At 36.1% G+C, this 60,948-nt stretch overlaps 3 protein-coding genes across 4 annotated transcripts; all 3 read left to right on the top strand.

Annotated features, from left to right (window-relative positions):
• The first annotated feature begins 732 nt into the window (after positions 1–732).
• rab30 (RAB30, member RAS oncogene family) lies at positions 733–12,143 on the top strand. Its single transcript, XM_048161404.1, has 5 exons — positions 733–910; positions 2,123–2,221; positions 2,353–2,436; positions 4,485–4,668; positions 9,446–12,143. Exons 2-5 carry the CDS (start codon positions 2,129–2,131, stop codon positions 9,694–9,696), a joined length of 612 nt encoding a protein of 203 aa, XP_048017361.1. The 5' UTR covers positions 733–910; positions 2,123–2,128; the 3' UTR covers positions 9,697–12,143.
• Positions 12,144–14,608: 2,465 nt separating this feature from the next.
• Positions 14,609–39,055, top strand: LOC125248876 (prolylcarboxypeptidase (angiotensinase C)). 2 transcript variants are annotated; one of them, XM_048161033.1, is made up of 10 exons: positions 14,609–14,709; positions 15,004–15,187; positions 24,742–24,882; positions 26,801–26,902; positions 26,994–27,175; positions 27,872–28,023; positions 29,674–29,846; positions 35,365–35,532; positions 35,942–36,129; positions 37,939–39,055. In XM_048161033.1, exons 2-10 carry the CDS (start codon positions 15,038–15,040, stop codon positions 38,138–38,140), a joined length of 1,458 nt encoding a protein of 485 aa, XP_048016990.1. In that variant the 5' UTR covers positions 14,609–14,709; positions 15,004–15,037; the 3' UTR covers positions 38,141–39,055. The 2 variants fall into 2 exon arrangements, with proteins under 2 accessions (XP_048016990.1, XP_048016989.1); XM_048161032.1 differs by having other exon boundaries at positions 14,650–15,187.
• Positions 39,056–43,074: 4,019 nt separating this feature from the next.
• On the top strand, positions 43,075–48,255 carry LOC125249579 (protein FAM181B). The gene has a single exon (XM_048161894.1). It carries the CDS (start codon positions 45,306–45,308, stop codon positions 46,266–46,268), a length of 963 nt encoding a protein of 320 aa, XP_048017851.1. The 5' UTR covers positions 43,075–45,305; the 3' UTR covers positions 46,269–48,255.
• The last annotated feature ends 12,693 nt before the right edge of the window (positions 48,256–60,948 follow it).

Below are 60,948 nucleotides of genomic sequence, written 5' to 3'. Positions count from 1 at the left end.
TCTCCTGTTTTTTGTGGTCTTAAAGAGACGATTCTGCATTTAAATAAATGCAATTCTTGTCAACAACAACACCAAAAAAAGGAGACAGAAACAGCAATTGTGAGCGGGGTGGCCAAGCTTAGACCAAGGGTGGCCACGGCCACCCCTGGCCACCCCTGGCCACCCCCTGGCTCCGCCCCTGAATGGGACCCCTCTTGAAATGCGATTGGGCTAGTTTTGAGGAGCAATTGGGTGGGTTTTGGTGTGAAAACCTGGCAACCCTGCCTGTTTCCGCCACTGAGTAACGATAAAATGGTACTTGCAAATTTTTTATCTCACAATTTTGACTTTTTTCCTTGCAATTCTGAGGAGAAGATCTATTTTGTGGTGGGAAAAAAAGTAAAAATGTAAACAGTAAATCTGAGGGGAAAAATCAGGGTTGCAAGATGTAAACCTGCAATTATGAGTTTATACCTTGCAATTGTGAGATGTAAACTCGCAAAAGTGAGAAAAAGTCAGAATTGTGAGATTTTTCAGTTAGGTCACTTTTTTAAAAAACATTTTCCCCTTGGCGGAAACCTTGGAAAGTTTCCTTAGATCTAAAAATCGACTTGTTAGCTTTTCTGCAATTCTGTTTTGCTATTTTCACAGTTTAATCAAGTAAAGTCGCTGCGGGTAGAAGCAGAACTCCAAATCCCAGAATGCAGCGGCGGTTTGTTCCGGGCTCGGGCTTCCACTGGGGAAGCAGCATGACGTCATTATCAAAAAAACCGAGGAAACTCTGCGATCATTGTGCAACACTGGAGCCGAAAATCTGCCGAGGTTGCTGTTGGTGCTGCACGATTGCTATTATCGTTTAGATTAAGAGCCTGAAGAAAATACTGAATGCATTCGGAATAATAGAAGCAGAGGGGTGAATCCCCTGTGTTTGGTGAGTGTAAATATGATTTAATGTGACCTTTAATGTGCAGAGCATCCTGCTATAGCTAATGGAGAACATTGTCTGCTGGGTTTATTTCATCATAAAATAAAATGCGTAGTTTTCACTATTTATAAAGGCTCTTAATAGAAAAAACAAAACATGATTTAGGCCACGACTGTGTCTTTTCTCCTTCTCCTCTGCTCAGGGATATATTGCATATCAGATTTCAGTTTTCTGCTTGGAGATATTGCAGATCTTTTTCCGAGTGGGGATCAATAAATAATTTCTGTTCTGTGATTTTAATATCTTTTATTTTTACATAGGTTTTCCCCTACATAATTAATGCCATAATGTTTAATATGTCATGTAAAGGAATAGTAAAGTTATATTTTATCAATTTTCAACATTTATTTTTGGATCAAAATGAAATATATATTTTTTATTCATTCTATGATATGAGAGTAAAAAGTTGTGCTCATGCTGTTGCATTATGTGGGTTAAACAACATTTTCAATGCAAATGAATTGCTATAAAACAACAAAAATATGTATATGCCATGAATTGCATGTGTGCATTAAGACTCTGATCACAAACTCAACTCAATTGTTTATATATATTAATTATATTCAAAGTAAATGTGAGATGAAGTTTGTTTTCAGTGGAATTAAGGGGAGTTCATGCACATTCTCAATTGCATTTCTTTTAAGTTGCATATGCTTATGTCCAGCGTCATTCTGAATCAGCTGTTGAATGAGTGTTCGCCTGCATGCATGTGTGTTGACAGGCCTCTGGGAGTTGCTCTTTATTCCTTGTGTCTTTATTGCGCTCCTCTCAGCATCCTGCCATAGGCCTTGGCAACAGCAGCGCTTGAGCACATGCATAGCAGCTTCTCCTATAGCAACACTTCAGAAACAAACACAGCTAATGTGTGTGCTGAAATACAGAGGCACTGTTGATCTAATAAATTAAAGAATGGAAAGCAAAAAAAATGGTCCCCAGAGACATCAGGCGTAGTTTATTCCCTCGTTTGTTCTCAGTAATGCATCACTGGTGTCATTGAAATGTTTGTTCTGTAAGGGCTGCTGGGGCTCTGTTACTTCAAACAGGGTTTTATCAGAAGGATGTTGCTCAGCCGTGTGTATTTTGCATTGCAGTTTTTAACACCCACATATTATCTGTCTCTCTCTCTCTCTTTCTCTGTCTTAATTCACGTTCCCTCAGCTGAGCATGAGTATGGAGGATTATGACTACTTATTCAAAATTGTGCTGATAGGGAATGCAGGAGTGGGCAAAACCTGCCTCGTCCGACGCTTCACTCAGGTGTGTGGAAAAATTTCCTGTAACACAGCAGCATTAGAGGTTTGCAGTGTATCTACAGAATTGACAGTCCTTGATAATTATAATTTCATAATAATCATTGCATTTAAACTTCTATATCTTTCATTGTCTAGGGGCTGTTCCCTCCTGGACAAGGTGCCACCATTGGAGTCGATTTTATGATCAAGACTGTGGAAATAAAAGGGGTGAAGGTGAAGGTGGGTGTGACTAATTTTGAGGCAACTGTGGGAATTTATTTGAAATAAATTGCTTTTTATTGCTTATTCATAAAGAAATGTGAAAAGTGATATATATATATATATATATATATATATATATATATATATATATATATATATATATATATATATATATATATATAGTTTAGTTTTCAGTCTTTATTTAGTATTTTCTGAAGAGACTCAATTGCTTTATTTGATGAACAGATGGAATTTAGGCTTTTATTCACATACTCACAACAATAATAATAAAATTAATAATAAATAACTTGTTTTTTAATTATTATCGATTGACAAGTCAGTTGGTAGATTTTGGGAGTGACATAAGTAGGGCCCTATGATTTCTGCGATGCAGAAAACGCGGACAGAATTGCGGAATCCAGTCATAACAAACGGAATTTACTGTATAATGCGGAATGTCACGGAATTTGTCCATTTTTTTTATGAATATATAAAAATTAGATCAGTACACTTAAAATCAAATCACGATATAGACTAGTGTCTGTGAATATTAAACCATAAAAAGACTATATAAATATGAATCCTGCATGTTCTGTGTGAATTGAATGGCACAGATGCGCGGTTTCATTTCCCACACATACACACACACACACACACACACACACACACACTGAGGCACGTGTGATGCTAGCAGTGATTTCAGCCTCTGCCTCCTCACTATACAAGGACATGAATGCATGAACCATCTCCAGAACTGCTCTGAAAGTCACTTCATGAACATTTTGCCATTTCATTTGAGAAAAAAACTATTGTCATTATCATAAAAGCACAGAAACTCAAAGGTCTTCACGGCAACCTGTCAAAATAAAAGTCTGGTTTAACTTAAAGAAATTGTGACAGAAATATATTACTTTTATTATTACTAATAATAATAATAAATTATTATAAAAACTTTGAATAATCACAAATTGTCTTCCAAGTTTTCATTTTAAACTTTTAATAAACTGTTGTTAAATTGTATGTTTCATTACTTCACTTAATTACATATGCTTACAAAAATGCAATATAACCATTAAAAAGGAGTCCAGAAAAATTAAAATGGGGAAAAAATGGAATCCAAAACTGAATTCATAGGGCCCTACATAAGGAGGATTCTTAACATGGCCAAATAAAGCCAGATATTAAATATCAGAAAAATCAATGTTAAAAAAAAGGACTGTAGGAATTTGCTTTACAAATATATATATTATACAAGTCGTACCGGGCCAAAAAAACAAAACACACACACACACACACACACACACACACACACACACACACACACACACACACACACACACACACACACACACACAAAAAGACAAGTTTGCATCAGTGTATAAGTCACATTTTAATATTAAATTCACAAATAATGTCAAAATACATAATAAATAAAACAAACTTTCTAAACACTAAACATGTTTTTTTTTAGTTTTACTAATCCTTGTTTTTCTTAATTAAATTTAATGGTATTCAGAACAAAACAGGAATAAAAAACATGAGTATAAAACAAACATAAATTATAGTGGCATTCATAATAAACAACTTATATTCTATAATACCAAGTCTAAACAAATTTATTTGTTTAGACAATACAAATAAACCTGGGCTCACGTTCCTCTCTTTTCTCTCTTTGCATGTCTTGCGTGCTTGACGTCAGTTGCATTAAACACATTTATAAAAAACGTGACTTGTATTCAGAAAAATAAGGGTTATATAATTTTTGGAGAATTGGGTGGAGTTACTGTAAATAGCCTCTGCTATTTGCACTTGGTAAAAATAGACAATCAATCATTTATTTTTTTAAAGTAGAAATATGACCAAACATGGAGTTGAATTGTAGAAAGCATCAGTTTAGTCCACTGGAACACTGTGACTGATTTAGCATGTGTTTTTGCATCTATAGGCACCAGTGAGCATTATTATACGTTTCACTCCACTTCCTGCTAATGAAATGGACTGAAAGCTCCAGTTTGTGTTGGGTTCTAAGTGACTTCACTGATTATTTGATCCGCTCATCCCCACAGCTCCAGATCTGGGACACGGCCGGGCAGGAGAGGTTCCGCTCAATTACCCAGAGTTACTACCGCAGTGCCAACGCCCTCATTCTCACCTACGACATCACCTGTGAAGATTCCTTCCGGTGCCTTCCTGAGTGGCTGAGGGAGATCGAGCAGTATGCCAACAACCAAGTGGTGACAATCTTAGTAGGTGAGTATTCGAGCTTTCAATAAAATAATTTTTCTAATTTAAAAAATTGTATTTGGCTTTTAGCCGTTCTTTCTCAGCTACAGTATATAGAATGATGATGCACATTTTAAAATCAATGTCATGTCTAACACACGGTCCTCTAACGACAAAGATCATGTTTCTTTAGGATTATCAGATTAACTGTCCTACACAATAGACCACAAGCTAATTTTAGAAACAATTGTTCAGTTGAGGAGCACACAAGTACAGTAAGCTTATTGTTCACTGGTGAATTGACAAACAACTTAATAAACCTTGAAACATGAAATGAAAATTCACCTTATCTATTTTCTTAATGCTTGTTATTGATATTGATCTTACTTTGAATAATTAATCTGTGCATCTGTTTAAAATAAAAATTCTGTCATCAGTTACTCACTCTCATGTCGTTCCAAACCCGTAATACATTTGTTCATCTTACAAACGCAGATGAAGACATTTTAAATGAAATCTGAGAGATCGTACATTGGAAGCTCAACTGTACTTGCTTGACATGTGAGAATGAACCCTGTTGGTTCTCACGTGTCAAGCAAACATAACATGTTTGAGCTTCTGTTGACCATATTTGAGGGCTTAATGTACATTCGCATATCAGTGTTTATATGTGAATAAAAGCCTAAATCAAATCTCTTCATCATATAAATTGATCACGTCTCTTCAGAAGACTTGGATTAAGCCGCTCGATTCATATGAATTTAATTTACAATATTTCTGGACGTTTTGAATCATCAAAAGTTTTGTGTAAATAGACTTTCAATGAAGAGACAGAAATATCTCAAATTTCATTAAAAGCATTTGCGTTGTGTTTCGAAGACGAACGAAACTCTTATGGGTTTGGAACAACATGAAGATGAGTAATCGATGACAGAATTTTCATGTTTTGGTGAACTCTTGAATTATAAAAAAAAAATGACCTCCTAATATTTAATCAAAATGTCCTAACCAGAGCTTAAAAACGAAAAAAAAAAAAATTCAATCGTTCCACTCCGAGCAGAATCGGTATTTTAACGTTTCTGTTCCAGCGTTCCTTTGTATTATAAACGTTCCGAAACCGGTTTGATAAGAAAAAATAACGGTTAATAACGTTATTTTTATTTTATTTTTTTTTTTTTCTGCGTGTAGCCTACTTAATAATAATAATAGCCTATGTACAGCATTTTATTTATTAAAAAACAAAGATAGGCTAGTGTATTTGCCGTCTTAGGCCTACAATTAGGCTATCTTTTATAACAAGATTCTGTCCAAATGTAACCTATTAAACAAAAGGAAAAACAATGGTTTATAAATTAAAGTAGGCCTATTTTTTTCAAGATATTTTAATGTTTGCTGGTTAAAAATACCGACGCTATTCCTGAGAGGAAAAAAAAGTCGCATAGTCCTATAGTACGTCGCAATTTATTATATTACATTATTAGTCTACACCTTTATAATGTTTGTAAACATAAATTATGAACAAAACTGCCCTATATTATTTATGTAGCCTACTCCACAACAAAACCTCTAAAATTAACAGTTGGACTAGGCTAGCTATATAAACGTCAAGCAAAAACGAATAATAAAAAAAAAAAAAAAACTTTTTTAACGCCATTCCAGCTTCTATTGCCATATTCAAGGCGAGAAACAGGTTTATTTATTGGAAATAAAACTAAATATGATGCAAAACGAATTAATTTAAAGTGAATGTAATCTACCTTTCTCATTCGGCACGAATCCAACTGCTTTCATTTTCGAGACGAATGCTAAACTATTATTTATTAGATGAGCTTTGTTCACTCGCATTATCGATGTAAAGTCATGCGGTGGTCACGGGTCCTAACAGCAGATTGTATTACAGAATTGAATTGAGCAGTGTAACGTTGGTTGATTGTATTTTATTTTAATATTCAACAGCTGCTATATCAAGTAAGCCAGTGGTTCTCAACTCCAGTCCTCGGGACCCACTGCTCTGCACGCTTTGTATGTCTCTCTTATCTGACACACTCAGTTCAGTTCAGTTCATGGAGCTCTCTCCTTGAGAGGTGATGATCTGAGTCAGGTGCATTAAATAAGGGAGACTTACAAAATGTGCAGAGCAGTGGGTCCTGAGGACTGGAGTTGAGAACCACTGAAGTAAGCAATGCAAGAATTTGTGTGCGCGCGTGAGGCGCCGGCGCGAGCACTGCATTTGTTTTCCTTCTATAAGACAGTAAACTGTACTGCGTAATTTATGGTCATACAGGTAAAAGCAAGACATAATTCAAACATTTACAAAAGACACAAATAACGAAAACAAGCAGAATGTTTCCTTTTCTAGATCTTTGGAGTGCGCCACAAATAGCCACTTTCGTTTTGTTAATCTGTAGACCTAATTATTTAAGTGAAATATTTCACGTAGCCTATAGGCCTAAATATTCCCTTTTATTTTATGTGTGTTATGTAGGTAGGTCTAGTTTTCTCCGTTCACAGAAGCGCTGCGGATCGTGGTGTGACGTTGAAAATTGTAGGCTATCTACTCGCTGGTTTCAGAACACACAACAAACTGCATATTACTAGACATTCATTTTCACTTAAATAGGCCTAATACTTGACGGTTGGTGACATATATCATCGGAAAAACTAATGCCAGGGCATTGCCATTGTAACTTACCTAATCTATGATGACTTAACAGCTGAGCGCGTCAGCGCGGGCATCTCACTGTAGAGCTTGAGCGTGGGCATTTCACACACTTTGGATGCGTCAGCGTCACATTTGCATAGGCTGTACTATTTGAATTCGTGATTGGTTGACTGCCAAATCAAAATATTAAACGGAACGATAAAATAACGTTATTAACCGGTTAATGGCCATTTCAAATTACCGTTTCTGTTCAGAACGATTAAATTTGATTTCGTTTCCGTTTCTGGTTATGTTCCGGTCAAAATTTCGTTCGTTTCCGGTTTTCGTTTTCGTTCCTTGAACCGGTTCAGAGCCCTGGTCCTAACTCAATCTTCTAGACTTCTCTCTGGTGATATATACAGGACTTCTCCAATCATTTAATCCACTTAAACCCCACCCCTGCAAACTCATTCATTTATTCATTGTTTATTTATAAAACATGTAAAAACAACCCAAGATTGACCAAAGTGCTGTACATATCAATAAATAAGGTAAAACAAACTCATGGGTGTGTTTTAGGCGTAATGTACAATAAACCAATCAGAGTCTCATCTCCCATTCCCTTTAAAAGCCAGGTGCGCTTGCACTATAGCGAATTTCTACTACATGGCGGAATATAGACACCCTCAACCTGACGAGTCAGTTTAATTACATGTGTGTATTGCCACGATTGGTCAAATAATTAGCCAATTTCATTTGTCATTACTGTAAATAGGTAATTCTGACACATGCAATGACTATCCATTATGACATGTAGGCATTTTTTATCTTTATCTACACAATAATAATCTTTTACATTGTAATCCATTTTTTAATATTTGGCATGTTTGTGCTGCTGCGTGTCCCTGTGTGTGTAACAAGCAGAGTGTACACGCGTTGTGCACCCATCTATTGGCGCATATTACTAACACGCCCTTTAAATAACAAAAAAATACTGCGGCATTGACTTTAGACCAGGTTTTTGTTGGTCAATGGCACTGTTGTTTTCAGTTGCCTCAAAATAGCAACATGCTAACAATGCACCTGAAGACACCTCATTTTCAGATCGGTGCGAATGCATTTTCTATTTAAACAACGTGCCACAGGACATGAAAATGATAACTGCGACAGGCTGAAACTAGCCAAAAACACTTGCGTTGCGACTGGTGTCGCATTGCGCCGGGTGTATGATAGGGCCCACTGTGTGACTGTGGATGTATATGACCCTTCATAATAGATGATGCTTTACAATAAACTCTGTCAGAGAGCTACATATGACAATTTATCTGTTCAATAAAAAAAACTTACTCACCTATTGAGTAATAAAAACGCATCTCTGCGTCACTTTTACATTTCAAATCCCTCAGTTCTTGCCATCTCTGAAAAGCCAAACCAATGTTGATTCTTGTTTTATTACGAGCTCTGTCGTGTTCTCTTTTAGCCAGCAGACTCTCCTCTGTTTGGTGTTTGTTTAAAATGGGTGATTCCCTGGAGGTTGGAGATTTAGCTGCCCCATGTCAACCTTTCTCGCTCGCTGTGACAACTAACCTATGCCACGCCCACACCATACACACATCAAAGTAGCCGGGGCAACTTTTCTCTATTTACAGATATGACGAGACACGCACAGGCGAGTGAAGTATGTACACAATTGCCCATGAAAACCGTCCCACTATGTTTAAAATATAAACACTTATAATATAGGCTTACCTTAGTGAATCAGGGAACATTTTTTGGAAGGATTGAAGATGTATTGATGTATTGATCATTTGCCTCAACTCAAAATCTGGCCAACGATATTATAGAACCAATTCTCTACGTCGCTACTTCTGTTTCACCTCGATTTTAATACTGATAGTTTCATAACATATCTGTGATTTACAAAAAAGTTTATCAGTAAAGTTTCTTATACTGTACGTGCTGGTTAAGGTTCTCATGCAGATGTAGGAAATTGTCTATCAACATTAATACATTTTTGGAGCTGTTGAATAATCAAACAGCTTGTTAACACAGAGCAAACTGACTTGCTTACATTAGACCTTTTAGCTGTCAACATATACAGTATGTTGGATGTCCTTGTCACCAGAGCATTTGAGCCCTATTCACTGCTATTGTTGTTCACAGGGAACAAGATAGACTTGGCCGATAAGCGAGAAGTCCATCGGCAGCGAGCGGAGGAGTTTGCGGAGGCACAGAGCATGCTGTACCTGGAGACCTCCGCCAAAGAATCGGACAACGTGGAGAAGCTCTTTCTGGATCTGGCCTGCGAACTGATCCGCGAGGCCAAGCAAAACACATTGGACAACAACGACTCCACCCCCATGCCTGGAGAAGGGAAAAACATCAATTACTTGAGTTGCTGCAGCATGAACTAAGTAGACTTGGCCTCCATGTCTGGCTGAGGAGGACGCAACATGGATTGCATACAAAGTGGTTGTATTGTTGGTGACCACTACGTAGTTGCAGTGGTTCCACTATGCCACTGTTGTTGACGTCTACTTCTTTTACCCTTCTTAAATCCCTGGGTATTTTAAAACTTGTATTCGGGAAAAACATGATAACAAGATGATGCTGCTTTTAAAGAGGTGGGTCTGAAGCTTCTAGATGCTTTTGGACAAGAAAAAGGGCCTCGTTACACAATAATGCTTGCTAGTAGGTCAGACAATGAGATTTTCTACACTTCTATACAATGCAACAGTTGGGATTTCCCTGCTGACTCGAGAGCCAATGTATTTGTCATATTAGAGATTTGTTTTCAGCCCTAATCTCACCCACTTGAAGGACTAGTTCATCCAAAAAATGAACATTCTGTCATCATTTATTCACCCTCATGTCATCCCAAACCCTTATTACTTACTTTCTTCTGTGGAACACAAAAGAAGATATTTTGAAGAATGCTCCTGCTGCTCCCTTCCCGAATGAAAGCATACTGTGACCAAAGCAGTCCACATGACTTGTGCGCTATATTTCTTCTATAAGTCTTCTGCTATATTTCTATAAGTCTTCTGAAGCCATATGATGCTTACGGTTTGGAATGAAATGAGGGCGAGTAAATGCTGAGAGAATTTTCATTTTAGGGTGAACTGCTCCTTTAAGACTCATTGCCACAAAACTGGTGTGTTGACATGCACATATATTACTCGCACAAAATGCACTTCTTGATTGCTTGCGAGATCATTTGAGGTTGCTTATGCATGCTTTTTTTAATGAAGAAGTCAACAATGCAAACAGACAGCCAGCTACCTTCAATAATCTGTGACAGGAAGATGTGAAGTAAAACACCCTCATTTATTACGCAGAGAATATAAAACACCCTTACTGCTCGGATGGAAGTCTGGCTGTTAATACTCAATGAAGGCCATGTCATTTTGATAAGTCACAGCAAAAACCCAATGTGCCTCTGCCATTTCCATCCTGTCAACATACATTACATAGCACCCCGGGGAATCTCATGTTTGGGGCATATTTCTCCTAAAAATATGACTCAGATCATGTCAGTATATTGGTCTGGATGTTTATTTGTTCTCATTACTTTAAGAATAATTCTCATTAGATTCGCAACACAGTTAATTGGAATAATCATGTCCAGACACTTCTTTTTTTTTTTCTTCACAGTATAACGTATTCTACCATAACATATACATACTTTAAAAGGTGTTTTTTTATTTTTGCATTACAGTCACTAGAACAGGTAGGGAAAATGTGCATAATTTTTTATAGAAATTAAGCACACTGTAAAAATGTTATTGTTCACAAAACATTTTCTTTGCAAAATTATGATTAAGATTTCGAAGTGAAATGCACAACCGTTCAAAATTTTGGGATCAGTAAGATTTGTTCAAAAAGAAAAAAGGTGCAATGTGTAAAATTTGGGAGGAGCTATTGACAGAAATGCAATATAATATACATAACTATGTTTATGCATGTAGTTCATAAAGACCTTACATAATGAGCCGTTATGTTTTTATTACCTTAGAATGAGCCATTTCTATCTCCATACACCACTGGTCCCCCTCCATGACAAGTCGGCATTATGTGCCGGCATGTTTCTACAGTAGCCCTTAACGGACATAGACTCTACAGAACGCGTTTCGTCACTATGTTGCTGTTCTTTTAAATCGTTCGTGTTTTTAGAGGCAGCTTGCATCGTCACTACATTGAATTCGCACTAAGTAGTAGTAGTCGACTAGTTTATTAGAAGCAGAGACCGTTTTTTGTTAGAAGTAAGAAGAAACATCATTGCTTCACACAGCTATTCTGCTGTCTCAGTCGACGATGTCAGACAGACGGCCACCATAGCTTCCTTAAAGGAACACTCCACTTTTTTTGAAAATAGGCTCATTTTCCAACTCCCCTAGAGTTAAACAGTTGAGTTTTACCGTTTTCGAATCCATTCAGCCGATCTCCGGTTCTGGCGGTACCACTTTTAGCATAGCTTAGCATAGTTCATTGAATCTGATTAGACCGTTAGCATCGCGCTTAAAAATCACCAAAGAGTTTAGATATTTTTCCTATTTAAAACTTGACTCTTCTGTAGTTAAATTGTGTACTAAGACCGACGGAAAATAAAAAGTTGTGATTTTCTAGGCTGATATGGCTAGGAACTATACTCTCATTCTGGCGTAATAATCAAGGAACTTTGCTGCCGTTCCATGGCTGCAGCAGTGCAATGATTTTACGCAGCACCCGTGAGCCCCTACTTGCACAGGGAACGTGCCTTGCAACCATGGAGACGTTTGTGAGAGAAGCTGCATAATATCATTGCGCCTGCTGCACCCATGATACGGCAGCAAAGTTCCTTGATTATTACGCCGGAATGAGAGTATAGTTCCTAGCCATATCAGCCTAGAAAATCGCAACTTTTCATTTTCCGTCGGTCTTAGTACACAATTTAACTACAGAAGAGTCAAGTTTTAAATAGGAAAAATATCGAAACTCTTTGGTGATTTTTAAGCGCGATGCTAACGGTCTAATCAGATTCAATTAACTATGCTAAGCTATGCTAAAAGTGGTACCGCCAGAACCGGAGATCGGCTGAATGGATTCGAAAACGGTAAAACTCAACTGTTTAACTCTAGGGGAGTTGGAAAATGAGCCTATTTTCAAAAAAAGTGGAGTGTTCCTTTAAAAGGGAGGGGTGTGTGCCGTTAGTTGCAGTTCGCAACCTCACCTCTAGATGCCGCTAAAATTTACACAATGCACCTTTAATAATTTTATTCAGCAAGGATGCATTAAATTGGTAAATATTGATGGTAAAGACTTTTAGATTTCTATTTCAAATAAATGCACTTTTGAATTTTTGTATTCATCAAAGACTCCAGAAACATTTGTATCAGTTTCCACAAAAATGTTAAGCAGCACAACTGTTTTCAACATTGATAATAATAAGAAATGTTTCTTCAAATCAGCATATTAGAATGATTTCTGAAGGATCATGTGACACTGAAGACTGGAGTAATTCAGCTTTGCATCACAGGAATAAAATCTATTCAAACAGTCATTTTAAACTGTAATAATATTTCACAAAATTACTGTGTTTAATCAAATAAACACAGCCCTGATGAGCACAAGAGACTCAAAAACATCACAAAATCTTACCGACCTCAAACGTTTGAATGGCGTGTTCTTGACAGGTTTTGTGAGATCTACCGGTCCAGACATTTTTAGTGGCTTTGCACATTATATGCTAAAACTTAAACGTTATAATGCACTGTCTAAAATGCTTATTTCATTCCATATTAATAGTTTGTTTTTCCTAGGAATACTCGTGATTCCCACGTGGAGATATTCTGTCTTCTTACGCATTATTACATATTACAAGAACTGAAATATACCAGGATGCTTTGTAGTTAATTGAGTCCAGCTTTAGTATTGTAATAACCGTAGCGATGTTTAAAGCTTTTGGCACCTGAGAGGCCAAGAGAACAGTGTGAGTGTGTAGTTTTTGTGTGAATGAGAGATATCATGTATTCCATAGATGTTTCAGTGAGTTCTTGCACAAATGGTCTTTGTGTTTCAGTGCATTATATGGAGGAGAAGGCGATGGAGTTGTTTAACGGTGTGATGCAGTGATTCTGATTTCTGTTCTGGAACTGTGTTGTGCATTTTAATGACTTTTAAACAGTTGGAACTTGAACCTCCAACCTTGGCTGTGCTGTAAGGTTGTTTGCACCTGTGTCATTACAATGGAACTGTGAATCTCCTCTTTTATAGACTGTCAGTATTTTACTTGCTGCTACAGAGCTTTTTCCTTTCCTTTTTTTTTTTTTTTTTTAACAAAATTGATGGAATTACATCTAAGGTTTTAGATGCTGCGTGCTTGGTAATAATGACGATTCAATGATTTTGTTTAAAATGATTTTATTAAACGCTCCGCAAAATCCAACACTAAACAATGTTTAACTTGAGGACCAATTGATTTACCTTTCTTTTCTTTTTTTTTTTGGTTGTTGCCAATTACTTTTCAGTATAATGCATTTTCCTCATATTTACGCATAGCTGCTTATATGATATTAAGCTTTTCTATTAACATTTTATTTTAAAGTGATAACCTTTTCTAGTTTTGTATAAACTGTTTTCTTTCTATGTTACATGACGTGCCATGCACAGTATTTTCTCTGTCAGGTATTTTTGTCTAGTTTTGTTTTACAAATACTTGCCATATTGTAATGTGTTGCGTTGTGTACCAATGGGACTCTCTAGAATAATTTCTTTTCTATGTTAAAGGCCATAATTTTCAGTATAAGTTGTATTACTAAGCGCTTAATTTTTCTGTATGGACAATGTTATTATGTCCGTGTCATTATGTAAAGACAATATTCATCAAGGAGTAACAGTCCTTTGTCTAGTGAAGATGAAACTCAATTATTTCGCTGTACATTTATGTGCTTTCGGTATATAAGTTGTGATGCATCATCTGTGATACATTTATCATTAAGAGACAAACCCCACGACTGCAGCAATTTAGTATTGCGAATATGTTTTCTTGAGCAATTCTGTTTGTGTAACTTTGTGTTTTAATTCTCAGCGTATAGACTGCAAGTTAATACATTTCTCCAAATAAACATGGTTATGACACTATCTGTGTTGTCATTGTGGGAATAAGTAAAACATTTTGATTACATAATATATAATATATATATATATATATATATATATATATATATATATATATATATATATGTATGTGTGTGTATTAAATGTATATATAAATTTATCATGATTTTACAGTAGTAACTTTAAAATAATAAGAAAAACATTAAGAAACTACAATAACCATGAGGCATCGCGGCGACCACGTGTTTACAACACGGAAGCACATTGAATCATTAAATGAAGTTAACAAAACATGCCGTTTATCGACAGAAACAAGACATAATCCGCTTTGAGTGAGGACAGACACAGAAAGACACTCTTAATCACTATACACACATGGCGAACAGATTTTGCAAGCCTACTGCACGATCATTTTCTAAAATTGTCTGAAGTTTTAGACATTAAAACTACGGTGTTATCTGTATTTTAAGGCGTTACAGTGTATCTCTGTGTTTTTATTTTTAATTTTTATTATTAATTTATTTTACTGTAGTTGAAAAGTTTGCGTCACGGAATAACAACAACGAGTCATTTGACATCCTTCCTCGTTCCGCGTATGCAAATCATCTATCGCTTCATATTTTCAGATGACCTAGTGTGACTGGACTCACTCATTCAGCCATGAGACTGACCAGCACTGCTCTGCTCTTCCTCCTCATCATCAGCTGTAATGCACTGGCTCTCAAACCGCAGCTCTTAGGCAGACACAGCGTCCAAACCTACTCTCATCACAGATCTGTCTCATACAAAACTTTCTATTTTGATCAACAGGTAAGTTATTGATTTTATTGCTTGTCTTACCTGACTGTTTATTCCTGGGCATAAGAAATCTAAATTTAATAGGACTTAAATGCATGCCAAGAAATAACTTTGTTTACTTTGTTTAGAGATCACTGTTATTATTATTATTTTGTGTGTGTGTGTGTGTGTGTGTATGTGTGTGCGCGTGGCAGATGCAGGTTATTTTTTATGTTAATTGTAAGATAAATGTGATTTTCCCAGTAAAAGCTAATTAAAATAATATTAAAATAATAATAATAATAATAATAATTTTCAGACTACTATTATAAAACTAGGAATGCACGATATATTGGCCAACATATCGGTATCGGCTGATATATGTTTAATGTTTTCGTTATCGGCCCAATAAGAAAATTTGGCCGATATATTAAAGCTGATAAATAATGGATTGTTTCCTTCAGCTGAGACACTTCAGATATGCACTGTTTGCCATGATGGTTTTGAATTGCTTGAAATATGATTGGAATCACTTCAAAAAGGAAAATACAGTTAAGTACAATGTACAGCACACGTCTGTCATATAGGTTACATAATAATATTATATTGAGAACATTATAATTTTGTGCTTGGGACATGGCTTTTAATAGTGAGACTTTTGTTTTTGTAATCAGGCTCTTAAAAATTATATAAAAGTTTGGATTTAGATTTATCAGCCAATATATCGGTTATCGACTTTCAAATATAACGAATTATTGGATTATTGGTGCATCCCTGAATAAAACATAATATGCATCTTTGCATATTATTTTGCAAACAACTTTCTGTTTTCTTTTTCATGAATAATATGGTATAAACAACAACAAAAATAATAAATAATCATAACAATAACAATCATTTGTTTTATTTGTATTATTATCATTATTGTTTATACCATTTTATTCATGCAAAGTTGTTTGCGATCTAAATGGTTGCAAATTTATTTTCATCTATGTTGTGTGTCTACTGTTGTACATAAAATGTTTCACTTTATGAAAATAACTGACTTTATGCAGGTACAGTAAAACATTAAATACGTAAATGAGACCCAACCAAATATAGTGAAGTTTATCAGCGTGCTCAATAACCGATAAAGTACAAAAGAGTTAATACCTATAAAAATCGTAAATGCATGAATGTATTTACACTGCAATTTCAACTACATAAATAATGGTGCAAGATTTGTGTTTTGTAAATATTAAAATCATTGAATCATTCATTCAACCGATTCATTCAAAAGACTGATTAATTCAGGAATGAAGCAAGTGAGCATCTTTATAAATGAGCCATTTAATCAGCGACTCACCCGATTCATTCAAAAACACAGATTCATTTAGTAATGAAACACTTATGAGTGTTGCTCAGAGATGCACAATGGCTGTGCTTTAAGTAATAATAACGATAACAATAATATGTCTTGTTCTTAATATTATTCTTATTATCTTTATTATTATTATTACTGTGTATACGATTTTATGTGATTTATGTTACTGTAATACATTAAAGGTCCCGTTTTTCGTGGTTTTTTGAAGGTTTGATTGTGTTTATAGTGTGCAATATAACATGTGTTCATGTTTCGCGTGTAAAAAAACACAGTATTTTTCACATAATTTACTTATCTGTATACCGCTGTTTCCACTGTCATAAAAACGGGCTGATGACTTCCTTGTTCTATGAAGTCCCTCCTTCAGAAATACGTCCCCTGAGAGTTCTGATTGTGCCAGCGGTTCCTGTGTTGTGATTCGACAGCAGCTTAGCGCTCCTTGCCCGGAAAGGTCACGCCTCTTACCATAACGTGGATATGCACGCGCTCAGTGTTATTGTAAACATGTCTTTAATTTTACCCTATCAGTTTGAGCCGGAATCAGACCCGGTGATTGGACTGCGGGATGAAAATAACAGCGTTTCGACGACATGGCGACAAACACACTCTACAAACGCAACTCTTGTGTATTCCTGTGGGCGGAGGTTAGTCAAAAAACTGTTTTAGTGACGTCATTAAAGAAGGAAGTAGAGGGATGTAGTCCAAACTGGCCGTTCGATGTAGGCGACTTCTGTTAAATAAAATATCTCGCTTGGCATTGAACTTTGAGCTTTAAAATTTTACAGATTTTAATTATACTCTAACAACAACATTACACACTAACTAAAGTTTGAAACATGGGATCACGAAGAACAGGACCTTTAAATAAGTAAATAAAACTCACCAAATAGTAAAATTTATCAATGCACTCAATAACCAATGAAGTACAAAAGAATAAATATCTGTAAAAATAGTGGTTACATCGAGTACTGTCTTTCTCTAACTTTGATCTTGTAATCAGAATCTCATGTGACAGTTTTCAAGCTTGTCAGCAGCTCATTTATCAGAGTTGTAAACCATTGTCATTGCAATCCACTCTTGTCAATCAGAAACTCTTGTGATAGATCACATCACCAGGCCTTATTTTGCAGCCCACGGCAATTTTATCTGGTTGTGTGGCTGCTCATTAACTTACAACTGGGCTTCCTTTAAGGATTTCCTTTATTTGATGTGTGCATAATCTGTGCCGTTGTGCTCTGTATTGTGTCTGCAGGAAATTTCCTTTTCCTTGTGGCCCCCACAGTATAATAGCAGATCCTTTACCCTTCTGGGATTGGTCCCTTGTGCAGAGGCATATATTGGCAGTCTGCCCATTTTTCACTTGATTTAACTGAAAGTGAAATGTTGAAAGTCCCTTCATTTTGTATTTGTGTGTGTGTGTGTGTCAGTTCCTGATGATGTTCTAACATGCATTGACTAAAAAACATGTTTCTTTAGTATATAATATTGAAAGAGTGGTATGATGCTGCCTGTTATTTAATAATTTACGTCTCAAGAGACATTTAATCTCATTTTCAACTTGAAGAGTGGCTTAGCAGTTAATCTTTTACATGCTGTCCGTGTGAAAAGCTGACACAGGAAAATCCCTGCGTCTAGTTTTAGACAAAAACAATCCTGTTATGCTGTACTCTGAGTCTAATTACTTCTTGACCGGGACACACCAGAGTGAAGGCAATTGTTTCTCGGTGTCTGTTCAACTCATCCTCTGAGCCGTCAGGAAGATTAGGCTCATTTCCTGGCTTTCTTGCTCCTCATTGTCTTGGTTTTGTCCTTGTCAGCGCTTAATATGCCTTAAACGGTAACCTTCAGTTGTAGCAGCGCAGATGAGGTTGTTAAAATGAGGATCTAGAAAGAATATAAAATACAAACTGTAGAGGAAATGAAACATGGGTCCATCTGTGGTTCATTTCACATTCCTGCTCAAGTTGAGCTGCAGTCTGTCGTGTTTTAATTCTCTTTGTTGAGCGGTTGGCCAGTTGTCGTGGGATATCCTTTCAGCATCTGTTGCTGGCTGTGGATGATGAAATGGAGAGCACTGTTTGATAAGCAACCCAGTGCAAAGCTGTGTTCAAATTCATCAGACAGTACAAAAAGCATTAATGTGTACAAAATAGGGGGTACAATATCTCAATATTTTCTTATTGATGATTCGTAGACAATATTTTGCCATGTCGTGATCTTTTTTGGCGATCTTGTTGGACGACAGATCACTGAAGTGCATATATTTTGCCAAATATGTATTTGCACAATATTCTGTATGCATTGTATTTTTACTTAACCTGTTCTTTAATATTCAATGTATATATTTGAATAAATTCATTTTTGTGACAGCCACCACTTAAATGTTTATATTTAAAAAAAAAAAAAAAAAAAGAGTAGAATTCCCTCCGTCAGTCTGCTGCGAACTTTGACAGCGAACTGAAAGGAATGCTTACTTTTCTAGATACAATCAATTGAACCTTCGCTGGGAGTTTGATTGACAGGTGATCTAACCAATCATAATGCAGAATCGGCCGTTATGTCCGACAAAGCAGTCAGGGTAGGTAGTAGATTAACGTTGGTGGACTTGAACTTAAAATGGTGTGTACTGACATCTTTCTGCAGTAGAAACAACATTCCTTCTGATGTTCATTAAGGTTTTTTTTTTTTATGCTATAGATTAAAGGTGCTAAAGAGGATCTTTTCATCGACTGAGAAACCAAAGACTGTTAGTGAGTTTTTGAAATGAGCGCATGCGTAAGAACAGCCCCCCTCCTTCACAGCTCATTTCGAGGGAACGCCTCCCAAAACTTGTGCACGAGTATTGGAACACGAGTGTTTGTTTACCACCGGCATTCGCTGTGTCGTGTTAGTGGATTCATTGTGTCGGACTCACCGCAGGTAACTCATAATCTGCAGTTGTTACTCCTGTCTCCTGACAAAAACATTGCATGCGGAGCCTGTAGAGTGTGGAAAGTTACTGGAACGTCATGGCAGTGATTGACAAGCCAGAGGGCCAATCGTTTACACGATGATCGCGTAAACGATTGGCTGATGTTTTTAAGGCCCTACCTCGTGCACAGATGATGTATATTAATATTATTCCTTTCAGTGCACCTAATAAATAGTCCTTTATCAGTTAGTAAAGACAGTTTCAAGTAATATTGCAAAAATGTATAAAACAAGACATCCTCTTTAGCACCTTTAACTAATAGGAAGAGATGATTGGTTCACAAGCCGCTTGAACTGAGGCGCTACAGCGATCTGTCACGACACATTAAAGAGCCACGAAACGCTATTTATTGTTTAAATTTCTTTAAAAATTACAATATTTGAAATTTGTGTCGGCAGTGTCATCTTTACCCTACTCCGCGATGTATTTTTCACTGCATGAGAACATGATGTGTGGCGTGAGAGTTGCATGGCTTGTCGAATATAGCAACAGCAAAAAAGGGGGCGGGTCTTTGTGAACAAACAAGCCACGCCCTCTATTTTGCTCATTCAATATTCTGTTTCACTCTGATAATACGTCACAATACTAAAGTCGGTCGCAACTTCCGGGTCATGGTGATAGAACCGAACCCTGATTGTAAGCCTAAACTTGATGATAAATAAAGAATGATCTGCTGAAGTTCAAACTGAGCATCAGAATGGGGAAGAAAGGTGATTTAAGTGACTTTGAACGTGGAATGGTTGTTGGTGCCAGACGGGCTGGTCTGAGTATTTCAGAAACTGCTGATCTACTGGGATTTTCACACACAACCATCTCTAGGGTTTACAGAGAATGGTCTGAAATGAGAAAATATCCAGTGAGTGGCAGTTCTGTGGGAGAAAATGCCTTGTTGATGCCAGAGGTCAGAGGAGAATGACCAGACTGGTTCTAGCTGATAGAAAGACAACATACTCAAATAACCACTGGTTACAACTGAGGCTCAGAAGAGCATCTCTGAATGCACAACGCATCCAGCCTCAAAGCAGATGGGCTACATAAAACTTAAAATCATTTATTACAGGATTAGTTTCATTTACTCCCTGTCATGTCTTTTGTAATATCCTCCTGAGACCCCCAAATGTTTTTTTTTTTTAAATTTAGTATTTTTTCACGTCATTATATTGTTTAGAGCATAAGAAACAAATGAAAAAATAACATTTTTAAAAAATTATATTTTATTCATATGTTATGCTATGTCCTCTGTAGTGGACACCAGGACTAAGTTGTTTAAAAAATAAAATGACATGAAATGACATGTATAGGCAAAAACAATGGGATTTTTTTTTTAATCACCAATCAATTTTTAGGCTTCAGGATTGTTTTTAACCAAACTTTGTATAAAGATGATTCTTAACTATGTTATGAAACATATAATGGAATTAATTGATATACCATTTTACTTTATGCAGTATGAGGGTAAAATGGCCATACATGGGTTTTCCCATTCAATACAATGTATCTATACACTGTATCTAATTTGCATATGTGTTCTTGGAGCAACATGCAATGAAAAAAGAAGTGTAATAATGGGAGCAATAATTGGCAACATTTTCATAATAATATCTAATAATTAATAGAAATATTGTTATATAATTTCTTTCCCTATTCACTTGTGTCTCCTGAAATGCCTGATAAACATGATTTAAGTCCCGGTGTCCTCTACAGTGGACATGTATGAAATCAATGTTCTGTTTCATAACAGAAAGTCATATTTTGATTTGAAACCCCATAACATTTTCCTGAGATGTTGATTTATAATAAACAATTTGAAAATTAATCAGATTTAAATAATCACAAAATATTATCATATTTCCATAAGAGTGCTAATTTTCATTTTTTTAGTCATATTTAAAGACCAAGAAGTTGTTGTTGTAATGGGGAAACCTCTAAAAATCTGGTATCTCTGCAAAGCCCTAAAACTGTGACATGTATGATGTCAGAGAAAACCACTAAAATATAATGTCCACTACAGAGGACAGAAGTCTATTCCTGGGTCCCAGGAGGATATATGACTTTTTTTTTTTTTTTTTTTTTTTTTTTGTGAAACACAAAAGATATGAGGAAGGATTGTGAAACTGCTCATCCCTAAATAGTAGTAGGCTAAATGATGCCACAGTTGTCAGGCAACTTAAATTTACATTACAAAGCTATCAGAAGACTTTGGATGTACAGTAGTGCATGATTCATATAGACTACTTTTATAGAGCTTTTTTTGAGCCTGACAGCCCTTGGCCACCATTCACTTTCAATGTAATGGAAAAGAGCAATGTGAATGTTCTTCAAAACTTGTGTTGAGATTGAATAAATAGTGCAATAATTTTCATTTTGTGTGAACTTTCTCCTTTAAGGCTGTTTTAGCAGCTGGAAAATAGCCACAGCTTTTCTGCAGATCATGTTCTTCTTAAAAGACTCTGTAAAAAGATTTTGCACATGATAAATTAAGTTACAAAACAAGCTATTTGACTCTTCCACATTTTGACATGAAACAGGTAGTAGACTGATTTACTCTCAATTCTCCTTCCAGTGTCGTGCATTTGCTTTTTAAGTTTCTAACAGCCAGAAGGGGGCACTGCGTTTCTGAATCACTGTGAACACAGTGTCCATGATGTGACTCATCTAACCTTTGCAGCCAAAATCACATGCTTTGTTTTCAAGTCATGAGATTGTGTTCAGTTCTCAAATCTGCCTGTCATTTTAAAGCGTATGATAAAGATGATAACATTGCACATGTAATTTCACAACAGAATAAGGATATTTTATAACAAAAGAAGCTATACCTTTCAAAAGTTTAGGGTCATTAAGATTTTTTTTTAAAAAGAAAAGAAATTAATACATTTATCCAGCAAGGATGCATTCAATTGATCAAATGTGACAGTAAAGACATTTATAATGTTACAAAAGATTTCCATCTAAAATAAAATATGAAAAAAATATGAAGCATATTGGAATGATTTCTGAAGTATCATGTGACACTGAAGACTGGAGTAGTGATGCTGAAAATTCAGCTTTGAATCACAAGAATAAATTACATTTTAAATTATATTCAAGTAGAAAGCAGTTATTTTAAATTGTAATAATATTTCAGAATATTACTGCTTTTACTGTATTTTTATTCAAATAAATGCAGCGTTGGTGAGCAGAAGAGTTTCTTTTAAAAACATAAAAAAATCTGTTACTATTACATTTAAAAAGAAAATACATTTTTAAAAATGTAAAGTAAAATATAATAAAAAAAGTATGAATTACCTTATCATTTTGTATTATTAATATTATTATATTTATATTATTACATTTATTTAATAAGACAGTGCATGTACTGTCATGATAAAATATTGTGAAAATGAAATGAATAGACTTATAAATGATGTAAAAAGGCCATTTTCTCGAGCTCGAGGCTTCAGACGTAACAGCTTACACAGAAAATAACTCACTAAAGCATGTGAATATAGCTGACACTCGTTTGACCTGCGGCCAGGCTCTGACTGCTGTTGAATGAATGTAACTGTGAGCGCTCAGAGTCCTTTTGCTGTCACTGGCTCATAAAATTTCTGCCTCTTTTGTTGCCAACGGGAGGAGAAAGAGGGTATTTACAAAAAAACAAAACACTAGAGAGAACATTCTTTATTAAGTGTTGGGTGGGATTCAAGAAGAGCGAGAACTGTTAAGAACTGCAGCTCTGGGAAGAAATTTTAACATTCTTTTTACTCCTTCCCTCAAACTTGGAGAATTTATGGAAATGTAGGAGACAGTGGACGAGCTCTGAACCGGATGAATGGATATCACAATTCCGCTGAAACCGGAACTAATGTGGCATCCCTGACGCTGGCACTAGATTTTAATACAAATTGAGGCTAATTATCCCTCCATCCTGCTCTGAGGTTTCACGCTCATAAATATGAGATGGCTGAAAGCCAGAAGATTGAGGAGAACACCCAGGAATAAAGACAGTGTTGTATCGTTACTGTATGTTAAGCACAGACAGCCTTTAAAACTGGTTATGCATAAAACAGCAGTGAACATTATTAAGGATTTGTTTTTTAACTACTATGCACTTATGTCAAAAAAGGAAAATTGTTAGGTACAGTGTTCTTACTGTGATCATGTTGTTTTGCAAAACACTTGTCCTGCTACTGAGGTGGGATACGGATAAGATTAGGGACAGGTTTGGTGGTATGGGTAGGTTTAAGGGTGGTTTAAGAGGTAAGGAAAGGGTCAATAGTGTAATTATAGATGTAGTTACATAAAACATGTATCACAATATATATCACATTGTATCAAATGATTAATTGTTAGTACATAGACACTTAATATAATATGGGACCAAAAATGTAATACCCTGATTTAATACCCATAAACATGAAATTATATTTTACATAAAGAAAAAGTGGCCTATTTTAAAGTGTAACTTCGCCCATTTTCAACCTGATTTTATTGTTGCAATGTCGGTAGTATATGTAAATGAACAATGTTTACTCATTCTCCATGTTACCTGAGCTGAGAAATTCATGTTTATTTGTCAGCAAAAGTATACCGAATGACGCAAAATAGCAGTTTCTTTTAGTTTTTCTCCTCTGTTTCACCTAAACACTGTGTTCGTGGACATCCAGTTTGAAATGTTGACTACAAATACAGAGGTTTTTCAGATTTTTCCATCTAAGCGTTTTCTCCGTATTCACATGCTAACATGGCGTAAAAACTTAATAAACAAACAAACTCTCCGTATTCACGATTCTTTGCACCAGAAACCAAAAGTAACTCACTCCTGCTAAAGGTTTACTCTTTGAATTCTTGCACCTGGGAACAATTCAAGTAGACACCATTATGACTAAAAGTTTGCTAAGAAGTATTTCCTACTAAAGCAAGGCAGTATTTGACTCTGGTAAGCGTCTCCATAGCAGTCTGGTGGGAGTGGCCTTGGACGGCAAAATGCCCAGTGCATTATGAGTGTTGAAGTTTGTTAAAAGGAAAGACAACAGCCTTTTTTCTTTGTTTTCTCTAGTCAAGTAGCATCGATTCGGAAAAAAAAAATCGCCTTTCTACTGTATAGGTTTTATATATAGTTTTATTGAAAGCCCATTTTGTCAAGTTGCATTTTGACATCTTTTACATGACAAATTACATTAAATGTAATTAAAATTTCAGACTTCAGAGATTCTCTTTTTTAACTAAGAGCAGTTATTTTTGTGTGTCTTAATCAGAGTTATTTTATTACAGATTGACCATTTTGGCTTTTTGGAGAATGGCACGTTCAAGCAGAGGTACCTTCTCAACGACCAGCACTGGCACAATGAAGGAGGCCCAATCCTGTTTTACACGGGCAATGAAGGAGACATCACATGGTTCTGCAACAACACTGTAAGTATGCATTTTCTGAAGATATGAAGAGATGGTAGAAATCCTCCTCTATGACATAGGGATTGTGGAACTGACAAAACAGGGAGCTATTTTGCCAAGCAGAGAAACTGGTTATTATCCATGCATAGAGTGCAACCGCCAGGTTCCAGAAGTAAAAATCTCATTCATTTTCTCTATAGAGGATTTTTTTTTTTTTGTTACAATTCATAAACCTTTAAAGACAGACCTACTGTGAAATACGAGGTTGCTAAGCAATGGTGTATGCTTTTGTTGAAGCCATCAGCCCACCTTATTTCCCCATATTTTTCAAAATAATCGTGTTTAACAACACAATTCCTGGTGGAAAAACCACACATTACCCATGATTCTGCAAAAAATCTCCATCAAATTAATATGCAAAAAGAACACTTTAGTGCCTAAACACTCCCATGAAGCACTGCGAATGACATCGATTCAGTTTTCCTACATTCTTGAACTACTTAAATATTCATTGAGTACACAGTCTTGTACAGTGGTGGTCAGAATTATTGGCACCCTTGGTAAATATGATCAAAGATGACTGTAAAAATAAATCTGCATTGTTTATCCTTTTGATCTTTAATTCATAAAATGAGTAAAATTCTAACCTTTCATTGAAGGAAAATAATTGAAAGTGGGGGGAAAATAACATTATGAAATAAATGTTTTTTCTCCAGTACATGCTGGCCATAATTATTGGCACCCCTAGATTTTTTTATGAGTAAAATATCTCTGAAGTATATTCCCATTCATATTTACATTTTTTTAGCACACCAGGGTGATCATGAGCATGAAATTGTCCAGCCATGACTTCCTGTTCCACAGGAGTATAAACATGAGGAAACACAAAGGCCAAATTCCCTTAATCATTCATCATAATGAATAAAACCAAACAATATAGTTCTGATGTGCAGCAAAAGATTGGTGAGCTTCACAAAATAGAAAGTGGCTGTAAGAGAATAAGCTAAAGCATTGAAAATCCCCATTTCCACTATCAGGGCAATAATTAAGAAGTTCCAATCAACTAAAGATGTTACAAATCTGCCTGGAAGAGGACGCGTGTCTAAATCGTCCTAATGCGCAGTGAGGAGGAATGTTTAAGGGGCCAAAGACTCTCCAAGGATCACAACTGGAGAATTGAAGAGATTATTTGAGTCTTGAGTCTCAGAAAGCGTAAAAAAAAATTATCAAACAGCACCTACATCCCCACAAGTTGTTCTGGAGGATTTCAAGAAAAATCCTCTGCTCTTATCCAGAAACAATCTCCAGCATATTCAGTTGTCAGACAAGACTGGAAATTCAAACGGGACCGGCTTCTATGGTCAGATAAAACTAAAAAAAGAGCTTTTTGGCAGCAAACCCACCAGATGGGTTTGGTGCACACATGGATAAAAAGTGCCCCATGCCCACGGTTAAATATACTGCTGGATCTTTAATGTTGTGGGCCTATTTTTCTGCTGGAAGTCCTGGACATCTTGTTCAGATACATGGTATCATGGATTCTATCAAATACCAACAGATAAAAAATCAAAACCTGACCGCTTCTGCTAGAAATCCAATAATGGGCTGTGGTTGGATCTTCCATCAGGACAATGATCCAAAACAAACATCAAAACCAACATAAAAATGTGTCACTGAGCACAAAATGAAGCTTCTGCCATGGCCATTCCAGTTCCCTGACTTCAACTTTAACAGTTGATGATAATAATAAACAAACACAGTGTCATTAGATCATCAGTATCAGCATAATGTACTTCAGAATTACAGCATTACTAAAAATACCAACATCGACAAGTCTGTGAAGCTGAACATTTGAAATATTACCATCCAGAGAAAAAACATTTTGTAAACTTTTAGTAAAAATAGAAGCTCCACATCTAAACCTCTACTTCTTCCCAAGGGTTTCATGTGGGATGTAGCAGAAGAGCTGGGAGCCATGCTGGTTTTTGCTGAACATCGCTACTATGGAGAGTCCATGCCGTTCGGCAAGGAGTCTTACAGCGTGAGTCAAGACCGCTGCTCATGTCGAGCAATAAGGGTCATTAAGCAAACACCGTCCTTGACCTTCTGGACTTGTTTTTCCTTTCCTCCAGAATGCAAAGTATCTGAACTACCTGACCTCAGAACAGGCTTTAGCTGACTTTGCAGTGCTGATCAAAGCTCTGAAAAAAAACGTGCCTGGAGCTCAGAAGAGTTCAGTCATCGCCATCGGCGGCTCCTATGGCGGGATGCTGGCGGCCTGGCTGAGGATGAAGTATCCCAGTGCTGTTGTAGGGTGAGTGTTTGCAGCCTTCATGTTTGTATATGATATTATAATATATTTATATTAAATTGATTTTCATGTAGAGTAATATTTATATATATATACCAGAATATTAATAATAAATAATGAAACAAATATCATATATAAAATATATATATATAGATATATAAAAATATAGATATATACTACTATTTTAGGGTTGAAAGAAGTCTCTTCTTTTCACCAAGGCATTTTTTTTTTTTTATTCAAAAATAAAATAAAACACTTAATATTGTGAAATATTATTACAATTTAAAATAACTGTTTTCTATTCTAATATATTTTAAAATGTAATTTATTCCTGTGATGGCAAAGCTTAATTTTCATGTTGTGAATTTTCAGCCAGCATTAATTCTAACCCTGTATATATTAATCTATGAAGAAATGAAGAGGACGCTGCAAATGTTTTATAAACACTTAACGTTCACGGCTAGTGTCGTTTTCTAAATGTGCAATATCAGTCTATTAAAAATGCATAAGTACAGTATATGCATACTTAATGGAGTATCAAGCCTAGAAACTTAATAATATCTTGCATTTAGGAAGGCTTAAGTATAGTGTGTAACCATGTGTTTAATTAAGGAAAGTGATGTAATTCAGCCATGAGCTTCATGACTATTGGTTGATTTTTCTACTGTGAAATGAATTGTGACCTTCTGATGTTTCCAGCGCTCTTGCCGCGTCCGCTCCCATCTGGCAGTTCATTGTGCCATGTGGAGAGTTTTACAAAGTGGTCACCCAGGACTTCACCATCAGTGGTACCAACTGCAGCAGCAACATCAGGAAGTCATGGGCCGCTATTGACAGGGTCTCAGAAACAGGTTGGTGAATGTGATTGCTATACTGCATAATTTTCATGATCATGTTATGCTTGTGAAGATAATATTGTTGACAATGTTTGGCAGATCTGGTACTCTGGTTACAAAACACACAATTATGATGATAATCAATAATATAATCTTTTAGATTACACTTTTTAGGAGACCTAATATGATTACTTTTGACCTAAGTCTTATAACTAAGTATACAAAAATAATATGAGTATACTTTTTTTCGCCACTATTGCAAGTTTATATCTCACAATTCTGAGGAAAAAAAAGTCTGATTTGTGGCAATAAACTCACAATTATGAGAAAAGTTAGATTTGAGAGCTTAAAGAGTGCATAAAAGAGTATTATTAGTGTATTAAAGAGTATTTATAACTCACAGTCTCACAATTCTGATTTTTTTTTTTCTTGCAATTGTGAGTTTATATCCCACAATTTATTTATTTTTTTCTTGCAACTGTGAGTTATAAAGTACGAATTGTGAAAATACTATTTCAGGGGGTGTTTACACGACACCATTTTCAACTAAAAATGGAAAAAAATGTATGCGTTTCGACCATTCATTTACATGACAACAGCATTTTGGGGGCCTGAAATGGTAAACTTTTGAAAACGGGTTTCAAAGTGGACAGTTACGAAAATGATGCCGCCATCGTCTCCGTGTAAACTACAAAAAGGTGAATTTGTGAAAATGGTGACGCCATGCGCATGTGTATTAAGTGTTCAGTCTATAGGCGCATAGTGTTTCTTTACAAAGTAACATCGCCATCTACTGGCCTGGCAGCAGAATACAGCAGTTTTAGTCGTTTTTGCGGATCCGTGTGAACAGGGATTGTTTTGACAATGTTGTTGTCTGTACGCGAAAAACGCAAAGGAAAACCTTTCTGTTTTTAGTACATTGTTGAAGTGTAAACGTATCCTAAGTCTTACTACTTCAAAATTTCACGTTTAATTCATTGTGTTACTTGCCATTTCTTTGTAATTTTTTGGGAAATTGACTAGCAATTGATTGAAAATTGTTTCAACAGCAATTTTTTTTCAGTGTAGGGCACAATCAATAAACGATTAACCAATTTGTTGCCGTTGCCTGATAGGTAATCAGTATGTAATGATGAAAAAGTACCTGTAGTGTTATTATGTGTATTTAAAATCGTCATGAAATGGTAGTTGTGATAGTCTTTTCTTCCCTGTTGTGATGTATATCTGAATGAAACGGCATGTTGAACAAGAAAAAATGTAGGGTGGGGCTTAATTTTGTCCATGGGGAATTGATTTGAGGGTTGTGGTTTGCTATTGGTCGATCGCATGTGAGTGACAGGTTGTCCCGCCTTGTCATTAGAGAAGAGAAGAGATGTCGTTACAAGAGGGAGGGGAAGTTATTGTGATTAAAGATTACAAGGCTCATGAATTAAAACAAAACAAAACACTGATAAATCATTTATAATAAATACAGCAAGATTCCATTAAAAAAATATATATATATCAATTTTGATTTCATGGTGACTTTAAATTCCAAGTACTTGATTTTGATTTCCTGGTTTTGTAATTCCATGTTCATTTGTGACCCTTCGTGGTTTTGTACAGACTCTCTTATTGAAGCTGATGGGTTTTCCTGGACTCATTCGATTAGTTTTTCTTTTGTAGGTGAGGGTCTGCAGTGGCTCTCTCAGGAGTTTGGACTGTGTAGTCCTTTAAAGTCTTCAGATGAAGTGTATGGCTTCAAGGCTTGGCTGCAGGAAACCTGGGTGAACTTAGCCATGGTGGATTATCCATATGAGGCCAACTTCCTCCAGCCACTCCCAGCCTGGCCTGTTAAGGTACGATAAATTCACTTTCAAGGTTTCCCATACAGAACATAAAGTGGTAAAAATGATTTTTTTTTTACATGGTCTAAAATGATGTATGACACACTTTACAAAAATTAAAACACAACAAAAGTCATTAACAATAAAGTTATACTTCAGCAGCTGGATTTCACAGCTACTCAGTATGAATCACTCTCACTCTATGAATTCCTCATTAATGCTGACTCACCTCTGATAATAAGTCAGTTGTTGTACCCATTTACATCATTATGCAAATAGCTTCATCCATATTCATAAAGCTTCTGATTTCTTTCACCCTCAGAATTGAGCTTTTGTTCAGGCTTTTGTTTGGTTTTGGTTAGAGGGTGGCGTGGACAGAAAACATGTTTATTTTCAAGACTCCTGAGGCATCTGCATTTTCATTCATTAAATCTAGCTTACAAAGCAAGCAAAAATGAATATGAGGAGCCCTAGTGTGCATGACAAGAAACTAATATACGTTCTGCTCCTAAAGCTAGTCTAAAGCTGCCTACCTAGAGAGCATTTAAAAATATATCTGCATTGCCATCAGCAACGCATTTTACTTCCATATTTGATGTATTTCAGACTGAAAGAGGATAGTTAATGTTGGCATTACATACAAGATGAAGCCAGACTGAATGCTTGTTTGCTAAAGCAATGGCTAAATATGTATTTGCCCACTGGTTAACAACATCCAATTTTCATGTGGTCTAAATGACATAGGTGGAAAGGCAAGTAGAGATGAATTGTGTTGTCAGAACACAATCAAAGGCACAGTATGCAAGATTTTTGGATTAAAATACCCAAAAACCACAAGAACAATGTTATATATTTTTGTTGACTTGTGTAGGCCTACTTATATTTTCCCAAATGTTTCCAAGAATGTTTAAATCCAAAAAAATAAGCAATTTTAACCAGGACACGGACCATGTCTGTGCATCGCCTATCAATGACATAATACCCACGTTACCCTCGGTTTCCAATTTTATTTTGTAGAAACCATGAAAACACTAAATATGCTTTAATATATGATGTGTTTTATTAGACAGGTGAGCAACTGTTAAGATACATTCATCAACAGAAAACTAATAATGTTATATAAACTACCGCTCAAAAGTTTGGGATCGGTAAGATTTTTAATGTTTTTAAAAGAAGTTTCGTCTGCTCACCAAGGGTGCATTTACTTAATTAAAAATACAGTAAAAACAGTAATATTGTGAAATATTATTACAATTTAAAATGACTGTTTTCTATTTGAAAATATTTTAAAATGTAATTTATTCCTGTGATGCAAAGCTGAATTTTCAGCATCATTACTCCAGTCTTCAGTGTCACATGATCCTTCAGAAATCATTCTAATATGTCAATTTGCTGCTCAAGAAACATTTATTGTTTACTATTGTACAAAATATTTGTGTACAATATTTTTTTTTCAGGATTCTTTGGTGAATAGAAAGTTGAAAAGAACATTGTTTATCTGAAATCTATTCTTTCGTAACATTATAAATGTCTTTACTGTCACTTTTGATTGATTTAATGCATCCTTGCTGAATAAAAGTATTAATTTCTTTTCATTATTAGGGGGGGAGTAAATAGTTTAACAGTAAGTTCCTGTACTATATACAGGGAAAAACTGTAAAAGCTCTTACCAGACATTTTCTGTAATTTTCATATTAAAATGCTGTAAATTTTACAATTTTTAGACATAAAAAAGAACAAATCAATATATAATTTACAGTCAAAAACTGTAAAATGATATTCCCACAATTCCCTGTGTGAAAGTATGTTGTTTAAAACATTTTCTTAATAGTTTTTGTTATCAGTTATGTACATTAGGTTTTTATGTTACATCTTCTGTTGTTTAATGAATGTTTATTGCATTATATAAGTGTTTTGGGTTACCATGATGGTGTTTTGCATTTGTGTGAATGACTCTGTGCACCTTCTTTGTATTAGTTTATACTTCAGCTCTTGGAAAAGCTATTTATGAACCTTGATTCTTCATGTGGCTTTCTCTTTCACCACCTGCATTATTATGGTGGTTGTCAGTATATGTTAAAGGTACAAAACAGATTTTAGTTGTAGTGTGCATTGTTGAATTTACTGATTTACATTAAAATTTCTTGTTTGTAAATTACAGTTTTATGCTGTAAAATTTACAGCTTGTTCTGTAAATGTGTTTACAGTTTTTTTGTATTTTTTACAAAATTATTCTGGCAACCACAGCTACCAAAATTATTTTACGGAATATTTTTACAGTGTATTGTTTAAATCTCGTTTTCTTGATTTTCTCGTTTTCAAGTACCATGTTTTACCACGCCTAATATCAACCTAGCTTACTGCAGTGTGCAACAAATGTCTCATAGCAGCTGCCGAGTGAACACAGAGTAGCACTATAACAACTTTCAACACTCAAATGTATCTAATATGATAAACAGCGCTGCTTTACCCCACATACGCTTGACCGGAAGAAGCAGAAGCGACGACTGCGACATAATAAAGGTTATGCTGCTCTCGAGCCATGTGTCGCACTCATCTCTCATTAGCAATCGCTTCAGCAGCATCGTTTTCTCACACAGCACATAAAATTAATAATCTCATCCATAAACATGATTTCTGCCAGTGTCCCATCCCGATTTTTTTCCACTGGCTGTAGACATGAAAACAACACCTCCCATGATTCCCCAAAATCAAGGTGTCATCAAGCTACGCCTTTGTTTTGAATAAGCGACCTCTAGTGGTGAAAAATGACATAGTGTGCCTTTAAAAAATCATGGCGGACTGAGAGAAAAATGTCTCAAAATATACTTAAATTTTGTTCAGTACTGAAAAGTATTGTTACAAATAGTTCCAACCAGTTAAAACGGAATGTGTATTTTTGTGCTTATTCGAATATTGCATCTTTGGCTTAGCAACATGCTAACATCTTGTGTGCTTTGTGTGGATTTCATGCTGAAATAATATCGTTTTTTACCTATGAATTGTATTCGATTCATAAATACGGTGAACATGAGTCACAAAGACTAAGCCAGACGGCTCCCATTGTAATCAACAAAGCTGTCTATACTCATCACGTCTGGTATAGACATTGTGTTAGATAGTGTCTGGCTGGCAGACGCGGTAAACAGTCGACTCCAAGGCAGCAGGCAGTGCGAATTCGAATCAAAAAAGCTTTAATTTTTGATGAAATAGTTTAATTTTTTAATTATTTTATGTACTGTAGGACTTTTAGGTACATTATTTTCTGTGCTTTTTGTTAGTAACTAGCTTATTTCTTGCACATATGAATATGCAGAGTGCGTAGACTTGGTTTACTTTTGAGTAGTTTTCTTTTTCTCCCCTCAAATCTGATAATGTATGCAACCCCTATGGGTGGTTAAAGCAGTTTAGGCAGCGGGTGCAAAGAGGAGGCTTTTTAATGACAAAGCTAATGTGATTATGTGAGTGACTGAGAGAAGGGGGTATTGAAGGCTTAGGAGTGGGAAATCTGTTGCTGGAGATGAATGTGTAAGCCTAATCCCATCTGAAAAGCAGAGAGAAGGTGCTTTGGACAGCCTCTGCTGTTTTTGTCATAGTATAAATCTTTGCTCGGACATGCGTGTAGCTTATCTCACAAACAGACCACCACCTCGGAAGAAAAGGTTAGCAACAAGCTTCTCAAACCCACTCTAAGTCAGACGTGACAGGTATCAGCATGTTAAATGTGATGTGTGTTAAAGGGATAGTTCACCCAGAAATGAGAATTTTGTCATCACTTATTCACCCTCATGTTATTCCAAACCTGTATGAGTTTGGAATTTTATGAGTTTGAGTTTTTGGAGTTTTTTGGAGTTTTTGAGTTTTTGGATATTTTAAAGAATGTTGGTAACCAGACAGTTGATGGCACCCATTGACTTCCCCCCCCCCCCCCCCCAACATTCTTTAAAATATCTTCTTTTGTGTTGAAACTCATACATGTTTGTAACAACCTAACAGCCTACAAACACGGTTACCATTTGTGACGATAAACAACTGAACTCAAGGTGTGTATGGAGTTACCTTAGGGTGTCTATGCCAATTATCCTGTGTCTATTAAACCTTTGACAAAATCACAGCGGGACAATCAAATCTGTGTTCGCGCTGACATTGAGCCAGAGAGAGCAGTTGTCACGTATAGGTACGAAACAGCTTCAAAAACCACACAGTATCGTTATTTCTGTGTTAGAAATATTCAAATTATAACAGAAGTACTGGGATAAAAGTTTATAGCTTGGATATAAACACTGATGTCTACACAAGCGATCAAAATTTGCGCTTCAAATAACAATTTTATCAATTACATTAATATGCCACTAGGTGGTGACAAGTGAGTTAAAAATGTTTGCCATTGAATCATTCATCAAGAGATTCATTCAATAATGCTGATTCATCCAGTAATAAAATAAGTATTTATAAGTGAGTCATTGAATCATTCATTTAAACCGTTTCATTCAAATTAATTAAACATTTAAATAGACTGCAGTGATTAATATTTTGTCTCAACCTCTAGTAAATTAGGCCGAGATGTTATTTTGTGTAGTTGTCTCTTGTCTGTTCAGAATCGTGATTTCCATTTAAAACAAAAATTCGCGATTCTCAATTTGTCCAGAATCGTGCAACTCTAATGCCAGTAAACCAAATGTGTTATTCAGGAAGCTAGCTTAGTTATACCATTTAGCAAACATAAAAATTGTTAGCTCACCATCACAGTTGTTGAACTTAAAGAGACAACAGCTGTAGGAGACTGTTTACATTAAAGTCACGATGAAACGGAAGTAGCGATAGATCTTTTTTTTCTGTATTGTGACGAACATCCGAGTGTAACTGATTATTGAAAAAGAAAAAAGATGGGGATTTGGTTCTATCATTTGTTGATTCGATTTTGAGATGCCGGCATTACACTTAAAAATTAATGTGAACTTGCATTCAATTTTGTTGGTACAGAAGTTTGACGGTGGTATGACATTTTTTGACGTTTTCAAGGTACATTAAAAAAAAAAGTTTAAACATATAAATGGATGAATTGTTCACAATAAGATCTATAATATGCATTTACAAAATAAAACTTTAATGCTCTCTATAGCGCCCCTTGTGGCAACCCTAACAATTGCATTACTATTTGCATCACCTCGTAGCTTGAATTGTTTGTCAAGTTTTTTTTATGTCTTCGAAAAGGTTCTTACTACTTTGTTCCAGCTTGACTGTGATAAATTCCACTCTTGTGCTGAATTCCATTCCACTCAATTTCACATGCAAATCAGATGATTCCACAGAAAAAAAAACTGCATAGAGGATTTTCACAGCCAGCAAGATTTTCTGGAACATATGAAACATCTTTGTACGGATAAAGCTTTGCTTGTTTGCAGATCGAAATTATAATTTGCGCCTTTGTAATGCCATAAAGCAGAACGGTTGTCATCTCTTTGAACATAAAGCCAGCTGTTTGTTCTGTGATTTATAGACAATTTACATGTGTTTTTCTGGTTCTCAGGCGGTCTGTGCGAATCTTAAGTTTGATACTGGCGTATCAGACAAGGAGCTTTTGAATGGCATCTCTAAAGCTGTGAGAGTATACTACAATTACACAGGAGATGCAGTCTGTCTCAATACCTCACAAACCGCTACTGGGAATCTGGGCTTCATGGGTTGGTACTACCAGGTAAAATATTAAGATGTTTGGGATTAAAATGTTATTTTGACTCCATATGGTCACATTTACAAATGTAAACAATTCTATTCTTATCTCAGAGTGTCAAAGAATTTTAACACAGCTAAAAAAGGAAAAAGTTAGGCTACTCAGCTTAGTACATTTGGCCGTGTCGACAGTTTCTAGAGCATCCATATTTCAACCCAGTGCCATGACAACACCAAATAAACAGACCGGCCCACCGGGAATTCTCCCCATGCTCCCGAATAGCCAATCCGTGCCTGCGCAAAAGTAACGTAACACATTACTTTACTTAAAAAGTAACTAGGTAACACAATTAGTTACTTTTTCAGGGAGTAACAATATTGTAATGCATTACTTTTAAAAGTAACTTTCCCCAACACCGGTTGTCGTTGTGCAGAGCTGTACAGAGATGGTGATGCCAATGTGTACAGACGGCATCGCTGACATGTTTGAGCCACAGCCATGGAACTTCCAGGCCTTCTCCGACGATTGCTACAACCTTTTTGGAGTACGGCCACGAGAAGACTGGGCAGAAATTGTATATGGTGGGAGAAACATCAGTGCTCACAGCAACATCATCTTCAGGTAGGTTTGTGTTTGTATAATATAGAGCATTGCTTTTATTTTTCATAACATGGGGTTTAGATATTAGTCCTGTTCCAAAAGCTTTGGTATCTAGCTGTCTATATAGGCAGTAGCTTCTAGGACAGTATCCTAAATGTCATGAATCTCATAAATATCTGATTTAGAATGCACTCGATTCCAATAGAGTTTGATGTTAGCATGTTGCTGAGCTAATGGTGCAATACTCGGCATAAAAATAAACGACGCAGACTAAATATGAGTGAAATAGCAAATTTCATTGAATTGAACTTTTTTATTGATATTTTTAAGTTTTGGACATCCATCCATCATCTTAAAGGGATAGTTCACCCAAAAATGAAAATTTTATGTTTATCTGCTTACCCCCAGGGCATCCAAGATGTAGGTGACTTTGTTTCTTCAGTAGAACAGAAATTATGATTTTTAACTCCAACCGTTGCTGTCTGTCAGTCTTATAATGCGTGTCAATGGGAACTCCATCTATAAGAGTCAAAAAAACATGCACAGACAAATACAAATTAAACCCTGCGGCTCGTGACGACACATTGATGTCATAAGACACGAAACGATCGGTTTGTGTGAGAAACCGAACAGTATTTATAACATTTTTTACCTCTAAAACACCACTATGTCCAACTGCGTTCAGCACTCGCTTAGTGAGGTCTGATCGCGCTCTGACAATGGAAGTAATGTCTAGCACTCATTGAAGTATAAGCGTGAGACATTACTGCCATTGTCAGAGCGTGATCAGACCTAACTAAGCGAATGCTGAACGCAGTTGGACATAGTGGTGTATTAGAGGTAAAAAATTATATAAATAATGTTCGGTTTCTTGCACAAACCGATCGTTTCTTGTCTTAGGACATCAATGCACCGCCATGGGCCACAGGGTTTAATTTGGATTTGTCTATTAATATTTTTTGACTCTTATAAATTGTGTTACCATTCACTCGCATTATAAGACTGACAGAGGGCGACGGTTGGAGTTAAAAATCATCATCTGTGTTCTACTGAAGAAACAAAGTCACCTACATCAGATAAACATCAAATTTTCATTTTTGGGTGAACTATCCCTTTAAATAAAAATATTTTGCTGGTCTTTTTGCAGTGTATAGAAGCTTGTTTCTGCCAGGTAATTGCAACTTTTTATCTCACAATTCTGACTTTTTTTCTCAGATTTGTGAGTTTATGTCTCAAAATTCAGACTCTATATCCAACAATTGTGAGAGAGAGAAAAATTCGGAGAAAAAAAGTCAGAATTGCTGAATATAAACTTGCAATTGCAAAGAAAAAAGTCAGAATTTTCAACTTTATAATTCACAATTGCTAGTTTATATCTGAGAAAAATCCTAATTGCCAGCTATAAACTCACAATTGCAAGGAAAAAAGTCAGAAATGCAAGTTTATATCTTTTATATATTCTTTTTTTTAGTTATAAAGTCTGAATTGCAAGATATAAATTCACAATTGTGAAAAAAGGCAATTTTTAACTTTTTATTTTTATTCCCTGGTCGAAATAAGCTTCCATAGCAATGCCTTCTGGTATGGCCCTCACAAGATATCTTAGAAAGATTTAAACAATCTTCTTGTTTTATCTGACTTCTTGTTAGGGGCCTATAAATGTCACCCTAAAAGGCACACTAGGTTTTGAAACAGAGCTAGTGTTTTTTTTTTTTTTTTTTCTATAATTAGATCTATAATTAAATTTATGTTCTTGTTTGGGTACATACAATATATTTTGTGATCCTATAAGTCCTAAAGGTGTAATGTACAAAGTGTCTTCTTTTTCAGTAATGGAAATCTTGATCCGTGGATGAGCGGTGGAGTGACCAAGAGTCTTTCAAAATCTCTGATCGCCATTATGATCAATGGAGGTGCTCACCATCTCGATCTGCGCTACAATAACGAGTATGACCCAGAGTCTGTTATCACAACACGGGCACTGGAAGTACACTACTTCGTGAAGTGGATCAAACAGGCAGCATTTAATTGAAAATGACAAGAGGACTTAAGACCGACGAAATGAACCATTTCTGCTTGCTGTGTGCCAAAGTTAGTGGTTTCTTCCTTGGTACTTAAAATGTTTTATTGGATGGGAAGTTCTTTTTGAAATCCTGGTTGATCATCATGTTCTTTGAATTTTTGTGATTGTGTGTGTGCAAACCAAGAATTTTGCCATTAGTTTTACATTTGTTGCTGTTCATAACTAAATTTTTGGACAAAATGGAAGAATGTAAAGTTTCAGAAAATACCAAATGCAAAACCACTCAGGGTGTCCTTTGCCAAAGTCTCAATGTTGAATTGTAGCAATAATAATCCTATGCATATTCGCCATCAGCTAGGGTTTTTAACTGAAGTATGCTACATTTTAAAGGAATAGTTCACCAGAAATGAAAATTCTCTCATTTATTCATCCTCATGTTGTTTTGAACTCATATGAAATTCTTTCTTCCATGGATCTCAGAGTAAAATTTTCTCTAGGAAAAAAAGGACACCATAAAAATATTCAATATGACTCTTGTACTATATTTGTGTTTCTGCATTTTCCAAATGGCATGCTGTGATTGGTTATGAGATATGCAAGAACCAAACTTGAAATTTAAGTGAAAACCAATATACATTTTGATCGAATTTGCATTTTTAGGGGGTAAACTATTCCTTTTATTCAATTGCAACATGTTTTAGGGATAATTTCTACTATTCAGAAATTGGATAGTCACTGAAATTGGCTGGACCTAATATCAGTGATCAGTGTTATTTTCATTGTACGTACAAAATCACAAGTCTTCTGTTTTCTGAACAAACTGTTTACACTCCTGATTGTACTAATGTTACTGTCTTAATCTTGCACTGTTTTATAGGAAATGATGCGTTAACATGATCCTCAGAATAAATGCATATGAACGGATGTAACCGTACACGTCCCATTTCCTGTTCCTCCACAAACGCTGCTCCAGTGTGATTTAATGAAAACCTAAAGACAGAAAACGAGCAATAAAGTAGCCAGCGGGAGGTATGCGGTGTAAAACAGAGATTGTGCCCCATGCAGGGGCCTGCAGGACTCCACCAGACCTGCATTCACTCGCTGGCAGCTCCTGCTTCGCCAAATTGCGGTGCATAGACATCGTCTGCTCTGTGCTGAGCTGCCTCCTGCTAATATTATTATTAATATCACAGCCAGAGTGCAGAGCAGGTTGTTTTGTGGGGTTGGGGAAGGTCATGAGGAGGAATAGATGAGTGTGAGGTGATGGATGATGATTTTCACTTTGTTGCTCCCTGAAATATGAACAGTTCAGTGTTTTGCATCAATTTCTTTGTTCTTTGGTTATTTGCTGCATAGTCTGAAAATAACTTCAAAGGTAAATTTAGAGGAGGGCGCCTTCGAAACATTTGTGAATCATTTGTTTTGAACCAGTGATTCAGAGAGCACATCAAACTGCCAAAGTCATGTGATTTCAATTAATGAGGCTCCGTTACGCCAATGAGGAACCATAAAAAAAGGTGGTCAAAAGACCTGAGTGCTCTGGTTGGAGAGTAAAGGTGTAAAAGGTCCAAATGACCAAATAATGCCCTGTAAACAAAAATAAGAACTTTAAAATTAATCCTGTATTTCACCGGAAGCCAGTGTAGAGATGCTAAAACTGGGGAAATGTGATCCCTTTCCAAGCTCTCCATAAAACAAGTCCTACAATTAAATAACTCCTATTATACAGACACTTCTTATAATGGTATTACATGATTTGTTAATTGCAAGATTATACTTTCAATAAAACATTAGCAATTGGTTTGTATAAGGTGTTTTACGCATGTTTCATTGCATTTACACCGTTTTGACCAATAGGGGTCACCAGAGTGTGGTGAATCAGTGAATCATTTTGTGAAGCAATTGGTTCAGTTGATTAAAAGTTTCAAAAAGCTTTGTTTCGCCCATCTGCACAGATTTGATCTTTGAGTATATCTACACTAAAATCCAAACCAACATTCATATTGCAGATAGTTGGAAATCTAAGCATTTCTTGCCACTCGCGTTCTCAAGTAAAGGATTTGGACGTGACTGGTGCTCACACGTCCTGGCCAAAAAATTGGATTTTAATAGGCAAATACTAAAGAATCTATGAATGGAACATTATTATAGTGATTATTATGTTTCTAGCTTGGCAACGGTTCTTTTAACCCTAATTGAAGGAGTGTGTAGCTTTTCATTTCTTAAACCACCATGTAGAAAGACACATCATGGCCATTTCCAGAATGACAAAGCCAATATTCATCAGGGTTAAAATTGTGAAAAAATGGTTCAGAGAGCAAGAAGAATCCTTTTCACAAATGAATTGGCACCTCTGAGTCCAGACCTTATCCTCAGTGTAAGTCTTTGGGGTGTGCTGGAGTAGACTTTACAGAGTGCTTGACTCTTGCATTGTCAATACAAGATCTTTATCAAACATTGATGCACCTCTTGATGGAAATAACATCACAGCATTTATTTCCATCAAGAGGTGCATCAATTTTTGTTCAAGATCTTGTATTGACAATACAAGAGTCAAGCACTCTGCAAAGTCTCCTTCAGCACATCCCAAAGACTTTCAATGATTTTAAGTTCAGGGCTCAGAGGTGCCATGTGTGAAAATGATTCTTCATGCTCCCTCCCAACAATTCTTTCACAATTTGAGCCTTATGAATCTTGACATTGTCATCCTGGAATATGGCCATGATGTGCCTTGTTCAAGAAATGAAAAGCTACACACTCTATCTGTTAGTGTTAAAAGAAACGTTGCCAAACATAAAACATGCTAGAAACATAATAATCACTGTAATGATGGGCCATCCTTAAGAATTTGCCTATTAAAATCCAAACAACAACCTTTTTTTTTTTTTTGGGCCGGCCAGTGTATGTTAATTAGGGGGGTGTTTACAAGGCGAAGATCTGAAATCATTTAGCTACGCTCAATTTCACGATAATTCGCGATTTATAGATTTCACATCTGGAAGAGAGGTGTGTTTTTTTGTGGATACGTTCGTTTCTCTGAATCACCCATACACACATTTGAGAACTGATCTTAGATCAAATGAAGAAGGGTTTCAACGTAACAATTTATATATGAGGCCCAAGGTCTATTTAGGGTTGGAAATCCTACTTGTAAAGTGAAAAGTGTTCCAACTGGACACCTTGTCAGAAGTGGGATATTTTAGCAAAATTGTGCCATCTATGACTTTGTCTAGAATGTGACATGAGTATCTACAATTGGTCAAGCACTTATGTAGAGTATGTTTAACAACTCAGTCTCCATAAATGTTTATATAGATGACAGTTACTATATTTTTATGGTTATAAATTGGATGTTCACTTGGCCGTTCAAGCGTAAACAACCTTAACATGTCACAAAAATGTAGAGCTAACAAAATCTTCCGTTTCCATTCTGAATAATGTATGGTTACTAACAACATACAAATGTAGACAAACATCAAGGGCAAGTGGGGGGTTTCAACACTATTGCACTTTTCTAAGGAGCCTGTTGTTGCCATTAAACATCCTTTCTTCTCACCTGACAGTTTCATCAATCAAATATGTTACTAGTATTTTGCTGACCGAGAGTCTTTAGTTCTGGATGTGTATGTGGTTACACTGAGACCACACACACCAATGGGAAAATGTGTGTGTGTGTGTAACCCACTGTTGTACTGGAGAGCATGGAAAGGCTGTCTGGGGGGGCAGGGAGTCCAAGGAAAACGGGGTTAAAAAAAGAGTGGGTGCTGAGTTTGTAAATTCCCTGGGTGGAGGGCGGGGTGCGCGGTGTGTAACGATAACCAAACAATACTCACTTTCAATGGTCCGTTTGCTTAAGCAGCTTTCCATGGACGTGAATCGAAAGCGGAAAGATGAATGTTGTTCCCTCAGCCGTCTCATTTGTTCTTCCCCCTGCTGAGTTTGTTCAACTTAGTTTGACCTTGTTGATTTCTTTCGCTTCTTTATAATTTGTTTTCCACTAGTGTTTTTCTGTTTATTGTCATGCAAGGACCAAATCATCTGAGGCTCTAGAGGCAAATATGTATTTGGGTCAATGGCAAGGATAATGAAAAAAATCTCATTTAAGTTAGATCTGTCAATGTATCACCATTTCATCGAAACCATTCATTCATCAATGATGTTAAATATGTCAAGTGGTGTAACCATCAAGAAAATAAAACATATTTTGCTTACATCTTAAATATAACATCTCATGTGTTGGACTGGCCCATATAAAATAGACTGGCCAGTTTTTGAAACTTTTGCAAAGTGTTTTTAGGAATACCCTTGGCCTCTTTTCTTTAATGTCACACAATTCTTTCTTCTTTTTTGGTGTCAGTATTCTACTCCTCACCCTCTTTGATCCCCTTGGCCTTTATGTGGCCATAGAAACTTGTTTCCGGAATTAGTGCGTCAAGCCCTTAAACGTGAATGACTAGCATGTACAAAAGCTCTGTGCGGGAAGAGAAGAAAATATCAGCCATTAGTCTGGTGATGTCACAGTGCCAAAATTAGGCTCCAAAAGAAAGAGGGGTGGGCTTGTTGAAAAGGAAAATTAAAGGGACAAGTATATATTCAAGGGACTAAGTCCTAAAGATATTGCTTTTTTGTGCAAAGCACAGCCTTGCTTTGTATTAATTCATAAAAGTGGAAATAAATCAATTTATTACACAACTTAAAAACTGACTGCTCAAAGCAGCATTCTGCTCGGATATATATATATACATACACACACACACATATATATATATATATATATATATATATATATATATATATATATATATATATATATATATATATATAATTGACAGCAGGTCATTGACGTGGTTTCTGACCTTTTTCAGCCACTGTCCTTCTAATTAAAAGTATCATAGTGGTCACTTCTATTCTGTGAGAGGGAAACGGACTTTAGCATGTTATAAAATTGCATTAACTTTGGAAACGTGGTGGCGAATCCTGTAAAAAAAAAATGCTTGTTTTTACACTGTTGCTATTTTTCTATTGTGGTACAACAGTTTATTGTGAGGCCATGGCAGCTTCTCTGGGACCCCCATTCAGGACCGGGTCTAGAGCTGGGCTACAGATAATTAGATCACTGCTATCAGTTTCACTGTCTCTTTTCTACATCACAATTTACATGATAATAACACTCTCGATGGTCCCCCTCTCTCAAAAGCGCTTAGACTTTCTCCTTTTTTCCCCCTTTCCAACATCCAAATGATTCACTGCCTCACCTTAAAATGCACTTATGGGGTGGGAATTAAAAAAAAATCCCTGGGAAAACCTCTCAACGTGAGAGAAAAAAAGGGTATGGCAGAAACTGTCCATTGGCACGTGATTTCACAACATGCAAAGTGCAATGAATGCGATTAAAAAGAAACTTTGTCAGGGCTGCTATAAACGTGTTTAATGCCTGGGAAAGTACAGTTTAGTGGACTGAATTGGAATTAGATCAGATTAAATACATCTGAACTGACTTTACATTCTTTAAAAGTCTACTTAGTGGGATCTCAAAAGAAAGATGGGAAAAAGTATATATGGGGTTTTGGGCCAAAAAACAATCTGTATCAATAAGCAAAAATCATGAAAATAGTTGTTTCTGAGCTATTTGAATTAAACATTATCTTTAATATCAATACTCTCCACATTCAAACACTCCCAACATCCTCAAGTGTTTTCTTTCTAAGCCCACCATGTTCCAAACCAGAGCGACGTCCTTTAAGTGCTTTCACTGAAATCAGGATCCGTTCGGACCCCTACGAAAGTCCCAGTGTTGGATCCCCTCTGCAGTATTCACTGCTGGCCAAGAAACTTCCTGCAAATGCTGAATTGTTTACAGCGGCTATTTCACTCATACCCAGGATTTCTTAAGGTCAACATTTCTTCTGGCACACTGGGCTTGAACTGCACTTTATTCCCCTTTAATTTAACAGCTCCGGCAGCTTTTCTAGTTAAATCGACTGTTCATTATTGAGCCTCATTTTACGAAGGGGCTGTGAGGTGCAGTTTAATGAATCTCTGGCACAAAGATCCCTTTCACTGCTCAAGGAAGAATAGAAGCTATTTAGACCATGTAGGGCTGTATGTCAAAGGCAGCCTATAATAGTTGTCAGGCAGAGGCTAAAATTCCCACTGGTGCGGGAATGCACGAGAAATCAACTTCCACTACGAACAGATTAAGATAGTTGTAGGAAGTTACAAGAACATGTAGAAAAAAAAAAAAAACAGTACTTGTCCCAAAGCATGCACAGGACAAGGTTTGGTCAAGTTTGTATGACATATGCATTCGAATTCAAGAGGTGTATTTTGTGAGACATGTAGAAAAGTATCTAAAATGTAGATCACAATGCATGAAACTTGAATTCTCTAGGGGAATAAAATGCCACAACTGATTGAAAACAAAACGTAGGTCCAGTATTATTTAATCCAGAACTAAACATCTTCTTTAAAATCTCCCATCAAGTTTTACATCTCTAGAGTACATCAGATAAATTATTTTAATAATCATTCCACAAGTGGTTCAGAATTTATTTTACACTAACTATCTGACTTTAAACACATTGTTGTGTCTGGAAACATTTGCTAGTTGGTCATTCATGTGCTAACATTTTGAGTCAGATGTTTAATATACAAACTGTTAAGTTCTGTCCATTTCAAAAGATTTAAACAAATTTAACAAACAAAACTCTGTCATAAATAAGATGAAAGTAATTCAGATCCCTTGTGGACAGTCCAATGTAGTTGCTCTCAAAGATTTCATATCATAAAATGTGTATATTCACATAGACATGTACATGAAGACTTGACCAGGACAGATGAACCCGAGGCTATTGTCTTTTTACTCTGTGGGATGCCTCAGACAAATCCCTCTTAGTTGCAGGTGGTCAGGCGTGAGCAAAGAGTTAAGTCCCAGGGTCCCTCAGCCCCTCCCCTTTGATGTCCTGACATCATTGGCCCTGCCCCCTAAAATAATCCTCCCTTCCCCCAAATTCCAGCTTTCGACAGAGTGCAGACGAACTGTAAGGGTGTCCTGCACAGGACCAAGGGTTAGCAAACCACCCTGGAAATGCAGATAGGAAATATGCTTTAGGGTCTCTAGAAGACAATTGCATACATCCTGTGCGAAGGAGTTGTGCTTGTGGCAGAGAGAGAGATGGCTGTTCAGGCTGCCATCATGAACTCGCAGTTCTTAAACTTCTGTTTTCCTGGCTCGGTCATGGATTATGAGGTGGAAAAGGGTCTGGAAGGGGGTCTCCTGGGTGAGGTGGACTGTGAGGGTGACTTTCGGGAGACCACTAGGGATCTGCTTAGCTTCATCGACTCTGCTTCCAGCAACATCAAACTTGCGCTGGACAAACCTGTTAAGTCCAAGAGGAAGGTCAACCACCGGAAGTACCTGCAGAAACAGATTAAGAGGTGCACGGGGATCATCTCGCCAGGGACCACACCTGTTCAGGAGCCATGCAAGAGGCAAGGCTCGCCCCAAAACCCAACAAGCAACCTCTCCAGCAAAACACCCAAGAAGGATGGGATGCAGGCCAACCTGCAAAGCAAGAGCCTGGCTGCCCTCTTTAACCCAGCGAAGGATGTACGAGGAGAGAGGGCCAAGAAGCCCCCACTGCGGCATCGAAACCTTCCTCCATCCTTTTTCACGGAGCCAGCCAACAGCTCCAGAGTTACATCTACTTCTGGCATGTCGCTCAAAGACCTGGAGCGAGGGACTCCGGAAGCAGCAGAGTTCTTGGAGCTTCTCGGACCTGACTACAGCAATATGGTCTCAGAGCAGGATCTATTCCACACCGCACCTATCAGGATTCAACAGGAGGTGTCCATGGGTCCCGAGCCATATGACTCCCACCATTTTGTAACTGGTGGGTTTTTGTACACCGAGCCTTGGGGCACTTGTAGCGACACCCCCAAAAAGTCAGGAGACATGCGGACACTACCAGTACAGCCAAATCTTTATACTCACACGGACCTTTCTGGCAGCCTGCCTGTGGAACAGAGCTCGCCATGTGCACTTACCTTTTCAAACTTCTTTACAGACTGCTCCACACTGCCGGTCTCCTACGATCTGGCGAACGGATACAACAGAGGGAGCTTTTCTTCTCTTTAAGCCAGAGATTTTCTTTTTCTCAGACATTACATTGGGACAAAAACACTTGCATTTTCAGTATGGTATTGACAAAGGACGCTATCTACATGAAATGTCTCTTTTAATCCTGAAATATTTGCCTCAAAACCAGCTAATGGACCCTTTTAAAACATCACTTGATGGGATGACACGTATACAGTAGCTTACAATCTAAAGAAGGCCTTTTCTCCAAAATTGAATAAAAACAGAATGCATTTCTAATCGTAAATTAACAAACTATGCCTCAGATTTTTATGTTACTGTTCCCTGTAAATAAAACAACAACAAAAATGTTTTCTTAATGTATGGATACACTTTGAACCTCTTACTCTTTAACATGAGCATTGTTTGATTGACAATATTAACAATTTTCGAAACAATTTGTTACAGGGCTGATCTCAGGGGGTTCTGCTAATTTGTTTAAATATGTCACAGACTAAATAGTTACAGGCATACAGTGATCCCATTAAGTATTTGAACACTTAATCCACACTTAAAATGTATGGGTTTATGTCCATGAGACAACAAAATATCAAATCAAGTGGCATCTGCAAACAAAATGATGTTCAGATTTTTTTCTTCTCAGTCATTTTTAATCAAATGCTGTAACAGTATGAAGTCGATTCTTCTCAAGTTCAAAGAAGTGTCCTAACAACAGGTGTAGTACATTAACTACAGACATGATCCATTTAACATTTAACAACCAAGTCTTAATTTTAAACAGAATTTTTGGTTGTTTTCTAACTTAAAACCAAACAATAGTTTTTTGCCATATGCATGCTTTATGTGCTTGTGCTATCTTTCTTAAAAATAAATGCCACTTACATTGATATTTTGTATTTAATGGCATAATATATTTAAGTGTAAAAATACTTTTTAGGGTCAAGACAAAAAAATACATATGCAACAGTCTACAACAGTGGCAAACAAGACAATCTGCCTACATTCTTATTTTTTAATCACTGTTTGTTCATCTATTGTTTGTTGACTGCTTAACACGCAACTATTAGGTTTGCACATCTAAATCAACGACTTGCAGTTCCCTTAAGGTAAATGTTTGAATGAATATACTATATAGTTCTCTGAGGTTGGTCTAGATCTGGCTTTTTGGAGTTTCTTGGCATTCTGGAAGAAATGGAAAACTATGAAACAGCTAATGGGATAAAAAGAAAAAGGTGGTAAAATTGTGCAAAATAAGCTATTGGTAATAATGTGTAATAGTTGCAGTTCACAAATGATCATGTTCATCAAAAAAGGAGATCAACATGAAAACTATACAATATTATACAACATTACAACATTGAAAACTATACAACATTATTTTGTAACACTATTGTCTTTCATTGGTTTAGGATAGAGAATTAAAATAGGAATCAGACATCTCCAATTGCATTGGGAAGCAACAAATAGTTAAAATAAATTAAGCTAATGAATTATTTTATATTTAGCTGTAGTTTTTAAAGAATTTTATGTGGGAAGCATCAGCCAAGAGTAAAAAATTGTGTTTTGTAATTTATATGCTTACTCTTCACATTGTTTGCAGTACGGAAACAAAAAAGTGAGAGCAACATTCAGTTTTTCTGACATTTTCTTTTTCAAGAACTGATACTTATTGTCTGTTTATTGGTAATGAATCGCACACCTAAATCTATGGACTACAGGGGCACTGGATGGAAGTTTTGTTGGTCATAAAGTAATGGGACAAAATAAAGCTGGTCTTTATGTCTATTAAAGAAAAGCCTTCTTTGCATGTCTATTTTTTTAATCAGAAGCAGACATTTCAATGTGCAGCATGAGTAAACTCAAAACAATAAAAAAGACAGATAACCTTTCTGTTTATCACAAGGGATATAAGTGCAGGTACAACCATTTCATTCTATTTCAGTATTTTTACTGGCAAACAAAAGGGTGCAACACTATTTACGTTATGGCACCCTCTGTTGGCCAATAAACGTCTTCATCATTCTCATTTGACATTCAGAGTCTTGTGTTTCATTAGAAATCAACTGCAATCCTGACTTTTTATTTAGTACACAACTGTATGTTGTAAGCATTTTTATTGTGCAACATCTTATTTGCTAACATCCCTAATGGATCCTACATTATTGGTCTCAGAGTTCACATATTATTCAAATGCAATAGCTGCTTTTAGGTCCATTAAACAGTAATGTTTTATGTGTTACCAGCTTATATCTCTCACCTCCTGTTTAAGGTCTTTAACACACTTTACACCTCCATAACTTAAATGGTGTGAAATGCTTACAACATTTTACACACCTCACCAGTATTTACATGATATGACCTGACAATGTTGCAGAAATAGTCGTTGTTTTTCTCTTTTACACAAGATGGCAGTGGTGCTTCAAGCAAATCCTTCCCCTACAACAGGACGTGCTTTTGATATCTACACTATAATTAAAATGAGACATTTCTTTTAAATTTGCTTCATCCCACTGATGTTTCATATCTTTATTTCATGTAAGAGGAAATTAATAAAGTGTAGACCTATAGGGAAAATAGGATTTAATTCAGAACATGAAGATAATAATGCAATTTTGTTTCTATAATTCTGATTGTTATGACTTTCGTACTGAGTATTCTATACATAACATCATTTTATTGGTTATACAAAATGGTAGTTTAACAGTTTTAGTTTAATAAACAGTTTAATAAACTGTTTTATTGGCAGAGGCCCACCTGTCGTGTCTTCCATTATGTCGAGGCATCATAAGGAGTTCTCTCATGAATTGCGTTCAAGAATTAATTGACATCCAATCTCTTTTTGGGGGGAAATTAATGTTTTATCTAAAGGATACAAACGAAGGTAGATATTTCACGTTTCCGGTAATATTCTCGCGGTATTTTTTTTCTTTCTGTTTCTGAACGTGTCGACTGACGCAGTGCGCATGCGCTGACGCGTAAACTAATATTTGAATCGAATACCAAAGTTTAGGGTACATAAACAGTACTTTTTACAATATGAAATCGGATTCAATTCATTTGGATTGACAAAGTCTCAATATACACCATTTTGACTGGGTTACAGTGGAGGAAGTTTCAGCAAAAAAACTACTCACCAAAAATATCCAAGAACAAAGAAACTGTACGAGTTTTATGGATATCCACACAAGTATTCATTTCTGTCTGCCTCATATGAAGATGATTATCATAAACATGACAGAAACTTGATGCTGCTCTTCACTTATTTCCCCTGAGAGAAAAGAAAATCACATAAACATTCACAGGTGAGCTGTTTAACACCAAGATCTATTCTGATATCAGCGCCTTTCCATTGATATGACATAATTATAGTGACAGTCTTCACACTTCACCTCCTGTTGACCCGCAGTGTTTGTATTTTGTGGTTTGCAATGTGTCTTACAGCATGACATTCACAGTTTTTTTTACCCACAAACCTCATTCACTTGTTTCCAACAGCTCACATGTGATAGCCTATGCCTACCACAGTTCGCTCTTCCATATGTGACATTTAGCATATTGAAACGCATAGCAAAAAAAAAAAGCTAAATAAGTTATTCATTGCTAATTAAGTTTGTTTGAATGATTAAATGATGTGCTGTTTAATGTTTTTGATGAATATATTATTCACATCACAAAAGTTTTGCGAACAAATGCAAAGTTTCTTGGGGTACACAAACCTTATGCAAGAGAACACAAATGCATTCAAATGTATTTTTTCCTTCCATCTCATTTTTGCCCCCACTATCATGTCCCTTTAGGGGTTCCATACTGTCTTAGGTGTTGTGGATAGTTGCTAGAACATTGCTAAGTGGTTACTAAGGCATTGTTGCTAGAGTTTTTGTTGTTTTTAGGCATTGCCAGGTTGGTCTGTGTGTTAGGCATTTGCTATAGGTTATTATGGATGGTTAAAGTTTTCTAGCTGCTTGCTGGGATGTTGTTGTAAAGCCACTTGAAGGCAAGCCTGCAAGGTTAGCAAAAAAAAGTGTAATGCCTGCTAATGCTGCGGTAAGCAGGGAAGGAGACGAGGCCATTTTTTTTTTTTTGTTTTGTTTTAATATATGTCAATGGAGGAGAGGCTTCACTACGTGAAGCTGCTTTTGTGGGAAAATGGTTTATCATTTAATGAATCGACAGCCTAATCCTCAACATGTTTGGTCCTAAACATTAATTTTGGATTGATCTATTTTTACACAGTTTACACTGAAAAAAATGCTGTTTTATAAGAGAAGTCACAGACAATACGTATGGTTCAATTTACGGCACTAATCATTCATTTTTATGTTATCCGCAAACAGTGATTGACGGTCCCACAACTGTGAACGAAATTCGCTGACGTCAGTGCTGTAAGGTGATTGCTTATCAAAGTACAGTTGATCCAAATTAGCTGTTACGCTTTCTCCAATGGTAGAGCCACGGACCCTATCTCCCAATAATAATCTCTGGTTGTTGTGTGGTTTCACAGGGTGATACCAAAATCCTTTTAAGATATAAAGTCTTTGGTGATGCTTGAACATTGCTCGGTAGTGATGGGAGAAATCAAGCTTTTAGAAACTTTGAATCAATTGAACCAATTGCTTTTCAAAATGATTCTGTTTCAAAGTGCTGAAAACATCACATGCTGATGACGCCTGCTGGTCAAAATGGTGTAAATGCAGCGAGCCCAAACATAAATAAAAACACCTGATTCCATAAGTCTATGGGATTGTTTGGCCCGTCTTAAGTCTGATAGCTTTGTAACATCTCTTGACTTGTGGTGTCATTCATGTCTGGACAAATAGCACAGTACAAAGTGTAATACTAACACTTTTTAATAAATCCTTAATTTAAGAATAAGTAGTGTTTAACGACCACTACAAATCAGGCTTATCTGGTGTGATTGCACTTATATATTGGGCTGGCATTTTTACATGTTGAAACAATCTTAGGCTCTGTTTACCCCTGGTTTTAAGATGCGTTTTGGTCAAAAATTTTGAGCTTGTCGAAAACGCATTTGACCGGATTGCTTTCGTAGTGTAGACACTCATGTGGTCAAATGCATTCGAACAGCCACAAAAGACCACCTACTCTCCGCCTACTGACCTAATGTATAAACATTATGCGAAGCGTGCTAGCCAGACGGGGTTTAAACTTTGTCAGGTGAAGACGCAAGTTTGGTTTGAAGATGAAAAATGTACCAAACACAATGTTCTCTCACCATTCCTGATTTTTAACACACACTCACCACGTTCGGCGTGGTGTTGCGTCTGTCACAGCAAAAATGAAAGCTGATGCTCTTCGTATGTCTTTCCATCGTCTCCTGCCGTGTTCATATGTAAATTGCACAAGCTTATTTTGTCCATTCGATCTGGAAAAAACCCATACATTTACCCGCCCATAGACCCTCCCCTCAAAGAAATCAGGATAGAAGTGGACAAAAGAGACAGATTAAAACACCAGATGTAAACAGGTATTTGTCTCCCTCGTCTACTTGTGATCTGATCGACCAAAACACATCTTAATACCAGGTGTAAACAGGGCCTTAGTCTTTACTGTTGCCGCAATTTTGTCTCAATCAAAGGAAAATGTTGCTAAACAGCAGGAATAGCAAATCCCCTTTAAACTGCCTGGCACAACCCTCCAGGCTAAATCACACTAATAAATCTTGCTCTAAATACTTCTTCCTGTCTAGCTGCCAGATTTCTTTTTTTACCCTAAAGCATAAAGAAATAAGAGAAGATAGATAGAGGAAACTCTGTTTCATTCTTACACATGCATAACGCTTCTTTGCGAGAGATTTGCTCTTACAGCAGTGAAATTTGGACACCATTTGGAGCCCTCTAATTCATCACTGGACAGCTAATATTTCACATTAAAATATGTTCCTATGTGTTTGAATCAGGTTTTTAAGACAAAAAAACCCTCATGCCTAAATGCATTGTCTCCCAACTCTATTTTAAGTTGTCCGCAGTGTTGCGCAATGATAAATAAACAATCTACTGCATCTGTCTTTCGGTTTAATTTGCTGAGGAGTGAAAGTAATTGTAACAAGCTGCCTGTTTGCTGTTAACAACTGGCAGTGGATTCAGATGACACCTTTAATGAATGCCGAATTTCTGCCCCGATGCTGGAAGGTCATGGTGTAAGATAAATGTCAAGGATATCATTATGTGAGAGCAGCAGAAATGAGAAATTTCTCCAGTGTGTTTATAAATTAGAGAGTCAGTGCTTCAAATCATCATATACTGCATGCGTCACAGTACCACAGAGCCATTGTAGTGTAGAAAAATGATGTGCCCTAACAATAATGTTAGGAAATAAGTCATCCTGATTATTTTAAAGAACATTATGTGCATCTTAAAAATTTTAAGTTCAACGTGACAACAAAATGTACATTCTTAATGCATATTCCTGGTCTAATTGTGAACAATTTGGTGGCACAATCCAAATAATACAAATTACCCAGTATTCTAAAATATCTTTGTAACCATTAATCATAATGTAATAACTTGCTTTGCCTCTGAAATTACTTTCTGCTGACATCAATTTAAGGAATATTCTAGGTTCAATACAAGTTCAATTGACAAGATATGACATAACGTTGATTACCACAAAAAAAAAAAAAAAAAAAAAAACACCTCACTTTCAGGTTAATCGAGGTTAAAGAGACGCATTTCAATTAAAGTTAAGTGGGCAGTTGTTTTGGAATATTTAAAAGTATAAAAGCTCATATTTTTATAAAAGCACTTGCTTCCTCTAGACATATCTTGAAGGAATATTCCAGGTTCATTGTTAGTTACTAAGTTTTAGTTACAAAAAGTGAGGCATTTACAATGGCAGTGAAGGGGCCAATCTATGGATTATTTAAAGGGATAGTTCACCCAAAAATGAAAATTTGATGTTTATCTGCTTACCCCCAGGGCATCCAAGATGTAGGTGACTTTTTTTCTTCAGTCGAACGCAAATTATGATTTTTAACTGCAACCGCTGCCCTCTGTCAGTCAAATAATAGCAGTGGATAGGAACTTCAACTATAACAGTAAATAAAACTTGCTTAGACAAATCCAAATTAAACCCTGCGGCTCGTGACGACACATTGATGTCTTAAGACACGAAACGATCGGTTTGTGTGAGAAACCGAACAGTATTTATATCATTTTTTACCTCTAAAACACCACTATGTCCAACTCCGTTCAGCTTCCTGTTAGTGAGGTCAAAAAACGCGTTCTGACGACGGAAGTGATGTCTCGCCCATATACTTCAATGAGCGCGAGACAACACTTCCGTTGTCAGAGCGCGATCAGACCTCACACACCGGAAGCTGAACGGAGTTGGACATAGTGGTGTATTAAAGGTAAAAAATGATATAAATACTGTTCGGTTTCTCACACAAACCGATCGTTTCGTGTCTTAAGACATCAATGTGTCGTCACGAGCCGCAGGGTTTAATTTGGATTTGTCTAAGCAAGTTTTATTTACTGTTATAGTTGAAGTTCATCCACTGCTATTATTTGACTGACAGACGGCAGCGGTTGCAGTTAAAAATCATAATTTGCGTTCGACTGAAGAAACAAATTCACCTACATCTTGGATGCACTGGGGGTAAGCAGATAAACATCAAATTTTAATTTTTGGGTGAACTATCCCTTTAAAAGCAGAAATGTGACATATAAAATACAAAATGTTATAAAATAACTTGCATTAATTCTTTTATTAAAATTTGTGAATTAGTTGAGCTGTTAAGTTCTTGTCAGTCTTTTGATAGTTTAGGGTTTAAGCCATTGTATTGTCAGTGAAGTTGTAAAATTAGAAGGAAAAAAAAAAACACTCCAAGAAATGGTTAATAGACTATTTTTTTCCATTAACACATATTGTTTACATTGTGTGGCTATTAATGCAGTGAGTATATTAACGTTTACAGTTCTATTCTCACTTCTACTGTAATTCAGACCTGTGTTTTTTAAAGGTGCCATCGAACGTTTTTTTACAAGATGTAATATAAGTCTAAGGTGTCCCCTGAATGTGTCAGTGAAGTTTCAGCTCAAAATACCCCATAGATTTTTTTTAATTAATTTTTTTTAACTGCCTATTTTGGGGCATAATTAGAAATGAGCCGATTCAGGGCTACTGGCCCTTTAAATCTCGTGCTCCACGCCCCCGGAGCTCGCGCTTGCCTTTAACAGCATAAACAAAGTTCACACAGCTAATATAACCCTCAAAATGGATCTTTACAAAGTGTTCGTCATGCATGCTGCATGCATACATCGGATTATGTGAGTATTGTATTTATTTGGATGTTTACATTTGATTCTGAATGAGTTTGAGGCTGTGCACCGTGGCTAACGGCTAATGCTATACTGTTGGAGAGATTTATAAAGAATGAAGTTGTGTTTATGAATTATACAGACTGCAAGTGTTTAATAATGAAAATAATGACGGCTCTTGTCTCCGTGAATATAATAAGAAACAATGGTAACTTTAACCACATTTAACAGTACATTAGCAACATGCTAACGAACCATTTAGAAAGACAGTTTACAAATATCACTAAAAATATCATGTTATCATGGATCATGTCAGTTATTATTGCTCCATCTGCCATTTTTTGCTATTGTTCTTGCTTGCTTACCTAGTCTGATGATTCAGCTGTGCACATCCAGAAGTTAATACTGGCTGCCTTTGTCTAATGCCTTGAACATGAGCAGGCATATGCAAATATTGGGGGCGTACATATTGATCCCGACTGTTACGTAACAGTCAGTGTTATGTTGAGATTCGCCTGTTCTTCGGAGGTCTTTTAAACAAATGAGATTTATATAAGAAGGAGGAAACAATGGAGTTTGAGACTCACTGTATGTCATTTCCATGTACTGAACTCTTGTTATTCAACTATGCCAAGATAAATTCAATTTTTAATTCTAGGGCACCTTTAAAAGAAATCCCAAATTATTTTAGTGGTAATCAACATTATGCCACAAGGTATCGTTTTAATTCATGGCTCTGAATCCACTTTTACAATCCAATCAATTCCCAATAGATAAAATAAAGCAATGAATGTAATGTGCCACTTGAAAATGTCACATTACACAATTAAAATAAGTTGTGAACAACGTATTCACATTGACTTTTAGGTTTGAATGATAAACAACTTTCAGTCTGTGTTGGCTCTTATGTGATACAAATTGTCCACATCCTCCTTGCGGTACATGCTTAAAGTGAGATCCAATCTAAAATTGCAAACGATGTCCTGATCTCCTCTGGAAAAGGGGCTTTAATAACCCTGAAGAGTCCTTAGAGAGGAATAAGATCTTATAAAAGTGCAGAAAATCCCATTCCCCATCATAGACCTCTCCTTCGTAATTACCCGATCTGCCCCTTCTCAAAGGTGAAGGACGCTCTCTTCTCAACAATACTCAATGTGGGCCAGTTCACTTTCAGCTTAAAGTCCTTCAAAACTATTTTATGGTCATTCTGTGTGTATTAATAATCTTTAATGACTAATTGGATTAATTCAGACCTTCTTATTATCCACTGCGTGAGACTAAACGGAAAAAGATGGTTAAAAGGTGAACGTGATAAAAAGATGTAATTTAAAAAGTAGCAGTGGTCAAACACTTGTAAGTTTCTTCACCCCTCACTTCTCACAGTCATAGTTAATTATTAATTATAAGAAAAGATATGCTTTTAGCTTTAAAACATGACTGGATAAATCATGTTTGAATACTTGACCGCTGTGACATCATGTAAAAATAACCAAAATGGCAGCAGTAATCAGATAAAGTTAACTGAATAATGAACTCAACACATTTTATAATATACTGTATGTCATTTTGTATATTCATAGAGTCAGAAAACAGCTAGTGTGACTGTAGCTTATGAAATATAAATCTTATGTATTCCTTCTTTGAGGAAGTATAATTTATTCTGTTTATAATGTTTTTTTTTAACAATTTTTTTTACCATTATTGCTGTTACTTAATAAATCTTTATATGTAATTCTGATTGAATGATCAAAAAATGCTGATGCACACCTGTGTGAAAGAAATACTGTCTGTATTTGGAAGAAATATTTATTCCATTAAGGATTTGTACACAACCTTTTTTCTGCAGTGACTTTCAGCATATAACAATGTCTGATGTTTACATTTTACGTGGCGTGAGAAAGCGACAAACCGAAATCCGATCAGAGCAGTCAAACTGAAACAGATTTACAGAAATGTGATTGGAATAGGATTTCATGTGGATATGCACAAAAATCGGATTTGGACTGGCAGTCTGAACATGGCAGATGTAAGCCTATGGGATTTTTGTAAAACCATTTTAGGTTGTATGATTTAGTTGTATATTATTTCAAAGGTATCCTATGTAACTTTTTTGTTCAAAATTAACAACATTTAATTGTGTCTATATATCATAAATCCTTCTTCCAAAACCTGTTTTCCTGATGCACTATGGTAAGCCTGTTATAATTTAGACCTAGCGGGATGGTTTTCATAGGAAATTGCGAACATACGCCACTCGCCTGTGTGTGACTCGTCATATCTGTAAATATACTTGACATGCATGGTTTGGGAGTGGCATAGGTTAGCCTAGTTGTCACAATGAGTGAGAAAGGTTGACATGCAGTAGCCAAATCTCCCACTTTAAAGTCAAAAGTTTTATGAATATGTTAGCCATAATGTTATGAATAAACTGGTGTATTCCCAAACAATGACAAAATTCATATTTAGGAGATAAATCATTCAAAACGTACAGTCTCTTACTTCCGCTAAAATGGATCATGGATTTTCATGACATCACTGTGGACTCATCAAATCTTCTGTCCAATCAAATGCTCTCTAGAATCTGAAGTCCCGCCCCCTCCTACCCTGAAGCTGCGTCTGAAATCGGTCATTTGTTCACACATTTACTAGTTTCTATATGGTGAATGGCACATAGTGCACTATGTAGAGGATATAGGGAATGATTCAGTGTATTTGCTTTCCATTGACATGAATGAAGTCCGTTTTCACGTTAGTGTCACGTGAACCGCCGCAGCGCGAACACAGTCACGAGAACACACGCGAGTCGACACAAACCACAAAACATTCAGACACGTTTTATTTCTACAAACAATGCTATATTAAAACGGTTAGATCAACGGCTTTGGCTGAGCTGTGATCTAGGCGAAACGCTATTGGCTGTTTTGAAAAAAGGGGAGGAGCTTCTAGATATATCCTGCTCTGTCTTCCTGTTTTTATAAAGATGCATGTTCCAAGGCACTTCAGTGGACCTTTAAAAAAACACAGAACAGAGGAGAGTCTTCTGGCAAAAAAGAGCTCGTAATAAAACAAGAATCAACATTGGCTTGGCTTTTCAAAGATGGCGAGAACTGAGGGATTTCAAATGTTGTAAAAGCGATGTGGAGATGATGCATTTTTATTGCTCTACAGGAGAGTAAGGTATTTTATTGAACAGATAAATTGCCATATGTAGCTCTCTAACAGAGTTCATTATATCTGTTGTGAAGGCTCATTTAATTTTCATTGTGAAGGCTCATGTGCTGGAATTTATTTTCAAGGAATTACCATGTCTATTAATGGGTAAAGCTACAGTAACGTCTTCAGCTAGTCAGCTTGAGATCCTTTACATCTAAACTGGTTATATCTTGTAAGCTTTGTAGTGAATGTTTTTTGAGCAGTATGATAACCTATTCATCTGCACAATCACGCAGAGCCGAAGCACAACCAAAACAATGTCTTTCCATAAAATGCATGCAGTTTTGTGCAACTGCTAGGGGGCTACATAGTGTACCTTTTAAGTTGTAAGATTTAATATATTTTAACACAGTTTATGGTCTTATACATTCTCTGGTGCTGCACCATAAAGATATAATAGCAATGCTTTAATTATTCATGTGCAAACACTGTGAATCTCAAGCTTTAAAACATAAATTTGCTGCATTTTTCACATCACTCAGCTTGATCTGGCTGATGTTCAAAAGAATAGAACCTATTAGATGGGAGTGCCTGTTTGTGGCACCATTTCTGCATTTCCTGTCGGGGGCATTGAACCACCCCATGTTTGTGGATTGGGGGCAGCCTCCACTTTTAATGAATTGTTTACCTAGCTCGCCTTGTTGCACATTGCTTTTGATGTTTGCTGAAAGCTGACAGAGAAATCTGAAAGCTGCCTGTTTTGTTTCAGTCCAGGTTTCTTGTAATCGTGAACATTAAACAGAAACAGTGAGACTCCAGAAATCAAGATGAAATATGTGGGATGAATCAAATATCTTTGATGGCTTTTTGAACTAAATATTTAAAACCCTTGGAGATGTTGCCAGCTTTTCCTCACTAAATGTTTGGATCACCTGTCAGGTAATAACACTTGTGTTATGACATATTGTCAAGCTATTTCCTCATTGTTTTATGAAGTAGCAAATCTACAGTGGCTTTATGTCTCCTAACTTTAACCCTGTAAAACCTGACATATGAAATAATAGTCAGGATAATCTTATTTTCTGGAATCAAACTACCTATTGAGCTTTAAGACAAGATGTATGTGGCTTTATAGGTTTAAAGAAAGAAATAACTGATAAATGTTTTATGAATTCTGTCATAATTATTCACTATCATAGTCATTGGATCACTTTTATTATGTTTTTTGTCCAATTTGGAGCTGATTGGTCAGTATAAACTTCTTGTTGTGTGAAATAGGGCTGTATGACAATTCTTCTAAAATTCTACTTTTGTGTTCCATGGGAGGGAAAAAAACAGCATACAGGTTTGGAATGATATGAGGTTGAGAAAATGATGACAGACTTTCCATTTTGGGGTGAACTATCGCTTTAAAACTGTATGAGCCTTCCTTAATTCAAAGACAGCGATTCTCGGCTCTCATCCCGACGGCTGGCACATATCACATGGCTGTCATCATCTGCCTCAGATATTTAGCCAGTATTCATTTTGAAGGAAAGAATGTCACAGACCGCAATGGATTTGCCTTTGCGTCATTCCACTAATATGACATTCAAAAAAGTGGGAAGCATTTAATTCGCTCCCAGTTCATTTTTTTGATAATGCTCTGGCACTTTATGTGTGCAATCGTCTGAAACAGATTAATTTCCCCGGGTGCAACCTCTAGATGTCGTTTTGTCTGCTCAAGGTAATCCTTCCAAGACGTTGATACTGAATAGTGTAATCCGTCCTCATTAGCACATGCATTTCTTTGCCTTATTTTTAATGAAATATGGAAAGATGCCTATGAATAACGAGACATCACAGCAGGTTTTAACCATGACATTGCAAATGATTAGTCACCAGGTGGGCGAGTTGGCCAGAAATGGATTTCTGGCATTGACAATTATGGAAAGTAGTGATGATGTCCAATTTGTCTATTTTCAATGAATCTGAATCGTTCTAAGTGCACTGAAAAAAAAACTTGGTGTAGAAACAGTTTTCACTCAGAAATTACTAGTAAATTTTACAAAAAAATTATAAAGAAACAGCAAGTAACACATTGAATTATTTCATGAAATGAAAATAGAAAGACCAAAATAGTATTTTCTTGTAAAACATACTCCAGTTATCTTTGTTCTATTCATAGCTTTGAAAATAATTTTTTTTTTATACTGTCAGCACCTCTCTGACTTACTGAATCAGAACGAGCAGAAAGTAAAATGTTTTGGAATGAACTGAACTGGGTATTTGAATGATTGGGTGAAAAGTAAGTTAATTTAGTAGCCGAATATCAGAAATGTTACAATACTGGAAATATGTTTGTGATTTGATTGTATGACAGATACGAAATAGAACTCCTTTTAATATATTAAAACACATAAAACTTTTTGAGTGTTGAAAATAAATCCAAAATGAATTTCAGCAATGTTGAACTGTTGGGAATCACTGTTGTGTTTTTTGTCAGATGTGTGATTACTCTTGGTATTGCCTTTAATTGTGACTTGTTATGGACTTAAATTGAAGTCTGTGGACTGATTGTCTGATTGCTTTAATTATGATTGTGAGCATCTGTGAATTTGTAGTGCATTTTCCATATTACTATTGAGAGTGAATGAAATTGTTACACTGATGAAGGCGAAGAGCCGAAACGTTTGTGATCTTATTTCCTGTGCATCTCAATTAAAGTTTTTTTAGAGTGCAGACCTCTTTGGTATCCTTAGCAATGTTGAACTGTTTTTAGAAAAAAAAAAGCAATGTTGCACTGTAAAATAAAATACATACAAATTACAATAAACAACCTCATTCATCAAATTTAGTAGAAAAATAATGGTAAATATCTATATGTGCATACATATGATTGGAAAGTTTAAAATTATTTAACATGCTACATCATGAATTTAAAGGATTACATGATGCCATTTTGAAAATGAACCACAGAATCTTTTTTTTTTTTATTACTAATATTGTCTCTATACATGCAAAGATATAGAATAGGGCAGCAGCTGTAGACATTTGACCTCTTTGGTACAAAGAATAATAACCTAATTTAAAGCTTTTTCATTTGTGATGACCTTTTTGCATAGTTTTGTTGAACAAAATTTTTGATTGTTGATTTCAATCATGAAAACTCCTGTAATAGTTTTTGTATGTTATTGAATATGGCAGTGATAATTGGTCTTGGCAGAGTAGATCTGCTATGCTGCTGCTGCTGCTGCTGTTGTAGAGCAAGTATGGACTTGCTACTGCTAATACATACGCAGATACTC

Source organism: Megalobrama amblycephala, linkage group LG16, assembly GCF_018812025.1.
Source record: "Megalobrama amblycephala isolate DHTTF-2021 linkage group LG16, ASM1881202v1, whole genome shotgun sequence".
NCBI lineage: Eukaryota > Metazoa > Chordata > Actinopteri > Cypriniformes > Xenocyprididae > Megalobrama > Megalobrama amblycephala.
This window is presented reverse-complemented; position numbering and strand designations above follow the sequence as displayed.

Bases quoted from the DNA above. Each gene is read 5' to 3' on its own strand.
- rab30 (XM_048161404.1), top strand. From the start codon at position 2,129: ATGAGTATGGAGGATTATGACTACTTATTCAAAATTGTGCTGATAGGG. The intron at 2,222-2,352 runs GTGTGTGGAAAA...TTCATTGTCTAG, and splicing joins TCGTCCGACGCTTCACTCAG to GGGCTGTTCCCTCCTGGACA. The intron at 4,669-9,445 runs GTGAGTATTCGA...TGTTGTTCACAG, and splicing joins AGTGGTGACAATCTTAGTAG to GGAACAAGATAGACTTGGCC.
- LOC125248876 (XM_048161033.1), top strand. From the start codon at position 15,038: ATGAGACTGACCAGCACTGCTCTGCTCTTCCTCCTCATCATCAGCTGT. The intron at 24,883-26,800 runs GTAAGTATGCAT...CTTCTTCCCAAG, and splicing joins CATGGTTCTGCAACAACACT to GGTTTCATGTGGGATGTAGC. The intron at 35,533-35,941 runs GTAAAATATTAA...GTCGTTGTGCAG, and splicing joins TCATGGGTTGGTACTACCAG to AGCTGTACAGAGATGGTGAT.
- LOC125249579 (XM_048161894.1), top strand. From the start codon at position 45,306: ATGGCTGTTCAGGCTGCCATCATGAACTCGCAGTTCTTAAACTTCTGT.